General features: G+C 44.1%; 1 protein-coding gene, 1 pseudogene and 1 gene segment (V, D, J or C); 1 reads left to right on the top strand and 2 right to left on the bottom strand.

Annotated features, from left to right (window-relative positions):
• The window catches only part of LOC149749481 (protein TASOR 2-like), an 18343-nt gene extending 14482 nt beyond the window's left edge, over positions 1–3861 (top strand). Inside the window, 1 exon segment of the mRNA XM_089908622.1 lies at positions 1–3861. This exon segment is cut by the window's left edge and continues 732 nt beyond it. Coding sequence (XP_089764748.1) covers positions 1–954 — 954 coding nt within the window. The 3' untranslated portion in view covers positions 955–3861.
• Positions 3862–18750: 14889 nt separating this feature from the next.
• LOC149749480 (metabotropic glycine receptor pseudogene) lies at positions 18751–21432 on the bottom strand (annotated as a pseudogene).
• Positions 21433–45312: 23880 nt separating this feature from the next.
• On the bottom strand, positions 45313–45858 carry LOC149749479 (immunoglobulin heavy variable 3-23-like). The segment is given in 2 exon segments: positions 45313–45647; positions 45752–45858. Coding segments are annotated over 2 exon segments (363 nt in total).
• Positions 45859–72089: the final 26231 nt, after the last annotated feature.

The raw sequence follows: 72089 nt of genomic DNA, 5'->3' as shown, positions 1-72089 counted from the left end.
TCACTAGTTAAAAGTTCTAGTTATTTGTTACCCAGAGAAGAAATGAAGCTCTCTCAAGAATGTTTTCTGTCGAGCCAGAGTCTCTTCAGCATCTCTTCGGAAGACACTGTAGAGTCGTCCCAGCTTGAAGAAGTAGTCTCATCGTCAGCTTCTGATCCCTTGGAAGAAAAAGATTCACTTGACTGCATCCCATCAGTGAGGAATGCTTCGGATGGCTCTTCAGAACTAAAGAATGACAAGAGTGGTCTAAACAGCGAACACATGAGTTTTGAAACATTTAATTCTGCATTTACCAAGCAAACCAGCCTATCTGTGAATAGAGAGGAAGTCAGCCTCGAGTTATCAGAGGAGGATTCTGACCTTGACCTCACTCTCACCATATCACCGCCCACGAGTCCCTGGGAAGAAGCATCCGCTGGTGAGATGGAGCAGCAGCAGGAGGCCCCGTTACCCTGCTTAGAGCTTCAGGAGACAGCGGAAGAAATAATTGAGCCTGAAGAGGTGCCTGATGTGAACTCTGCTGATCACACGTCAATGAAACCACGAGAAAGTGAGAGAAAAGGTGATAACTTACAGACAGTGGCTTTCATACTTTCGAAAGAAACCTGTGCCCTTGAGGTTGCAGAGGAAGTTCAAGTTGGTTCAGACTTCTCCTTCAGTTGTTTTTTTTGTTTGTTTTTTTTCTGTTTTTGTTTCTGTTTTTTTTTCCCCTCCTTCAGTTCTTTAATTAAAGAAGTGTCACCAGCTTCTAGTCCTGACTGCCAGGTACCAGGTGAAGAAGCACAGCCAGCTTGGGCTGTATTTCCAAGTAGTTTTAAACTCTGTGATGCACACTATGAGAAAACTGACAGATCCTCCCAGGTTGAAACAGTAGATTTGGCCATAACAGAAAAAGAAAATTCTTTTGTTGGTCCCACCCATCCAGTGGGACAAGATAACTTAACTCAGATATAGAAGGAAAAATACCAAAATTTAATAACGATGATATTTTGTGGGATTTTAATTTTATTCTTTATGTTTTCCCTGTATTTTCTACAGTCGGAATGACTACTTTTACAGGCAGAAAAAAATAATAATGATTAGTTTTGTTTTTTTTTTAAATCAAAGTAAGAAATCAGCCAGGTTATTACAATTCATTGTCCAACTTCTTACCTCGCCTCAGCCATGTAAAACGGGGGTTGACCGAGACTTGGAAGAACCACCCAGACTGGCAGTGGCAGCATGGTTGTGTGAATGAAATGCAATGACTTTTCTCCGGTAACTTGCAGAGGAGACCTAATAAAAGCATCTTGAATAAGGTCATTACCCCTTCAAAGGAGGAGGAAGGCTGTGTCATAGCCTGACATGCCTATTTCTAGTACTCGCCTTTGTGTGAGAACAGCATGACTGGATTATCAGCAAAAGAATCTTAGGAAAAGGCCCTGCCAATAAGGAGTCAAAGTCATGTGAAAGGGTCAGAGGAAGAAAGACCAAGGACTCAGTGTGGGAGGGACTTCCCAGACATACTGTACAACAGACAGAAAATAGGCACCTTCCTCACCGTCACGAGGAGTAATTCACATCCTGTGACATTGCTTTCTGTCCTTGATTATCTCAAATACAAGAAAATATTATCAATCAGCCTTTCTGAAAAGTACCAATACCAATGATCCACATTTCCTTTTCCTTCATTTGTCTGTTAACAGTGTTGATGTAAACCTTCCTGAAATAGAAGCCAGCACATTTCTTAAAATATTTTTTTGATGAGTGGTGCTCCCCACTTTCCCTTTCCTATTATTTCCCATGCCTCTCACAAGAAAAAGAAAAGAATTCAAAATTTTTTCCCCAATTGATCATGCTTTGGTTAGCGGGGGAGTTTTAAAGCTACCTTTCCCAATTTGGGTTATTTCCATAACAAACAAAAAGAACTATATTGCCAGTATTACTAAGAACATGCATAAAAGGATGCTTAATCCGTTTCGATAAGCTATTCACAGGCATAAAGAAACATTCAGAGAGGTTAGTCATTGTCATGAGAAGCTCAGGAAAACTATCACTTTCAAATGCAGTATTTAGGACACACTCCCGTGCATTGAGTCATCCCTCCAGCATTTGCGGAGCTGCCACTGACTAAGCAGAGGGGGTTGGCCGAAGGAGCTAGCCTTGTGTGACATGCCAGCCCAGGCGTGCCGATGAAAAGCATGTAGAAGGACATCGTGGAAAATTCCTAGGTCCTGAAATCCCAGCGCCAAGTAAGGGGAAGTTGCAGAGGTTGCAGTGCGGGTGCACAAGAAGGAAGGCTACAGAAGTACAGCACAGAAAGACTTCCAGGGCCCACGCTGCCAAAATGAGGCCTGGAGAACATTGATTTGCAGAGCAGCAGGACCGATGCCTTTCGAGATAGGGTACAGTGTTTCTGGATGCTGATGGAGCCTCTTGAAAGGTAGATCAATTTCTGGGGTCCCTTTTAGGGAGACTCTCACCCCGGGCAGGCTGCTGACCATCACCGCTGACCTGAGCACAGCTATATACAGAAGGATGACACCAGGAAGCCTAGGTCTGTGCCTTTGGAAAGAAAAGCATCACACTCAGAGAGTCTGGGGAGCTTTTATTGATATTAAGCAACAGATTCACAGGTGTCAATATAATATAGAAGCCAAACTTCATTTAAAGTCTATAACTGTAGGAAAGCTTATATATGACTTCCAGATCCTCACAAATCCATTTGTTTCAGAAAAGATTCTAAAGAAGAAGTCTGGAAAATCCTTAATTAAATTTTGGGATTTAGATGATGATGGGATACAGAATAAAGGAGGTCTCACAGATCTTTGGGGTTGATCGGAGGAAGGCCACATGGAGGAAGTGACTTAGGAATTTTCTTGTGAAAGTTTTGTTTATTTAGGGGCGCTGCTGGTTTGGCATAAATGGGACTTTCTCAAGTATCACTAATGAAATAACTAACCTCCATTCTATGAGTGTTTTCACCTGCAGTCAGTCCATCTGCTGCCAGGACGGAAGACAATGTAGCCTACATGCATAGACATTTTCCCCAGTAGGTAGCATCCTATTTATGGAATAGTTCTTGGTTATTTTATTTTAAAGACGGAATTATCAATTTTGTATTTGTCCGGGTGATTTAACTACAGCTTACCTAGACATCGGTGATGCCAACAACAAATGAGTATTTTCCCTTTTCTTTGAAAACCTTTGATTTATATGAGAAGACTGTTCTGTGTACCTCAGTGTTCTACAACTTGGGGGAACATTTTTCTTCGTGTTTTACACATTGCCAGAATGTCTGACTTTGTTGTCTGGCTTTGTTCACAGCAGCACTGTAGTTTTCCATTAGTTTTGGGTTACAGTGTTCAATATTATTGTTTTAAATTATTCTCATTTTAAGCAGAATAGCTTCAAAGCTATTCATTGAAATTAATGATAAAAATAAGGATTTTACAAGTGTGTTCAGTTGTAGCAAAAATAAGTCTATTTTAACCAGTAGCTTTGTTTTTGCACGTTAAGGTCAGAAATGCACATGTAATGCATGTTGGAGTCTGTTTTAAAGGTTTTACCACCTGTGTAAAAACTAACATCTTCAATGGTTTTATCTGCTGTTATTCATGCTACACTACATAAACATTTTTTTCCTAAATGGTACAAATTTATAAACTGTCATTTTCACTTACTCAGTTTTTGTAAACAGCGTACTACAAAAATCAACCCTCTGAGGAAGAAATAATCATTTATTTATATTAGAAATAATTTCTACACCAATCTTTAAAACTCAAAACCAAGCAAAAACATTGGTAAGATACATAGTATCTATTTGGAACAAAGGTTTTTGTACCTAATTTGTTTCATTTTAATAAAGACAACTAAAAATCATTCAACTGCTTCTGCAATGATTTTATAGCAAATATTAAATTTGTAAGAGAATGTTTTACAGCACTTTAAATTTTTTAGGCCATTTAGCAGAATAAGTAGCTTCCAAAAGAATCCTACCACTTACCTCACTTTGGCCGCCATCTGTCAAGCCTCATCCCCGCAGGCCTGCCCGGTGCTTTCCCCTCCCTCGTGCGGTGCCGAGCAGCAGGCTCCAGCAAGAGGACACCTCACAACTCTCCAGTTGGCCCTTCCAGGGGGTCATGTCAGCCTGCACAGGAACTTCCCTCAAAAGCCATTTATCTGCTTTTAAACTCCCCCTACAGAACCGAAAGTGTTCCTTTCCCCTCGGTATGTTCTTAGGAGGAGGAAGAATGACTGAGTTTTAATTCTTACCCTAGCTCTTGCTTAGAGACCCACTCAGCTGATCTTTACCCCAGGGATAAGAATCTAATAGGACCATAACTGTATTCGGTACACTGAATTAATCTGAAATTACTACGGAAAAGGAAAGTACAGCGCACCTGCCAGCCGTGCTCCTCCCCTGAAGGACCTTCCAGCACCCACGAGGCCGCCCGTTCTGTAACTGAAGGCTTAGCCAGGCCACAGAGGAGCAGGCGCCTCCAGACTGAGCTTCTGCAGAGACTCTGCCCTCATCACCTTTGTGCCCCGTTGGCCTGGCACAGAAATGTTGGTTGTTCCCATAAATATGCCGAATGCAGAATATGAAGGCATCCTGGTACTTCCTTCGTACTACTAACCCAGCTTGTGCCTCCACCTGCGTTAACGGCTCACAATGCGAAATATTGCAGGAAAAGAGGGGAAAGGCCTGCTGGAATTTTAGATAATCTTATGAAAAGGAAGCAGTTGTTTTCAACCGGGGTGATCTGGGGTTGTCACGCCAGGGAGGTGCATACAATGTGCGGGACAGCCCACCTACAACAAAAAATTCTTTGGCCAAAAATGGACAGTATGAGATTGAGAAAGCTAAAGTAATCACTTGGATAATCGAAGTTATTATTACCCTAAATCCTTTAACAGATTGCCTACCTTAGTCTATGTCCTTCAGACTCAACTTTAAAAGAGAATACAGTTACAATGTCCTCATTCCTCCGACATAAATGACAGACTCAACTATAAAAGAGAATACAATGTCCTCGATGTAAATGACAGCACATACAGTGAGGCTTGTAACAATCAAGGGGAAAGGAGTTACCACTAAAAACTGTCTGTCTACAATCTGAATTAAATGAAAATACTGGGACTTCCCTCGTGGCACAGTGGTTAAGAATCCACCTGCCAATGCAGGGGACACGGGTTCGATCCCTGGTCCGGGAAGATCCCACATGCCACAGAGCAACTAAGCCCGTGTGCCACAACTACTGAGCCCACGTGCCACAACTACTGAAGACCACGTGCCTAGGGTCCATGCTCCGCAACAAGAAGCCCAGACACCACAACGAAGAGTAGCCGCCACTCACCACAACGAGAGAAAGCCCGTGAACAGCAAGGAAGACCCAACACAGCCAAAAATAAAATTAATTAACTTATTAAATAAATAAATATATTAACGCACCCATTCCACCGGATGTCACTTACTCCCTGATGGGAACGAATCCCTGTTCTACACCACTACTAAGGATATCTAAGAGAGTCTAATAATTATATTGTACCAAGAAGTAATTCGGGGTCTACTCACAGTGAAGCCAGATGGCAGCACTCCACCAACCACTAGGGTCTTCAGCACTCTTCCCCAGCATCCGTTTTCAGCTCTAGTGAAGGAAATGAGCAGCTGTGTCAAGGCCAGTACAATACTTACTAGCTCTGAATTGTCAGGACACAAAAGACCAACAAGAGGGAGCTGGTTTCCAGAGTTTGGCTTTATTTTGCAGTACAGAAATCATCTGGAGCCATTGTGAGACAGACATCATTGAAGCAGAGGCTCTGTCAAATCAATACTGCGTTGCAGCAGCTTGGTCCATTGAAGAAGCCACACCTGGGATACAAAAGAAGCTTCTACGTTTACCTGCTTTATGATAGTTTCTTTCCCCTCTGCTCTCATCAAATTTATTAGATTAAAACACCGCACACAGGCTTCCTCCAAAATGACTCTCAAAGTCTGGAGTTTGGTTAGACTTGGAGGCCCACATAAACCCAGCTTGTGGCTATGCTGCCTGGGCACTGTTCTAACACTTGATGTAAATGTAAAGGGGTGGGGAGGAGTGAGGGATACTGTCCCCAACGATGGAACATTCGATTCCGTATCTCCTTAATGTCAAGAGGACAGATGGCACGCAAACTGTACTGACCCAGCTCTTGAGCAGCAGAAGCTCATAACTGCAAAGGCTACACTGATTAAAAGATACAAATACTGTATCAAGTTCTCTGTATCAGTATCACAATGTTTTAAAACTGATCCTTCACTAGAAAAAGCAAGCCAGTATTGGTTAAATTGAACAGAATGTGGGAACCTGCCAATTCTGAAGAGCCACTCCATGAAAACAAGTTAATACATGATATTAGAAAGGGGAAGAATATTTACTGGTACAGTGCTCTGCAATCTCTCAGCTTTGATTACAAAAGCAGGCCTTACAATATTGATTTCATACAATATGCATCATTTGCCAAATTTTAAGTTTGTCCTAATTCTATATACAGACAAACAATCAATCATGCATGAAGACAAAGACATTTTCAGACACGGGGAGACTTAGAAATTTTACCTTCCACAGATTCTTTCTGAAAAAGTACTTGAAATTGCGTTTTGGGGGGTGGGGAAAAAAGAAGAATTCTTGAAATAAGAGGACCAGCACCCAACACACAGTTGGATCCAAAATTTCAATAATTTGAAAATAGTTCTATGATAGTTATTCTGCAGAAGACCTAAAGCAATTTGTACAAATTATGGGACTCCAAGAAGCATGTCTTCAACAAAAATGTAAATTTTCTTTAACAAACGATTGATTAAGAAGTTGGATGATCTTAGAAATAAGAAAACATAGGGTTTCTTTTTATTTCTCTAACGTGAAGAGAAAAGCAATTGGCAGCTGCATGGAGGGAAAATAGGTGAAAAGTCTCCATGCAGACATGCACAAACTAAAGGTAACATGGTTTTGTGCAACTGATCTAAAAAAAAGGGAGAGAAAATCCATTGGTCCTTGAAATTTGGAACATTCTAAAAATGGCATAGATTCAGATATTCAGATTTTAATTTTTAGAAGCAACTAATGGACAAAACAGAAGTGGGTTTTGGGTTTTTTTTTTTTTACTGCAGTGACAGACTGAAAATGTTACCATCTTGAATTACCTAAAAATACTGGAATAAGAGTAGGAGCATAAAGAAAGAAAAGAATAGAAGATACTATTTTAAATTGATGGATATAAAAGTCAAGGTAACCAATAGAGAAATTTTAAATATAATTAATAAAACAATGGAGAGAGTAGAGAAAGGAAAAGTGAAATATAAAGAAGCTAAGTTTCACATTTGTCGTATCAGAGAAGCTGATCATCGTATCATCATCAGTGTATCATGGTGATGATTTTAATCCCCAAAATTCATAATCCCAATTTTCCATAGATAATGCTCTTCATTAGAGATGTACTTCTGCCTATACTTCCTTTCCTATGGTACAAAGTCTGCTTCCTCCAAATTCATGTCCAAATGTTTGTGGTGTCCCTTCTGGCTTTTCCAGTCTCACTTCTGTATCTTGTGCCTCTCACTGGCACTTTCTGAGGCAGCCCCTAACCAGACATCTTAGTCCTCACCATAAAAGACAACAGAGTGAGGCGGGAAATGCCAAACGACAAGACCTGCCCACCGCAAGCTTGAGAGAGGTAGGGGACCCGCTGCATGTCATCTCAGGCATGCTGGTGAGGGAGAAAAGTGTTTTGCCCCTGAGTTTGCCTGCTGTGCCTCTGCCTTTAGTCTCCTGCTGTTTGTGTTTGGAAAGGGTTTCACCGTACAGGTTTAAGCCAGGGAGCAAGAAAAGTACCCAGCTGATTTTTGCAAGAAATTCTAGATTTTCAATCTCTACCTCCCTCACCACTCAACTCTTTCCGTATATTCATTCACAGCCAAGAATGGAGCAGCTGTAAATAGCTTCTTTGACTGAGATCTCATCAGAGAAGCTGGAAAGCCCACGCTCTCAGAGCTAAGGGAGGCACTGGGCAGGAAGGCCAAGACAGAAAGGAGGAAAGAAAAATGGAAAGCAAAGAAAACGAAAATACATCCACAATCTACATAGTACTGCAGGGCTAGACATTTGTAAAGCCCTTAACATGTTTCTATATTTTAACCACTTACTGAGCCCCTTCTACATCCCTTACTCTCATTTTCTATGTCAACCCCCCCCCACTACATTCCAGCAACATTGACTTTCTTTCTGCTTTTAGAGCATTTGAAGCTCATTCCTATCTCAAGGCCTTTGTTCTCGCTGTGCCCTATCTCAAGCATGATTCCTAAGCTTAAGCTTGTTTCATGGCTGTCTCCTCATCCTTCATTTCTTAACTCAGAGTCACATCTTCAGAGAGGTTTTCCTTAATCACCCTATTTACTGCAACACGCCTTACCTCTCAGCCATTCTTTACCACATCATATTTATTTTCTTATAGCATTTGTTTGTATCAAGAATTATATTTATCTTGCTTGTTTGTCATCTATATTCCCCCACCCACCAAAAAAATCCACAGGTACAGGGATTTTTATCTGTCATTTTCACTGTTATATCCTCAGTACCCATACTCCTAGCCAGGCGCATGTTATATACGTTATTATTTTATTTATTTATTTATTTTTTTTTGCGGTACGCGGGCCTCTCACTGCCGTGGCCTCTCCCGTTGCGGAGCACAGGCTCGGGACACGCAGGCTCAGCGGCCATGGCTCACGGGCCTAGCCGCTCCGCGGCATGTGGGATCCTCCCGGACCGGGGCACGAACCCGTGTCTCCTGCGTCGGTAGGCGGACTCTCAACCACTGTGCCACCAGGGAAGCCCACGTTATTTTTTTAAATAACACATTCCATACATTATGCTAAGCTCTTTACATAGGTAAGATTGTTTACTCTTTACAGTGTAATCTGTACTCTTTGCAGATAAAGAAATTGAGTCACAGAAGGAAATAACTTGCCCAGTATCACACAGTAAGTGAAAGTGGAAGCTCATAGATTCAAATCTAGGTTTTTAATCCTAAAACCCTTCTTCTTAGACACTATTCCATACTTCCTGAAATATGCAAGGCACTTTCAAGAGGCAGTGAATATGGGAAGCCATGAAATGTGGTCCTTGCATTTGAAGGACCTGTAGAACTGGTTGGGGAAATATTATGTTTACATAAAGAGACAAATTATAACAACCAGAGGCAGCTGCTCTCATGATAGTCTCTGTGATCCCCCTGCCTTCATAACCTTCTAGTCATTCTGCCCTTGCCAGTAGGGTCATGGCCGGCAGCCAAAGTTTTTGGACGACTACAGCTGAAGCTGCCAAGTATTTACAACTCTTAATTCTTACTCTTAAAATCGTTTAAAAGGAATTTTATGTGTTTCAAGCTTATCAGATACTGTTTAATTTTTCCCAAGTTTGTGTTTAAGGACCAGCTCCTTGTGAATTATGGAGACTTTGGTTTTTGTTTTGTTTTGTTTTTTTGAAATTTACTTTATTTTTATTTATTTTTGGCTGCGTTGGGTCTTCGTTGCTGCACGTGGGCTTTCTCTAGTTGTGGCGAGCGGGTCTACTCTTAGTTGCGGTGCGCGGGCTTCTCATTGCAGTGGCTTCTCTTGTTGTGGAGCACGGGCTCTAGGTGCGCTGGCTTCAGTAGCTGTGGCACACGAGCTCAGTAGCTGTGGCACACGAGCTCAGTAGTTGTGGCACACAGGCTTAGTTGCTCCGCGGCATGTGGGATCTTCCCGGACCAAGGCTCGAACCTGTGTCCCCTGCATTGGCAGGTGGATTCTTAACCACTGCGCCACCAGGGAAGCCCCAAGACTTTGTTTTTGATACAGACTTCTGAAGCTGTCCCCACATGTCTTCTTCACAGGGTCTGAAAGGGCCTAGGAATGTAGTATCAGGCTTTTCAGGTGATCCTGATACCCAGCTAAGTTTGTAATCAGTGAATAATGACCGTAAATTAACGTTTACTTGATGACTCAGCGTCTTTTTATCTGTGCCTGTTATTAAACTACAAGTTCACTGCAGCCATAGCCAGTGCAAGTGATGGTCACCACTTCCCTGGGTCTCAATTTCCTCATGTGTAAAAGTAAAAATAAGTTGGATTACATGATCTCTAAAATCCTTTTTACTTCTAAAATTCTAATTCTTCAAAAAGGAGCTTTCCCAGGATGTTTACTAGAACATTGTTTCTTTCAGGAATGCCCCAGTTGTTATTTGCTTCTTTCTCAAAAAAGTGGAAAGACAAATAGATTTCTAAATAACTTTCAGAGGGCTGTAATATGAGGGCCTTCCCACAAATCTAATTATTAAGTTAGTACCTGAAACAGCTTTCTGAAGTGTGCCTTATCCAGATAAATAGTAATCGTCATCTTTCTCTTCATGAGCTTTGGTCTCATCTCTTAACATTCACAACATCATCTCTCATTTCTCTGTAATCAACACAGTATACAGCAGCACGCTCCTCGTTTCTTGCCCCTGAAGCTCACATGTACTACATGTTTATGGATGGCACAGGAGGAAGTAGGCATGCATCAGTTTGTGCTATGGTAATTTGTAAAGCCTAAACATTCTTTTCCATCATGTAGCCATTGTTATTTTTTAAGGTTTCTTCTGACAGGATTCTAAACATAGTAATGTTAAAAACTGTCTTTAAACATGTTAAAGCCTTAAATAATGTCTATATAATATGTCATTTTAATTATTTCTTCTAGGAAATTTCATTTATAATATGTTCAAATTATGAACAGCTTCTAGTTGAATCAATAAAGGTAAAGTGGCAAACAGAGCATTTTAGGGAATTCCCTGGTGGTCCAGCTGTTAGGGTCCGAGCTTCCACTGTAGGGGGCCTGGGTTGGATCCCTGGTCGGGGAACTAAGATCCTGCAAGCCATGCAGCGCAGCCAAAAAACAAAAAATCATTAAAAAAACCCGAGCATTTTAAGAATATATATTGTAAGGTATTAATATTCCTTTAATGGGATAAGCTCTGCATCAGCCTGTTTATAGCTTTGACTTCCTGAGATAAAGTTCTGAAATGCAAGCACAGCCAACCTATCTTTATAATGATTAAATCGTCAGGAACTTGATTCCTCACTACTTGCTAGAAAAGAATAATTCAGTTTCATCAGAACTATGAAAGTGCTCAGTGGTAAACAGAGCTTCATGAAAAAGTAAAACACTATCATAGATTGCTAACTGTTTTTCGTTTCATTCATCTCCATTTGTTCCCTGTCCACACTCCTCTCTACCCCCTGCTTTCTCCCTCTCTCCTCTTTGTCCCCACAGAGGTTCGCACACACACACGCACACACACACACAGACACACACACAGACACACACACATTTTCTTTTCCAAATGCATCCTTTAATGGGAAATCTTAAAAATGAGACATTTAGCTATATAAGTAGCAAATCCATGCTTAGCAACAAGTTCTGGAAATAATTTGGCCAGATGTTCTTTTTGAGCCTTAATGACATCTAAATGTGAATTAATATTCCATCGATTCATCAAAATTTTCCAGTTCTCATTCATGTCAGATTCTATATATGCAGTGATCTTATGTTCCAGACAAACAAATAGAAATGTGATCTGACAAACTCACACACACACACACACACACACACACACACATACACACACACACACACACATAGATACATATAGAACTCTTGAAATAGGATAGCCACAGAATAGCATTTTTATATGTGTTCCCTCTACACCAGCTGCTTTCAACCAGAGACATTTTTACCCCTTAGGTGATACTTGGCAATGTTTGTAGACATTTTTGATTGTCACACTGGGCAGGGAGGTTGCTACTGGCATCCTGTGGGTAGAGTCAGGGGTGCTGCTAAACATCTTACAGCAAAAAAGCCCCCACAGAAAAGGGTTATCTGGCCCCAAATGTCGATAGTTCTGAGGTTGAGACACCCTGCTCTACACAGTGGTCTAAGGCATCAAATAAGGGGACAGCCAAACTCTTCATTCCATTCCCGGCAACTGACTAGAAAAGAAAGAGAAAAAACACATACCTCCACAATTCCATTTAAATCTCTTTAACCAAAACTAGTTACACGGCTACACCACAAAGCTTTTATTTCCACCCTGAAACCTCTAAGCACTTTAGAAAGGAAAGACAGATCTAGTCCCTCTATTTTTAGTTTATAAGTGGTCTTGTATTCTCACTGTCCTATCCATCTCCCCACAGTGTGAGTGAAACTCTTTGCCAGATGGTGTAGGAAAGATTTTGATAATCCTTACCTCACCTATTCTGAAAATAAGTTTCTGCAGCTTCTGGCCCGATGTTTTGTGTATTTCACATATATTAAAAAGACAGTGTGGTTACATGTTTTAGTATAGCTTGTCTTGTTTTAAAAATTATTATGAAGACAAATAGCAATCTGATATACAGCAGTAAGGTCTAGGTTTTTTGTTTCCATGTAGGCATATTTTGCTGCATATTGATAGCTTATAGATGATAGTAGAACTTTATAGTTGGAGAGACCATGGAATTTAATTTCCCATTTTCTAATATCACAGTTCATCAAATATAAGATGCCATTAATTGTAAGATATGCTATTACATTCTGTACCACTAAAAGAAAAGTGTATGTCAATTGGAAATGACATGCCCCCAATCATTAAGACACATCTCAGTTTGAGAGACATCAAAATGTGGAAAAGGTACATCTTAGAATTGATAAAATACATTATTTTGTACTACAATACCTTTTCCTCTTTCTCAGATAAAAGCCATGTGTCTTGTTATTCCATAAAAATCCTTCCACGATAATGTAATAAGGCATACACGTTGGAAAACACATAAGTGGTGAGAAAACCAGGTTAAGAAAGTAAACCAACATCTTATGTAATTCTAAGTTCCCTTTTAGGTTATAAGTGCACTGGGTACTTTGCTAACTGGACAGGATTTTTTTTAAATCCTGTTTTGTCTTATTCTAAATGGGGGAAAGTTACAAGAGATATTATAATGAATAAAAATTAACTGGATTTCAATTAATTATAAGTATCAGTTAACTATAAAAGAGAAAGAGACTGCCTTCTTTAATAAAAAGGAAGGAAACTGTTTTTTGGAGAAAATGATCTTGGGGTCAGATCACATTTAAGCTAATCTCTGTTTTCTATAAATTCTACCTATAATGAAGGTAATAAAACTAGGTGAGTCCTGTGATTGCTTTGAGACACTATAATATCCTTTGGTGTAAAAGAGAAAGTCAGTCATGGTTCCTACACTAAGTTTGGTATTGTAGAAAATGGGGCTGGGGGGGTGGGTACCTGAGAAAGACTTTTAGCCAAGAGCATTAATTTTTTCCTAAACTGAAGAAGTATTTTATAGAACAGCCTATCCACCTAAATCTTTTCATAGGTCAAGTTTTAGGAAGAAAGACTTGTTAGATGAGTAAATGCCCAGCCAAAGTAGAAATTACACCAGAAAAGGTTTCTTGCTAAAACTTGAAAAACGAATAATACTAAAAGACCAGCAAAACAAGCCAATGTACGTATGTGCCATAGCTGTGCTGGGCAAGAGCCTAATGATGCTGTTGTCTGCAAAGTGTCCGAAACATAGTCCCAAGACCGCTGAACTGCCTGTTTGCACATAGTGGCCATCAAGCTGCTAAAGTTATCAAAATTCCAATGTACTGTTTCAGTAATTCTGTTTAAATAACCCTGTGAACATCAATCCAGAGCTGAATAGAGAAGACAAACAAGGCCCTAATGCTTCTGTACCAACCAAGTACAAATAACACCAACAGCATACTTCTTGGCATCCCAGTATATTACAATATAATCATAAAACACGGTGCATCTTGGAAAAAGGTAGCCTTAAAACCCTGAACAGTGAACAAAAACTGATGCTTTTATGAAGTTGAAAGTAAAATTTGACTTAGCCAGCAATTGAGGCCATAAAATCAGTCTTGTGAGGCATGAGTTCTCTCCCCAGAGGGGAGGCCCAAACTCCTGTCATTTATTTAGCAGTCTTGAAATCCCATTTCAGCTTCCGAATGCGTGTTCTAGAAGGTGGCAAGATAATGCTGTACCACTGCTACACCACACTAAATAGCCTCCTTTGAAGTATTAACACCAACTACAGAGTTAAGTCAGAGACAGGTTGTTTTTAAACAGTAAGTAGGAGCTTCAGGATGCCTAAACATTGATTACCTTGGGGGAAATTACACAAGTGTACTGAGGCCCTTGGTTTAGAAATCTGTGAAACAGCTTCTTGTTGACTTTAAGTAAATTTCAGGTGATCTTTCAAGATCTAGAAACTCAGATCATGCTTATTCTTATTTTGAAATGGAGTTCTCATTTCCCTTAGTATGTATACTTAATCCAGTGTACACCGAGAGGGCTTTCTCTAAATAGCCTGTGAGTAAATGACCATGATAAAGTTAAACACTGAACATATATGAACATGATCTGCATTCAGGTGAGGATACATTAACTGGTTTCAGCACAACCATCGAAACTTCACAAGTTAAAGTGACACATTTAGTTATGTACATAATCATAGGCTTTTAGATTATAAGGAGCCCAACAGGTCACCTAGTCCAGCCCCCTTTAACTTACAGATGAGGAAACAGGATTAGAAAGGCAACTGCTGCCCATGGGAGCACCATAGCCAAGGATGTGGTCCAGGCTGGGGTCAATGTCTCCTGTCTCCAAGGCCAGTATTTCCCCCGTGATCCACTGTAATTACAAGCCTTCGCAATAATAGGAATGAAACTAAGTCATTATATAAATTATAAATTACTATAAATCATGTGACTTTAATACAACTAAAAGTGTTCAGTATTTAGGAAGACAGACGCTGTGACACAAAATATTTACTGAACTTCCTGTGTGATAACAGTCCTTCATTTAGTCTTTACAAAATCCCAAAGATACACTTTACTATTCACAGCTTAAAGATGAAATAATTGAGACTCAAAAGCCTCAATAGCAGAAGTCCATCTAAAAACTCTGATCCATTACCCAGGTAGACAGCTCTGTCGTGTTCCTGTAGGTAACCTCTTCACCACTACCAGTACCCACAAGAGAGACAGGGTATGTTTGGCCTAGAGCAAGATGGTCATTTCTCTAATACTATGTAAATTGCCATCTGCAGAGATCTATACCAGAATCTCTGATGGAGGTGTGTGGGCACATGTTTGTGAAGGAGAGAGGAGTAACCCCTCAGGAGTCAGTGACTCAGTGACACCAATGTTACTTATGTAAGTTTCTAAAAAGGCGTTTCCACACTATTGTGGAAAAATGCACACCTGACATTCATTTGGTGTCCTCTTCTTCTGCACGTTCCTCCCCCATCAATATCATTTCCACAAGGTACTGCATTTATGTGTATCAGTCCTGTTTCCAAAGCCTCCTTGTTGCCCGTTGGATAGGTCGCTTAAGAACTCATAGAACAAAGAGTTATAAAGGTATATGGATATCGCCAAGTCTCTTTCCACGTTTTAATTGTGCAGAAACTGATTTTCAGACAGGTAATACAGCCAGTCAGAGACAAAACTGGGACTTAGGGCAAAGTTCTGACTCAAGTCTAATACTCTTCTCTCTATACAACATGCTTGATTATATGATTGGCCAAAAAAACAAGTGTCTGTCACGTATTTGGCCAAATATATTAATTATTTCAAGCCAATACCGTGTTACATTTTTAATAACAAGGTGAAAACAAAATTGGTAATTAAGAGATAGCGTCATAGGGTAGTAGAAAGACAATACAAGCCTCATAGCTAGATAGATCTAAATTTAATTCACGCTCCCTAATTTACTAGCTGTGTTGCCCTGGGCAAGTTGCTCAACTTTCCTGAAGTTGTAACTACCTGAGAATACTAAGAACTACATGCAGTGGGATATTTATAAAACATCTGACACATAGTAGATGCTCAATATATATTGGTTCCCATTAATTCTAACCCACCACAAAAGAGCTGTGCCACTCTTAGCAAATTCCTTTAGCCCTCTGGGTCTTACTTTCCTCCACTGTACAATGAGAAGAGGAAAGAAACCAAATGAATTCCAAAATCCCTTACGGCTCATCAAGTAAGAATTCCCAAAGGTTCCTTTACCTTAATTTAAATTCAACAAACACTTAGGTACCTTATATTCATCCTAGGCACTAAACAGTTCCAACCACCACCAGGAATATGTCTATGAGTTCATTAGAATGGGCTCAAACTCCATAGTACTTTAAGTTCCACACAGAAAAATTAGTATACAAAAGCAAAGGACTTAACTTTGAAGAAAACTCTGCAAGGACATCACAAACCTAAGATGATAAATAAAAATAATTTAGAGTATACCTTAAATTGTTAGTCTCTCTTTTTTTTTTTGCTGGGATAGAAGATGAGAACTTAAGTGTTTATACTATAGGTCTATAACAAGACTCAGGAGCCATTTAGGTAAAACACTAATGCCATTTTGGGGGGGAAAAAAAAGAGCAATAAACTTCTCTTCACATGTGAGTCTTACACTAGGCCTTAAAATTTAAGAAACCTGTGTCATTCTGAAGCAGAGGGGAATAAAATTTATTCTGAGAGGTGTTTTACAGTGATAAGCATTAATATAAGAAGGTAGTTGACCATGTTTTCCACATTACTTTTGAATTTCATATTTCAGATTTGAATTCTCTAAAAATAAAATATAATTTAAATCTTGAACCTTGTAAGTAAGACCTGGCGAAATATTAGCTGAAATAGTAACTGAAGTTAAATGAAAGTCTTAACTACAAAGTTTATCCTCCTCTTCTCTTCCATGAGGAAATCATTAGCAAATTTTTTTTATTACAGATAAGGCTTTTTGCAAATAACACTCTATAGATTCAACATAGATTTAAAATCATGATTAGAGCCTAGTCATGGTTTCTCAGAAATTCATTTGAGGTTTACCTGTTACCATACCTGTACAATATTATTCACTTACGTTATAAAAGTTTAGAATACACATCTTAGGTGATAAAACATCAACAACATCAAAAACATTTGCCTTTTATGAGTATGAAGAGACAGAAAGGGCCCGTTGAAATTTATATATATATATGGCATAGTGTGAACCAGAGGCAGAAGGCCTGGATCCTATTTCTGCTGTTGTTAAAAGCTCGATATGTGATTCTTGGACAAGTCACTTCACCTTTCTTATCTGTTTCTTTATGAAACAGGAAGAACCATCTGATCTAAGATTTCTTCCAGTTCCTATAATTAACATCTGTGCGAATCCTCAATACAGTACTTGAGGAGCATGGGACATGGGGCAAAAGTACTCACAGGAGAGCACTTATTCTGCTCTTCATGCGTGCTGCTAGGAGGAGCCAGATTCTGTAGAGAGCCACACACTAAATGGCCTGGCTTCGTGCCTTGGCTAAAGAACACCATCGATGACTAGGAAGGCACTTAAAGAGACTCAGCCAGAGGAAACAATCTATTTTCTGAACATAGTCCAAAAATTAGATAGGGTCGTGTGAGACTACACAACATGACCCCTGGTGTCTCAGCCTTTTATCTTGGCCTGCGGAAGGCCTGAGTTCATGTAGGTGACCTATGGTTTCTGAGCCTTATAAGAAATACTTCTGAAAATGAATGGTTCTCATCCCCAGTCTCACATCTGACCCTTGAAAATACATATATTTTTATGCAGCAGCTGCAATACATGCAGCACTCATAGGACACCTTCACGAGACAGAGTTTAGATAGTGGTTAAAAGTGTGAATCGAGCTCAAATCCCGACTCTGCTGCTTAACTGCTGCGTGATCTTAGGAAAGAAGCTTAATCTCTCTGTGCTTCAGGTTCCTTTTCTGTAAAACGGGGAAACTAATAAAACCTAACTCAGGTTTGTCGTGAGGCTTAATCAAGATAATACATGCAAAGCAGTTAGCACAGAGCCTAACATAAAGTATCAATATACGTTAGTAAGCTGGGTGAATGGATAGATCAATCGATCGATTGATCAACTGATCTTTCAGTCCTGGGCCCTGGGACTCCCTGAAAAGGCTTATGCGAAGGCCAAAAGCAATTTTCTAGCAGTGAATGGCATCTGCAGATCTTTTCTGAGCAAATAATATAGCAAAGACTCAAAGCTGGGCTCAGCTTTTACTAATAGGATCCTACAGAAATCAGGAGGAAGTAAGATTATCCTTAAAGTAGGAAAGAGTTACGCTGGTTTAAGACAAGATCCTTTAAAGAGATAGACACACACAAAAAACATTTAATATGGTCATACAGAATTAGAGAAAGGAGGTTACTTTTCATTTATACCTTCTCAAGTGTTGCCAGCATTAAAAGCCACAGAGTTTTATAACTGGATGGCTCCCTAGAGACCATCTAGTTCAACTCCCTTACTTGATAGGTAAGTTGTTGAGGCCCAGAGAGATTAAGCAACTTTCTCGAGGTCATTCAGCAGTAAATAACAGTGCCAAGACATATAAGCTTTCTGACTCCTCCCATTTGCCCACCCAGTACTCCCCCTGGTAACTTTCACCAGGTCATCATCCTGTCCTTGTTGTACCAAAAGGGCATTAAAACACACACAGGTTTCTCACTTTTGCCCAGTTTCCCAAAAAGTACAGAAGCAACCTCAACCCCCAAGACCTTCTTCCCATTGGGAATTGGGGAGGATACCAGTCAATCTGTGGCCTTCTCCCAGGCCTTCTTTGGAGTTTCCACTCTTTCCTTTCTGTTCCTCATGTTCACTCAACAGGGCTACTTCTAAAATCCCTCACCTCAAAAATCAGGCACGTCCCAGGGCACAAGTTACCACCTGCTAATCTGCAAATTCTCATCTTCCCACAAATGCTACACCTTGAGGCAGGAAATACAGAACTATTACTAAATTTTCTCTGAGCTCCCTGAGTGCATTCAGTGAGAACTGATCCCTCCCTCCCTAGGATAACTCAACCAGGTTCATTTATAAAGTGTGTGTATGTGAAGGGCCAGAGAACCCTTAGGTGTGCCTAACACAGAAAACAGGAGAAAGAGGGGACCAAGGAATGGGAGATGGGTTGAGGGAAGGAGGGAGACAAGTAGAAGGAGCGCACCTGTCAAACGGCAAAGTATGGATCCTAGAGACAGCTGTGCTGCTGGGACTGACTCACTGCTGAAGGGACAGAACTGCCCAGGGGATTGCAGCGTTTTCATTAGGCGCTCTGGTAACTGACTAACAACAGACTGGCGCCTCAAACTACACACATAGGAGGAAGTAGGTAGAGGCTATCCCGAAGTAGCGGGAATAACGAACTCTTTTCTTCCCACTCCCTTTCCTACTCTTGTGAGTTGGCACGCCACTCTGTGCCTGGCTGGCATGCCCTGAGCTTGCCAGGGTGCAGTGCATCACCCCTGACCGGGAACTCCCCTCCCTGCTCTCCCGAGGGTTAGAGAGAAACATAGGGCATCTCTCAGCTCTACCAAGAGCTCCCGTCCCTTGCCCCTTGCAGGGGAACTGATTTGAGAGAAGAGCTTTTGCTGAGTGTCTGAAGCTGACAAATGCGGGGCACTTCTTGTCCCTAAGCACTTGCGCCTGCGTGGGGTGTCCCTCAGCCTGGGTCTCTGCTTTGAAGGTGGGAGGCCTAAATGTCACAGCCACAGTGTTCCTTCCCCACACGCGCACCTACCCATGAACCCGGAAGGAAGGCTTTGCTTTGATCTTTTTTCCCTCCCTACCTGAATTCCGGGACCAGGTTAGGCTGCAACCCGTAGAAAGCAGCGGAGAGAGTGACCAACCACCCGGGCTTGTAACTGCCGTTCTCGCACTCCAGATAAGGCGGAGACCACTTGACGTGGCTCTTGTCCCCGCTAAGACCGTCCCTGCGCCGCCAGCTGTGGCCCAGGCCCCGGGGCCCCTCATTGGAGCCGCGGCGGTGCAAGTGAGTCCTCCACTTGCGCCGGAGGCCGCGGAACCACTCGGTCTCCAGCGTGGCGTTGGCCAGGTGGTGTGCTGAGGAGGACAGGTCCTGGAGCAGGATGCGACTCTCCTCGCGCGTGGCCTGGAGGAAGACCTGCGGGGCTGGGGCGGACAGCGACTCGGTGCTGAAGGTGATGGCCGCCCGGGAGATGCTGGGCTCACCCTCCAGGAGGCTCCGCACCAGTGCCCGGTACCACTCCAGGTCGTCCTGCGAGTTCTGCTCCCGCGACTTATTGCTCTGCAGCATCATGTTGAGGAAGTTGGTGGCGTGTGTCAGCGTGTCCAGCGCCCCGTGCAAGGAGGAATGGGAGCTGGCTAGGGCAGGCGACTTCCCCGGCAGGCCCGCCAACTCGTAGCGGCTGGAGCAGTTGGCTCGCTTCAGCTGGTGGGAGTCCCCGGTGTAGAGGTAAGAGGCCACGTCCATGGGCACCTCCTCGGCGATTTTCTGCGCCAAGATGGTGCCGTCGGTGGAGCGGCTCCAGGGAGCCGAGGGGTCCGAGGCAGAGGCTCGAGCCGGCTGCTGGGCGTGCTGCTTCGCCCTCAGGGCCTTCTCTCGAGAGGAATCCGTCCGACTTGGAGGGTCGCGGCTGGCGCCGGCAGCTCCCAATCCCAGGTGAACGAGCAGGAGGCAGCAGAGTAAGGGGTTAGCCATGGCTCCCATCTGCCTCGCAGCAAGGAGAGGAGGTAACGGAGGGAGTCACTTTTTAAATTTTGGTCGTCAATCTATCAGCACTAAGACTTTTTCTAGGAGTCTTCCCCCTTTTCAGCTGGCACCCAGTCCAAAAGGACTTTAAAGTAGGGATGTTCTGACATACGCGCGGCTGACTGAGCTACCGTCGCAGGAGATCAGATCACCTGTGGCAACGCCGGCTGCTCCTGCTCCACCATGGGTCTGCTCGGGATTGCGCACCTCGCAGCCTGGAGCCCGGCACCTTACATCCCCTCTCGCCGCCGGCAGCTATAGTTGGCCTGCTTACGTCTTTCTGCTTAGCAGCTTCCACCGCCGCTCTCATTGAGGTGTGTTCAGGAGCTGCTGCTGCTGCTGCTGCTGCTGCTGCTGCTGCTGCCGCCGCCGCCGCGGCCGCCAAAGACACTGCTCCATCGTCTCGCCCGTGGCAGGTCGTTCCCGCCTCCCGGCTCAGGCTCCTCCTCGTCCGCTTCGCCCCGAGGCGCGGAGCGCGCGCGCCCAGACCCGCACCGCGAGCGTAGCAGCTAGGGTTTCTTTTAAGGCGTTTGTCTTTCCGGAACCACGAGGGCTAGGCAGCTGGTTAATTGGAGTCTTTAAGTTTGGCCACAAACCACACTCCTGCCTCTCCCTGCTCTCGGGAGGAAAGCCGGTTTAAAGAGGCGGCTTGGCCGCAACCAAACCCTGGTAGGGCGGCTTCAAGTCGTCTTGTGCCCTGTTTGGCCGGCTCCTCTGTCAATCAGCCGACTGCCGTTTGTTGGGCTGGTGCGGGAGCTGTCCAGTGCTGAACCCGAGGCGCAGGAGGAGGCGGTGGCGCGGAATGCCGCTTCGCTGAGTCCTTTCACCCGCTCGCGTTCCCTGATGACTCGGGAACCTGAGGGGGTGAGAGGTGGGGTGGGCGGAGTGAAGGGAGAAGCAGACTTGTGGTGGCTCAGAGCGAAGGAAACTTGGATGTACCGAGGAGGAGGGTGTTGGCATCTTGCATGCTTAGTTAAATCAGCCTTTCCTTTTGCCTGGTAAAGAGGGAGAAAGTAGTTTTCATTTGTGGCTTAAATCGGAGGGAAGGGACGTAGGATGGAGACGTGTCCTCCCGAGCATCTGCTCATTTTGGGCAAATTATCAAATCTTCTTCCTTGTTGTCGGTTAAAGAAATGATTAAACCCTACTTGCCGAGGTCTTCGCTATAAGGGAGTAATGGAGACATCTACCGGCTGAACTTTAAGGGGAAAATGCCATATTAAAGGAGCCTCTCTGCTTGAAAGGGATGAAGGGGAACCTGTGGAAGTGTAAGCAAGTGAATATGTGGAAGGGAGAGAATATGTGCCGGGGCAGGACTCGGACTGTGAGAGAATGAGAATGAGTCTGTTGGGCGGGAAGGGAAGCCACTCTGACTGGGAGTTCCTAGAATTAATGGATGTAAGAACTAAGACATCTGGTTAACTATAGGTTGGGATGTCCCAGCAGAAGAAAGAAGACCTGAATAAGTATGCCAAGACCCCCCAGAATGATTGGAAAATCCCCTAACACAGTCTAATGGTTTTATTTGAAGCTTTAATAGGGTCTTCTGACATTTTCATTCTGAAAATACTAATTAGTACTTTGGATAGGTATGGTTTTATGCACCTCCACCTTCCATATGCACCTCCACTTTCAAATTCCCCAAGAAAGACACAGGATAGAAAGTCTGAAATTCACTTCGATTCCCAACTTAAAAAAAAAAAAAAGTTACCTGTGGCATTCTAAGGTAGCACTGCTTAGATTTGCTTTATCCTTTCATTTTATTCTTCCTGTTGAGAAAATACCTAAGCACAAAAATTTAAGCTCCAAAGAGCAAAAGTTTGTCTGCATTGGTCACTGTAGCATCTTGAGCACCTAGAACACACAGATGCCTGGCACATAGTTGGTTCCCACTAAATATTTGCTAAACTAATGAATGAACCAGAAGATAATGATGATGAAGCTAATTATTTAGGAATCCATCTCCTTACCTAAGAAGAGAAGTCTGCCTGATGTGTCAGTGGTGAGGGCTTTTGGAATAAGACATAGCAACCAGTTTTCCAAACTGCAGTGTATGGTCTCCAAGGGAGTTTTTATAGCTTTGCAAAGAATGGTTATTAGATTTGTGTTTATTTACAAGTAGAGTTCATGTTCATATCTGACTTGTTTAAATTTTGCTTTGCAGTGTATACGCTTTTGCCAAATAAAGGTCATCCCAGTTTAATCCTCTACTATAGCACACGTGGCAATAATAGGAGTTTCTGTTTGTTTAATTTATCAGAGTATACAATATGATTTTCTATTTAGTTGTCTAAAGACTGGTGTAATTTCATCATTAATTGATTTTTTTAAAGAAAACCTGTATAACTAATTAACAATCCTTTAAAATTTTCTAGTATTGCATTTTAAAAGGAAGATATAATTTTATTAGTCAGTCCTTCTATAAGTAATTCAATGACTTAGCAGAATTGAAAGATCTGGGTTCTGGTCCTATCATTATTTTAAGCAAGATATATGGACATTAACAATATATTTGAAGTTTCTGTGTCTCGGGATGCAAACTGTATGTGGGCCTCGTGATCTGACACTGAGGGAGTACTGAAATGACACCTGAGCCACTCTCCTGGAGTGCCAGTTCTTCCCCTAGTGCACAGCTAACAAGAATGGAGCAGGCTATGAGAGGCTCTTGCAATTTGGGCATTCCCTTCAGGGGATCACCTTCAGTCCACACTGCCAAACAACAGAGGTGAACTAGTTAGGTCTAGAACAACACTGCCCAATAGAAATATAATGTGAGTCACAAATGTGATCCACATATATAATCTCAAATGTTCCAGTAGCACATTTTAAGAGTAAAAAGAAAAAAAGTGAAATTAAATGTAATAATATATTTTATTTAGCCCAATAGACCCAAAATGTTATTCAATAAGTAAACAGTATGACAGGTATTAATGAGATATTCTACATTTTTATACTAAATCCTCAGAATCCAATGTGTATTTTACACTCACAGCATATGGAACTTCATACTAGCTACATTTCAAGTGCTCAATAACCCCCTGTGACCAGAGGCTACCATAGAATACAAGCTCTGGAAGATAGTACATCGTGGTCTAGAATGATCTAGAAAACCTAGGTTTACTCACGATAAGGTACCATGGTCCAAATGGTCTAGGAGGCCTGTCCATTTAATAGATCTGGAGTCAAGGAAACTAACTGAGTAGATAGACAACCCTACGTCTATGTCAGTGTCTGTCACTGAAGGAGATCATCCAAAAGAAGTTATCATAGGGGACCAAGATATAACACATACTCATACCCCTCTAAGCAGACTACAAAATTCCACAGCAATTCACAGACATATTCATTCAACAAATGTTGGCTTAGCCTCTGCTGTGTATCAGGCATCATGCTTAGTACTCGGGCAGACACCTGCATGATGGACACATGGACCTCACAGTCAAGTGTATAGAGAGAGAAACAATAAAAAAGCAAACAAATAAATTTTAAAATTACATATTGTGATCAGTGCCATGAAGAAATAAACGCTGTAAAGTTACAAAGAGTGCATGGTATGGGGGCAGGGAGATTCTTATAGAGAGAGAGAAAGAAAAGGAAGACTTCTATGAGGAGGTAACAGTTGAGCTAAGATGTAAAAATGAGGAGTAGTTAACTAGGTAGTAAGTAGTAGTGAACTAGCTAAGGGTAAGATGAAAAGAAACTTAGCAGGAAAGAGAAATGGGAAAAGATGACTGCATTAAGATGAAGTTCATATATAATATAAAAAATACAAACAATTGAGACAAAAAGAAAATCATTTTATAGGATAATCAAGTGATCCTGGCATGAATAGCACCTCTGTCCCACCAATTACACGAGCGTGATTTGTAGAGGAGATAAATATCCTTGTGTAGCCCCCAGTTAAGAGCTAAGTTATCTAAATGCATATTAATACTGTGTGGGAGCTTGACTGTAATAGGTCAGTGTATACAAGACCTGTAGGCCCTGTGTGACAAGGCCCAAAGCGTTTTCATCACAGCCTGAAAAGTCAGTCTAACTGCTTTAGAACAGTCAAATTTGCACTGATGAAAAAGCATTATGCAGTGGAGCTTTGAGTTATTAGTTGTCAGTATATTATTGATTTATCATTACTGTAAAAAGGAAGATGTGATATTAGCATATCTTTAAGTAAAAGAAATTAAAGGAGGTTAAAAAAAACTGCTGAGACCAGATTTTATGTGAGCAGTATAGGTAAAGTTGTTTCTAAAATTTAAGTGCTCCTTTAAATCATTTAAATCAGCAAGGATTAGGACAGTGGGATATGGCGAAAGGACACTGGATTGGCAGTTGGGAGACCAAGCTCTGATTTCCACACTGCTGATGTCTAGTCATGTGACTTTTGACAGTTTCCTCAACCTCTCTGAGCCCTTTTGCTTCATCTTTAACATAAGAGTGATGTATTAGGGACTTCCCTGGTGGTGCAGTGGTTAAGAATCCACCTGCCAGGGCTTCCCTGGTGGCACAGTGGTTGAGAGTCCACCTGCCGATGCAGGGGACACAGGTTCGTGCCCCGGTCTGGGAAGATCCCACATGCTGCCGAGCGGCTAGGCCCGTGAGCCATGGCCACTGAGCCTGCGCGTCCGGAGCCTGTGCTCCGCAACGGAAGAGGCCACAACAGTGAGAGGCCCGCATACCACAAAAAAAAAAAAAAAGAATCCACCTGCCAGCGTAGGGCCCATGGGTTCGAGCCCTGGTCCAGGAAGATCCCACCTGCTGCGGAGCAACTAAGCCCGTGCGCTACAACTACTGAGCCTGCGCTCTAGAGCCCACGAGGCACAACTACTGAAGCCTGTGCGCCTACAGCCCATGCTCCGCAACAAGAGAAGCCACCGCAATGAGAAGCCCACACACCGCAACGAAGAGTAGCCCCCACTGTCCGCAACTAGAGGAAGCCCAGGCACAGCAACGAAGACCCAGCGCAGCCAAAAAAATTTAATTAATTTTTAAGAATACTTAACTTAAAAAAAAAAATAGTGATGTATTAGATACAGCCACAACTGAAACAATTTTAGCTGAGTGATGGATAATGGTCCAGGTATATTTTTCGGAACTCATCATTTTTGATAGTTCTAGATTTATAATGTAAATGTTATTTTTAGGTTAAATAATGCTAGGTCTCAGTAAACAAAGTGGCACAACCCGAATCAAATTCTTGATAAAGCAAATAAAGCCACAAAGAAGCAGCATAATCTGTCAATATAACACAAAATCAGAAATCCAGTTCTTATTCGTGGTCTTACTGAGATTCTGGATTTCCCTGAGCTTATGCTACCCCCCGTGCCTCACGTTCCCATTTGCAAAATGAAGATCATAGTCTTTGTTATCCAAGGGTGGTGGTTTTGAAATTTCTGGGTGAAGAAGTGTCACTAGAGAATTCTGATCACTGCTGTAGGTCTGGGGGGAAGTTAAGAATCTGCATTTTAATAAGCACCACAGGTGGTTTTGATGCAAATAAGCCATGGAGCACATGCTGAGAAATGCTGCTTTGAGCCATGGAAAATAACTCTAAGATAATAGGGGAGAAGCTCTCCTGGTAAACAAAAAGCTGTGCTGTAAATTGTGAAATGTACCCTGTGGGGGGAAAAAATGAAAATAACACCTATAAAGAGATTATCATCATCACCTAATCATTTATATAGCACTTACAGTGGCCAGGCATTGCTCTAAGGATTTTACACACTTTAGCTCATTTAGTCTCCATTACCACACTGTGAGTTTGGTACAGCTACCATTTTACAGATGGGAAACAAACAAACAAATGAATTGCCCTAAGTACTACAGCTATCTGGCTCCAGATGTCATACCCTTAATCACTACACCAGTGGTTCTCAAATGTTGATACACACTAGATATACCTGGAGAACTTTTGTCAAAGCACAAATTAGTGGCCTTAGCCCCAAAACTGCTGACTTGGTAGGTCTAGAATAAGGCCTGAGAATTTGCATTCCTAACAAATTCCCCTGTGATGTTAAAACTGCTGGTCCAGGGAACACACTTTGAGAACCACTGCTCTGAGATGTGCTTTTCATCATTATAATCCCTGACTTTTTGGTAACACTTTTCCATCCATTTAATGTGGAAAGAGGAGAAAGTCAAATTAAGGGATGAAAATATGCCTGAAATCTAGCAAGAAAAAAAAACTATTTCTAACTGAGAAAGCTTACTGAAGATGTTTGTGTTTTTTACTTAGCAGTTTATTCTCATCTGCCTCCAGTTTACCCTTAAAACTCTTACTCCCTGTCAGCATCGCTTCTAACAACACTCCTGCTCTTTCCAGAGTCGTCTCCTCTGTTTTTCACTGTGAAGTCATGACTTGGGCTGTTCCTGCATTCCCAGTGAAGTGCAAACACAGTATCATCTATAGAGTCACTAGGGCTTTGACCCAAATTGCTAGTTTCCCTAATCCCCTTACCCCCATGCACACAAAATGGTTCTGTAAACTAAAGACACTTGAAGAACTTCCTGATCACAAGGGAAGAAAACGCCAGGAAATGGCACTTATGTTAGGAGAATCCTGAATGTGCTGAGGCGAAGTATGTCTCCAAACAATGTCCCATGACACTGACCTGACATTCAGCAGTGCAGGAAAGGACCAATACGACCTTCACAAAAAAATTACACCAAATTAATTATTCAAAGCTCAACTCCATTCAATGCAAGGATCGTCTCTTTTTCTTATTAAGAAATAAGAACAACCAAAAAATTTGAAACAAAGTTTACCGAAATATGGACTTTGTGGATAGCAAAAGATGGGAAATGGATTATTTTGTCTCTGCTCGATTTTGCCTGCTTCCCTTGCTGGAGGGAAGCCCCTCACACCATATGTACCCATATGTTGTTATAATTCATGATATAGCTTTCATCAGCATAGTACCTTGGGCATAATGGGGGTTTACTTCATGATCAGTTTAGGACTCGTCTCTCCATCCGAACACAGGAGCTTCTGCAAGTTGAGATCTTCAAGTGCCCAGGATCATGCACACATAGGATACACTAACTAATGACAGTTCCTCATTGATGAAGAGCAGAAACTTGTAAATCCAAACAAACTTATAAAGAACAAGTTTAGAGTAGTAAGCTGCTTATAAACTTTTTGCTGTTATTTTAAAAAGCTTGAAGGAAATTAATCCAGTAACGTTGATATTGTTGAAATTGCAGACATCATCTTAACATCAGGATTGTATGGAAAAGGAAAACAAAGAAACATAACATGGAAATATATGCCAACAAAATGTGAAAGAAGACAATCACTGCACATGTTTCAGGAATAGCCGCAGGCTAAGAAAATGACAAACCTAAGTATGAATCCAGGTACAAAACAGTTCTGCAAATCTATCGTTTTATTTTAACAGTAATATTATGTATGCCTACTTAAAAAAAAAAAGTTTCCTCCAGACCTCTGCTGCTATCCCTAAAGAAAAAAAAAAAAAAAAGGAGGCAAAGAAATTTACTTTAAGATTTCCTATCTAATCTGTGGTCAGTTGGTCTCTCCTCCTCTTCCTCCTCTTTCTCCTCCTCTTACAGACAGTAAGTGCTCAATGACAGATTAGCTGTAAGTCTGGGTTGTCCCCAGGGAAAGGGAAGAGAGAACGTCCATACCTGTGAGACAGTTATTGACGTTTACTTAGAAGTGTCTTCTTTTGATTGCTTTCGGTACTAGCATTTAAGTAGGTCTGAGGCAGAAGCCTGAGTCCTGTGGCATATATAAATCATTTCCACTTGTCCTTTTGATTTACCCTTGGGAATCAATAGTTTCAGGGAAAATTTTGCCTGGTCTTTACCAACAACTCCCTATTCAAACACAGGAGAATTTTAGAGAAGTTTTGGCACAGGAAGCTTTCAGTTCCTTTTGTTCACTGTGTCAGTGAATGTTCTTGGGTGATGGGGCTGGCTTCCAGTCTATATGGCGATCATTTATCACAGTGTGTGCGGAGGGATGGGTTCTTCATGAGCATAGAAAAAGCAGACTAGGGAACAAAGGCTAAAAAGAGAAACAGTTTTCAAGAATCTGCAGTATCATGAAGACCGAATGTGATGAAAAGTAGCTATCTCAATTGTTCGTTTTTATATCTCAAATCAGATATTTTAGAGTAAAAAATTAAAATGTAACTAAAAGTGAAGAAAGAAGTAAGAGGGACGTCCCTGGTGGCACCACGGTTAAGAATCCACCTGCCAATGCAGGGGACACAGGTTTGACCCCTGGTCCGGGAAGATCCCACATGCCGCAGAGCAACTAAGCCCGTGCGCCACAACTACTGAGTCTGCACTCTAGAGCCTGTGAGCCACAACTACTGAGCCCACGAGCCATAACTACCGAAGCTCGCGCACCTAGAGCCCATGCTCCACAACAAGAGAAGCCACCACAATGAGAAGCCTGCACACCGCAACAAAGAGTAGCCCCCGCTCACCGCAACTAGAGAAAGCCTGCGTGCAGCCACGAAGACCCAACACAGCCAAATAAATAAATAAATTTATAAAAAAAAGTAAAAGAAAGAAAGAAGAAAGCAATAAGAAGGCTTTTCTGAATGTCAGGGTTGTTTTTAATTGAAATGGATTAGCCAAGAGCAGAAGAGAATATCTTTCCTTGAAGAATAATTTGTGATCTCCAGTAGAAACTATATCCATGTATCAGAAATGAGCTATATTTAATTCTGCCTGGATAGACAAATGAACCAAATGGTCATTGGAATCTATTCTTCTCCTACAGTCCTATAATAGACTGAGGAATATATCCTGTTATGTCCCTACAAACAAGAAAACTAGTGCAGGCACATTTAACCCAAGTACTTCTTTTAGGCATCAAAATCCAATCTCTTTGTGCTACCACTCCTCTCACACTGCATTACTCAACCTGGCATTCAAGGCCATTTACTAACTTTTTTTGCCCATCCCACTAGTCCTCCACTACATTTTGGAGATACTCCATTCTAACAAAGCTATGCTGTTTACACTCTTCCTTTATAAGTAATTTGCACACTCCCATCCTATGTCTGCCTTTGTAGAAGTTAATTCTGTGTATTGAGAAAACTTCCACAAATACGCTTCCTCTCCTTTAAGACCTTTAAGAACTGCCAACACTTTGAATAGACATTTCTCCAAAGAAGATATACGATTGGCTAATAAGCGCATGAAAAGATACTCAACGTCATTAGCCTTTAGGGAAATGAAAATCAAAACCACAAGATACCATTACGTACCCACTAGAAGGGCTATAATAAACAAGACAGATGATAACAAATGCTGGTGAGGATGTGGAAAAACAGGAGCCTTCATATACTTCTGGTGGGAGTGTAAAGTGGCACAGTCACTTTGGAAAACAGATTAGCAGTTTCTCAAAAGAGCTGAACATAAACTATCGTGTGACCCAACGACTTTACTCCTGGGCATTTGCCCAAGAGAAATGAAAGCAGTATGTCCACACAAAGACACACACATGAATGTTCACGGCAGCTTTACTCACAGTAGCCGGAGCCCAGAAACCATGGACAAGGCCCATCAACTGGGGAATGGATAGACACAGTGTGGTACAGCCATATGGCAGAATCCTAGTCAGCCATAGCAATGAACAAATTGCCCGCACATGCCGTGTCACGGATAAAGCTCAGAAACGTTATGCTAAGTGAGAGAAGCCGGACCCAGAGACCACACGTTGTATTGAGATGCGATGTCCAGAAAAGGTAAATGTATGGAGACAACAGGTGGACTAGTGGTTGCTTGGGGCTGGAAATGGGAATGAGAATCAACTGTAGGAAAAAAAAAAAAAAAGAATCACCTATAAATGGGCACAAGGGAATCTTACTGAGGGGGATGAAAATGTTCTAAAACTGATGATGGTAGCTGTACCACTCAGTAAAGTTATTTCCAGTAAAGTTATTTAAAATCATTTGAGTTTTACACTAGAAACTGGCGATATGTAAAATGTACCTAATAAAGTTTGTTAAAAAAAAAAAAAAGAACTACCAACTCTAGGTATTCTCCAAGATTGACTTGATTTTCTAGAATCAGCCTGATTCTAGCTAGAATCATCTTAGTTCTTAGAACCGATTCTGTATGATAATGGTTTACCTATGCTGATTTAATGCTATCTGTGAACATCTAGGTGAACAACCGAAGAAGTTTTGGGTAGCATTCTCATCTACATTATTTATTATTTTATTTTATTTAACAAATACCTATTGGGGGGTCCACTATGTGCCAGACACCATTCTATATAAAAGTGATGCTGCAGGAAACAAGTCAAGTTTCTGCCATTGTGGCACTTACATTCAGATGTAATATGTCCTGTGAGGAAAAATAAAGTGGGATAAGAAGATATATCAAGATTGGAGGTCAGGGAAAGCACCTCTGGTTAAGTGGCATTGAGTAGGAGAGTGAACGGTGTGAAAGACCGATACATGGGAAGACTCAGGAGAACAACTTTCCCAGCAGAAGATAATGATCATAAAACCCCTGAGAGAGTATCAAGCCTGGTCTGTCCCAGGAACAGCAAAAATTTCTGTGTGGATAGAGGTCAAGGAAAGGTGGATGGAGAGAGAAGGCAACAATCAAATCACATAGAGCTTTTTGCACTGGGGCAGTGAGTTTTGGTTTTATTACAAGGGCAATTGAAAGTCATGGGAGGGTTTTGACAGGAGTAACAAAATCATGGGGGCTGCTATAGAGACTGACTGAGGAGGGCAAGAATAGAAGCAGAGAGACCAGTTAGGAAGCTGTTGCATTAGTCAAAGTGAGAGACAAGGGTGGTTTAGACTAGAAGTGGATGGGGAAAGCAGGATGATAATGGTTGAGATGGTTGAAAATTGTTGAATTCAGGATTGTAATATTCCAAAGGTCGTGAATGTGGCTGCCCATTCATACCCTCTGAATTTCAGATGCAATTAAGGTTTTCCTAGAGTAAGAATAATATTAATATATAAAATAATGTGTGCCAACTTCATTTGGGAGTAGAATCCTAATTTTAGAATAAAACTTAATTCTATTCCTTAGAAAAATCACTGTTCCTATGTATCAGTTTAAAGTACTTATATCCCAACTGAAAAATGAGCACAAGACATGAACAGAAATTTCAAAACAGAAGAAACACATATGGCCAGTAAACACATAAAGCAAATGTTCAACCTCATTAGTGAGCGTGGAAATGCAAATCAAAACACGAGACATATGAGTTGTATCTATATGATTGGCAAAAATTAAAAAGTCCAATAATGCCAAGTTGTTGGCACTGGTTGTGGGAAGGATGGAGGAGATGTGGATTCACAAAATCTCTTATGCCCTGCTGGTAGAAATGTAAATTAGTATGATCGTTTTAGAAAATAATTTTGGATTATCTAGTAATGCCAAACATTCACCTACTCTATGGTCTAGCACTTTCACTCTTGATATATACACCTAAGAAACTCTGTCCCATGTATACCCTATAATATATACAAGAATGTTAATAACATCACTGTTTAAACAGCACAAACCTGGAAATCCTGAATGCCTGTCCACAGGAGAACAGATGAATGAACTGTGTTATCCTCACACAGATGAAAATAAAAACAAGGAAATTATGAACACAGGATTCAGGGAGATGGCTGACCTCCTTGGGTTGGGGGGAGGTATGAGCATGGGATAGGGTACCCCTCACCCTTTACAATTCATTGGACTGACAAGTCTGGCAAAGAAATGGTGTAACTGTTCCAGTAGGTGCCAAGATATTACTCCTCCTCGGTAACACAGTCAGCTTTTCTGACTGACTTAGCCCAATGGCCAACAGTCTACTTGTGGCCAGTTTCGGTGCTCAGACAGGGCTCTGAGGGAGGTATCTGAGATCAGAAAGGGTTTTTAATGCCTGCCTTCAACTGTGCTGAGCCTCTGTCTTTGACGAAGTCCACTCTAGGAGAAATCTGATTTCACTTCCGGAGAGTCCAGCCCTTTCTCCTCTTCCATATCAGTCTCTCTACTTATGGAGTCTGTATCCAGAGCACTATTTCAAGACCTCCAATGTGTCTCCTCAAAGACTGCCTGACCCACTTTCCAGATGGAGCCAACATCATCCTCCATCTGATCCATAAATCATGAACAGAAGGCTGAGGAAATGAGAAGCTGCGCTCCCACTGGGAGGGGAGTGAAGCTTCCAGCATGGGGTGCACAGCATGATCACGGAGGCACAACACAGTTCTCCAGAAAGCCAGTTCTGATGAATGACAGAACAGCCGGTTCCAGATGAAACTATCCTGGATTTTCAAATACGAACAGTAACATTGAAATGAGATAAGACTTACCACCAACTTAGTTGGACATATTTAATTATATGTATTATGATTATTATGGCACCTGAAGACCAGATATAAATAGTAAGCCGTTCACATATTTTACCATCATAGCTATTTCTGGGATTCCCTCAGACAAAAGATGGGAGAGAGAAACGATAAAGTGTATGAGCTTCTCTCCTGCCGGAAGGGCACAGGGCACTGCTCCAGTCCTCCTTCTCTAAAAAGGATTGAAGGTGTCCCATAGCACCTGAAAGAAGAAAATAGCGAGATACCCCAGAGAGGCTGATTTCAGTGTTCATTTAAAAGTCCAAGGTAGGGCTTCCCTGGTGGCGCAGTGGTTGAGAGTCCGCCTGCCGATGCAGGGGACGCGGGTTCGTGCCCCAGTCCGGGAAGATCCCACATGCCGCGGAGCGGCTGGGCCCGTAAGCCATGGCCGCTGAGCCTGCGCGTCTGGAGCCTGTGCTCCGCAGCGGGAGAGGCCACAGCAGTGAGAGGCCCGTGTACCAAAAAAAAAAAAAACACCAGGACAGAGCTTCCTGCAAATTATGATGAAGTGGTTTTTGCCTGCAATTCACTGGCTTTGTGTTACAGTACCTATCGAAGAAGCTGGGTTTTCCCACCCTCGCACCCACTCCCTCCTAAGATGGGGGCAGGTTTGGGACAAGGAGCAGGAGAACACTGAGCCAAAGTGCTAATGGGTCGACTTCTGAAGCATGAAGAGTGAAGAGGATATAAAAATAATCTTGTCTCTGTATAATGTACCCACCTGAATTCCTCTTTTGGATTCTTTATCCTTATTTAAACCTGTCATTTGAGCAGCTGAAGTGAAAATATGGGCCCAGGATCTCCTTCTGAGTGAGAGAAGCATCTCTTCTCCAGCATCCTCACCATAAGAAATCAATGAAAACAGCCTCCAATCAAAGGTCAAGAGGTAATCAGAAGGCGGGGGGGGGGCGGGGAGGGGGTAGTGGTGAGTAGCAATGAGTAGCAGGTTGGCCTGGCTACACTGGATCTTTCTGAGATCTCAAGGTTATCTCTCTCATAAGCTATCTTTTCCTGGTTGGATTTGACTTTTGTGTTTTGTTTTCATTTTCGTTTTGTTTTCTTACCATAAGAGTGGTAAGGCATTAAAGGTTAGGCAGTGAGCCAGGAGAAAAACGGCCAAGAAAACAGCCTGGCTGCCTTCAGGCTAGGCTTCTAAGTCACAGAGAACAAAAGGGAGTCCACCCAACAGCTCGGGTCCAGCTGAACTCACCAGGATCAGAAGAACAGCATGCAAATTGGAGTCAAAGTTCTGTAGTCATAAACAATACATACGACTTGGGGGTGGTTTTCACGTCCACACAGAGCTCCCTGGGGAACCTCATTCATTTGGGTGGAGTTTGCAGGTCCTGGTCATGACCACATTCTCTGTGACCAACACTGACTGATGGTGGGAGGCGGGAGTGCTGCCCATGAGTAAGCAGGGTGAGTGGGTGCAGGCCCTGTGGGCCGAGCAGTCACTTACACACCTAGACAGAGCTTAATGTAAGACCCCAGAGGTCATGCTCGTAATAGTTACATAAGTGACTTGATACTTAGAGCTCCATCATTGACTGCCCATGAATTATTGTGGTCTCTTCATTTACAATAGAGAAAAAATGGAAGCCACAAATACGTTCTTCCATAAATTAGCAGATAAACAGTGAGCGATGTATCCATGCTGTGAAATTGTATTCAGCAATCTAAATATTAAACTATTATACCATGAAAGGACATGAGGGAATCCTAAATGCATATTGCTAATTAAAAAATCGGTCTGAAAACGTTCAGTTTCATCTATTTCACCTTTGGGAAAAGGCAAGTCTATATATGAACCAGTCAGATGAGCATTTATCAGGAATTTGGGAGAAGGATTTTCATAAGATAAACATGGACAATATTTAAGGATAGTGAAATTCTTCTCTATGAAATTGCAGTGGTGGAACCATTGCACTACGAATATGTCAAAATATATACAGTAATAGGAGAACCTTTTTAATATAAATATAAATTTCATTTAGAAGTTCAGAGACTGAAGGATGGAACGATGCACACTGTATAGATGATACCTAATATAGTGAATCTATGAATTAACATGGCTGGAGAAGGAGGGAAAGTAGGTTTTGACTTTGGAAATGAGTGGAGTCTGAAGACTAAGTTCTAAGCCACTGCACATAAGCACTAGAGCCTGGTGGATAACGGTATTTCCATCAGGAGTCAGGCTAAGCATTCAGTTACTACTGTGCATGTGGAATTGAACAATTAGTAGCTGGATGGAATCTGTGGAGAGAGGTTTCTTACTGTTGGATGGAAAGTAACAGAGAAGCAAGGAGGAAACTCTGGATTTAACCATGTGTTGTTGCACTAGGATTGGAGATGTAAGAATTGTCTCACATTTACCTTAACACAGGTCAGAAGGTGAGATACAGAGCTAGTTGCAGACGTCTGTGTGTATATGTGGGGTAGTGCACACAGATATATTTCCAAGGTCTTTTAGCTTATAGGGTCTAGAGCCAATGCTCCCAGTAGACAGGACACCAACATTAGTATCCTAATACCCAGTCTTCTGATTCCTGTTACTATTCTCCAGAAAAGGATCCGCAACTCAGCTGAGGCATGGCTAATTCTAGGGCCAGAGAAGAGAATACACATGATTATCCTGCAGACTCTTGTAGCACCAGAAAGTAAGGAAGTTCACAGAAATGGATGGGGGCCCATAAAGAGGATACAGGAGACAATCTGAAAGAGCTCCCCGTGGCTGACAAGTGGTCACAATTACAGAAGCAAAGAAAATGCCTTAGTATATAACCTTAACACAATGTATGAAACAAATATCTTGATTCATACTTATATAAAGAGATTGAATAAATATATCTAATGGGGATGGTAGGATAAATCCATCTGATGGTGGAAAGCAGATTTAAAGTTCAACAGTAAAAATTATTTATGTCATTAAACGATTAAAAACTTGACAACTAATAACAGAAAGTATTAACCTAATCTTCAAATAAAGGTCTCAAGAAGAAATATATCTGTGCGGCTCTTCCAAAGATAGATGGGGAAAGACAGAGAAGCCTGAATCCATGAAAAACGTCTCAAGTTTAGAAACAAGAAAGTTCCCTGGAATCATTGTGGATGAGGCTTCCGGGGTGGCAATGATCCAGTGGAGAAACCACAGCTTCTGAGAGAGAATCCCTCCATACCAACCTCTGCACCTGCCCTGAAATGGGTCCTCTTGTTTCCTGATGACCCTGAGCGCCCCCTGGTGGTTGGGGAGGCCCCTGCAGGGAGGGTCGTGTCTGGACTCACCCTGACTTCTCACTGAACCAACTGGGACAGTAACACAGGGCTGTGTCCTAGGTCATCACGGAGCTGAGCTGCAGGGAAAACTGAATTTGTGAGGTGTCTCTGGAGGTGGAGAGACATTTCTGGAGAGACATCTTGTATGCTGTGCTACTCCCAGAACCAAAGCACCCCAGTCACCTCAGCCCTTTCCCTGGGGGCTGAGGGATCCAGTCCCAGCAGCCAGCACTGTTTGTGATGGATAATCCAGAGACTGAGCGGGTAAGGGAGAGGGTCTTCAATAGTCCTGGGCCAGATTCCTGCACCAGCACCTGGGACACGACACCTGGCAAAGGGGAAACAAGGAAACACCCAGTTCACTGATGTCACCCTGTAACTCCACCTTCCTCAGACCCAGGAGATGCTCACAGCTGAGGGATGCCCGCAAGAGGAGGAATGACCAGAAGATTTTCATGTTCATTTTGATCAATGCTTTGACTTTCAGAGAGTTATGTCAGTGAAGATGAGAACCCTGATTCTGACTAGCACAGGTGCTGTGCTTTCCCCTTGAGCCTGGGCGTGATGTGCAGGTGGGAAGCATGTTTCCATATAAAGATGGTCATGGCTGGTCCTTCTCTAGGGCTCTGGCGGAGGGTGCTGGCTGAGATCCAGAGTGGACACAGCTTCATGTCACCTCTGAAGAATGGGTGATGTTCCTTTTCCAATACGATACTTACATTTCCATATATGTCTATCTGCGTCTATATTATAGGTGTACTCGTTGGCTAGTGTGGCCATTACAGAATAACAGACTGGTGGATTAAACAAGAGCAATGGATTCCTCTCAGGCCTGGAGGCGAGAAGTCTAAGGTCACGGTGTTAGCAGGTTTGGGTCTTTCTCAGACCTTTCTCCTTTGTTTGCAGATGGACGTCTTCTCACTGAGTCCTCAGATGGTCTTTTCTCTGTGTTTCTGTGTGCATCCCTGGTTTACTTGTCTGTTCATTATTCCTCTTGTTAAGTGTGACAAAGACCCCTGACCACCCCTTTGCCAACAGGATCCTTGTAATTCTCTTCTCAACTAGTCTTGACCTGTGGGCTTCTCTGTTTATATGTGCATGACCAGTTTTTGTCAAGAGCCCTGCTAAGTGAGAATAATGAGAATCCCCTACCCTTGAACTCTGATCACCCGCAGTAGTTGATCAAAGCCATCAAACCTCCTATCACCCACACGGTATCTGATCACCCTGGTCTCCATTTAGCAAGAATCCTTTTGAGTCTATGTAACCAGAATCCCCTTAGCCTGTATTTCTTCTGTTAATAATTTCCAGTCCACTCCACCCCACCCTCTTCTTGGCCATAAGCCCACACTTGCCAGGCTGTATTTGGAATTAAGTGAAGTTTCCAAGGCTGCATCCCATGTGCAGCAACGAGTTTTGTCTTCAGGTTTCCGATGAACTTTATATTGGAAACATGAGTATCATTTTCGGCACCCATGGCCATATAACTCATGCCTGAATGAAGCTGATGTCTCATGTATATTTTCCCTAAGTCCACTCACAGCCACTTGTGCGTAGGGACACTAGACTGTTCCTCAGCCCTATGCCTGGGACTACTTTAAACAATTGCCAAGAATCACGGAAATGTGAAAAGCATGGCACTAATTTGACCCCAGAAAGTGCTCAATTACAGGACAGGAGTTGAAACAATTAAAGAGAGCATCACCTTGACTGACCTCAGCTGGGAAAATGTGTGTGTGTGTATGTATGTGTGTGTGTGTGTGTTAGTGCACGCATGTGTGTTGCCTGATTCAAACAACCGGCCACATTTTTAATGTCTGTGAATGACCACAAAATGACAGTATTTATTTTAGGGTGCTCATAAAAGCTAGAAGTAGGTGAATTTGCAGATTTGGAATCTGTGAATAACGAGGATAATTGCATGTGCAGTATTGGAGCGCTCTGGCGTTAGAGTCTATAACACTGCCCGCTGCAGAATTCAGAATGCCTGTACAGGTTGCCTGAAAGCAGGATGGTGTGTCTCTTCCTTCCACATCTACAAAAACAAAACAACAATTAATACTGTTTAAAAATCTCATGTGCATTGTCAGGATATTTACACGTTTCACAAACTTCAGGCTGAAATTGAAAATTATGGTGAGCTGCAGGGTTTTTTTGAGCTCCTTTGAGAAAAAGATAAAGAAATGATAAACAATCTTAATTCTTGAGTATTATATGGGTCTGTGCATATGAATATATATATACACAGCTATAATAAAAATAAAAAGCAAATATGTATATGCACACAAAAATTTTTAGACACTCCATAATCCACAGCAATGAAACATTAGGATACAGTACAGAGTCTCTGGTAGAGGTCCTGGGCAGGAAGAGGAAAGCACAGGATCTAACAAGAATTCCCTCCCAGCCCATATATGCACCTGCTGCAGGTCGCAGCCCTGTACTTGTTGGGTCCTGTGCGACCCCTGGTGGTAACGGGCCTCCGTGCAGGGAGGTTTGTGTCTGGGCTCACACTGACTTCCCCTCACTGTGTCTCTTGCACAGTAATACACGGCTGTGTCCTCAGTTGTCAGGCTGCTCAGCGATAAGTAGACTTGGCTCTTGGAGGTGTCCGTGGTGATGCGGAGCCGGGACTTAAGAGTTGGGTTATAATATGCGCTTCCATCACTATCTATCCCCCCAACCCACTCCAGCCCCTTTCCTGGAGGCTGTCGGACCCAGGCTACTGTAGCATAGCTGGTTAATGAGAATCCAGAGAAAGTGCAGGTGAGGGAGGGCGTCTGTGAGGGCTTCACCAGACTGGGTCCCGACTCCTGCAGCTGCACCTGGGACAGGGCACCTGTGGACAGAGAGAACCACGGTGACTCATGGGCTCAGATGCAGCTTCCCCAGGTGTTCACGTCTGAATCCCTGAGAAACTCACCTCTGGGAGCTGACACCAGGAAGAGGAAGAACCACAGTGGATTCATCTTCTTGCAGATGAGATTCCTGAAGCCCAGAAATTCTCTTCAAGCATGAGGAGAAACCCGAATTTAAGTGAACAGGTACTTTGTTTTTACCTTGTGGTCTAAGGGGATATTTGCATAAGGGAGGGACCTTTTTATAAAAAGCAGAAAGTAGTGAAGGGAGGTCCCAGTCTCTGGGACTCCACCTGAGGACGCTGCTGACTGTCTCCTCAGGGAACTCAGCCGCCACCTGGCATCCCCTCCCTATGCCTGGGGGACTCAGTGTCCAGGAATGAAATGATGCTGAAGGGCTAGTGAGGAAATCAGCTGTGCTCAAGGATTAACGGCAGATTTGGGCAGTAGACTTTAATTCCATGGATGTATATATTTCACATAAATACCCATCACACATTCAGGGTCCTCCAAGATGTCAGACACAGACTCTTGTTTTTTCCTTTCTGCATTACCTCATGTTTATTTCCTGGATGTGCAAGTATTTGAGACAAACCATACATGTAATAATCACATTGAATTCAGACAGAGTGAGGTAAAATTTAATGTTTATCATAATTCACAACGGACTTCGTGTGTCCCTTAACTTGGGTGAACATTTCTTCACCTGGAACAGTTTAAATGTTATCAAGAGTTACTCTGGAGGTGGATTTATTCATAACAACTAAACACACTGTGTATTTTGTGGACAAGGTAATCATTCTTGCTGAGATGGTCATGGATCCTAGCACTGCTGACATGGCCTGAAGCCTGACCTGCCTGTTTCCTGTGCACAACTGAGTGTCTGCAGGAACAGTGCGAGCTTCAGGGCTCCTTCCTTGCAGGTGGACGTTGAGGAATCCCCAGGGCTAGCAAGGTCTAAGAACAGACAGCTCCTGGAAGCTCCTCAGGACTCCAACATGCTGGGCGGGTGACCTGGTCACAGTGCACAGACTCACTACTTCTAGAAGTGTTCATTTTTACTCTCCCTGTCACAGCCAGTGACATTGGAGCCCAGGGAACACAGTTCCCACTGCACTGGGTGAGAGAACATGCATGATTCTTGGAAGTAAACCTTCAAAGTGAATGGCTTGCAGAGTATGTGGGTGTCATGGTCAGAGGAAAGTCCTCACCTCAGGAAGCAGGTTCCCTTGAAAAGTCCACGTGAGAGCTTTCCTGAGTCCCTGAGTCACTGAGTCCTGGGACTGTGCCTGAGGTCATATAAGTAAATGGTGCTGGAGAGCAGAGCACAGCTCCATCCCATCTCACTGTGGGCACTGAGGATGTGGCCTCACCACCTGCATTTCAGTCTGCAAGGATATAAACTGGGGATCACGATGGTAATGGTATGTCTGAAATTTATAGTGGGGTTGCCAGGGGTGCTGGATGTTGACATGAGTGTCATCAGTGATGTTACTTCTCCTGGGAACCAGAAAGACCAACGTGAGTCCCCATCACTGACTGACACCCTGTACATGTAGCGCTGGCTCCACTCCTGCCCTGAGAGGTCACTACTGTGGGTCTGGGGCAGGTCAGCTCTCCCTCAGCCCAGTGATTTCACCTGTACACTGACTGATGTCGAGCCTGCCGTCTGTGAGAAGATATTTACTCCATACTCTTTCATGAAGAGAGTACGATACTTCTTCTAGCTTGTCCAATAATATTTGCAGAGTAAATTCAATACTAAAGGATCTGCCTGCTTGAATGTCGATAATAGGAGAGCCGAACAAAGTAATATGGGCAAGAATCAAAGGACAAGTCTGCACCCTGTTGTCAGGAACTGAAAATTGAGCTGATACGCCATGGGATAGGATAATGGAAGGGATGGCATCTAAAACCTAGAACCAGGTGGGCCCATTATTCACCAGGTGGAAGAAGGGCCTGCATTTGAACAGATGCCCCAGCATCTGACCTGTCCTTCATGAGCTGGTAGATTAGAGGAGATCCATCCAAATTCATGTTAACATAGAAGGATATATAACAGGTGTCTTTATGTTTCGGTGGGTGGGGATGTGTTGTTAGGGTCCATTTAACCCTAGGAAAAATGTGTTAGTTCACCAGAACTGAAAAAAGTTATTTTTCCTTTGTGGAGATAATTGGGGTCCATTCAGTCTGGAAACCAGGTCATATGATAATGCTGGAGGGAATATCTATTAGAGACGCCCAGTGGGTGATGGGAAAAAGAAGTGGGGAGATTTCAGTCATCTTTCTTTGCAGGTTACTAGTGATGGTCACAGCAAGAGCGCCTGACCTTTGTGATAAGAGGGAGAAGGGCTGATGGTGGTGGCTTCATGGGGACCACGTGGGCAGGTCCTTCTGATGGTTTCTGTGTTTTCCCTTATAAAATCTTGAGAGTATAAGCTCAGAATGAGTTGTGGATTTCAGGAACGTTGAGGACAGATGGTTTAGGTCATTTAGTATGTTTGTTGGAATCATTGAGAAAAGAAGAAGCAGGAAGTATACTTGGAAATGAGCAATGCCCTCGTGTGATATTAAATTAGTTGTCTTAGATGTTACTGAATGTACAGACATTCGCTATCCTCACATTTCATCTTCTAGGTCCACTTGGAATCCAGTTTCAAACGTGAGGGATGTAATGAAATATTTATTATGAAACAACAAGGTATCTAAAATTTAAGAAGTATAAGTCTAAGTAATGGAAATGTGTTACTGAAATTGTGATTGTCAAATTCTTCTCTGTGGCAACATAAATTAAAATTAATAATAATAATTCAAGGTATTGATTTTGTTTTCAACCATTGCTAAATCCATTGAATCATTCAAGTTATAATCATTCATAAACTCAGATGCATCATGGGTAAAATTTATTGTTAGGAAACGATCATTTTAACTGATGAAATCTCACTCTCTCATCAAGGATCTGTGTCTCTGTGGACACGCAGCACAGTTCTCACCAGCAACACAGGAAGGAGGGTACGTTGGTACATTTCTACTTTTCCAGAAGAGCATCTCTGACGAAGTCCCCCCTCTGTTTACCCATTCCATCCTTGTAGTATCTGAAAGAGGCCTTTGAGTGTACTGTGACATGTTCCCACATGAAGTTCCCATGGCTTAGGAAGTGAAAGTTTAACTTCACTTTTCATTGTAATAGAAACATAACAACAAATAATTGAGAAGCAAAAAAAAATACATTTAAAATTTACCCAAATGCAAGCTACAGATTGGCAGAAAATATTTGCAAAAGACATATCTAGTATATGTGATTGTTATCTAATATGTAGCAAGAAGCCTTAAACTCAACAATAAGAAAGAAACAAAAGTCTTAAAAAATGGGCTAAAATCCTTAACAGACACCTGACCAAAAAGACAAAGAGTTCGCAAATAAGGCTGTGGGAGAACATATGTCACAGGGAAGTGCCGTTCCGAACAAGGACATATCCCTGAAAACTTACAAGAGTGGATCAGATCAGGACTCTGAGAACCTCAAACACCTGCAGGATGTGAAGCTGCAGGGGGTCCATTCACAGCTGGTGGGGATGCAGAACGGGGTGCACCTTGGGAGACATTTTGGGAGCTTCCTGCAAAACTAAACATACTGTTATCTATGTTTCAGCAATAGTGCTCCTTTGTATGTTTGTGAAAGACAGTAAGACTTTAGTCCAGAGAAAACCCTGCCCACGATGCTCAGTTAGCTTTATTGATATCTGCCGAAATTTGGAAAAAGCAACATGTCCTTTCATAGGGAATGATTAATAAACTGTGTATATCCAGTCAATGGACACTGAAATCTCATACCGATTTGAAGAAATATCGAATGGTGAGATGGAAACGCAAAGTAGAGATTCCAGAAGAACACACCTGGCAAGGTGATGTCAACAGAGTGACAGTGGCTGTGAGGACTGAGGTTCCTAAGAGGTTGTACAACGTGAGGCTGAAGAGAAGACACCTGGGACATGTCAGGAGGGAAATCTCCTCCTCTGCCCCTCTTGAGTTCCTGAGGCTGGGCTGATAACAAAATTGACAAAGACAGATTAACAGGAGAAAAGAAAAAAAATTTAACCATGTGCATGGACGTGCCATAGAAATGGACCCAGAAGTGACCAAAGCAGGCAGCTTTTATATTTTTAGACAAAATGCAATATTTGTGAGGAATTGGTAGAAGGAGGAAATGTGTGCTTTTGGTGCTCAAATAGCGAACAACCTAAGCAGGGTTTGGGCTTGCGTAGTCATTAAAGAAGGAGCAAGGTTTGTTCATAGAGACTTCCAGGCCTGAATTCCCCATCCCTGGTGATAAGAGTGTCCCTCTGTAAAGGAAAGCAGGGTCTGGCTGCTTGGTGCTGAAAGGCCAATAAAGAGGCAAAGTTGGTGAAAGGAAAGTTTGCTTTATTTTGGCTGTCTGCACCCGGGGGTGGGGGGCAGACTTCTCTCCAAAGGTCATCCAGCACTGAGCATCTGTGGGAAAGGGCTTTTATAGGCGGAAGGCGGGGCTACGGGCAGAAACGGCAGAGTCAGCTGTGACAGTCGTCTTGCAGTTGGTCATGAGGTGTTGTGATCAGCCTCATCTTGATTGATTTAAGTAGAGTTAATCTTCAGGTCCAGGGTCGGTTTGTTCTCATTTCTTGAGGCCAGTTCTTGGAATTGTGGCAGCTTATGTCATGGCTACAGTCTGGTCATCATGCAGTTAACTTCTTCCTCCTGGTGGGAGTTTCAGTATCTATAAGACGGCTCATGGGACATGGACAAGAATATTATCTGCAGCCCTTGAGGAGGAACCAAAGGTCCTTGATTTGCTTAATAACTAAACTATTAGTTTTTAGTCTTGTTGGACAGTTTTCCCTTCTTTCTGCATTTGTTCACTTCTCAGATGAAACTTATTCTTTGGCTAAATTGTTTCTACAGAAAAAAGGCAGGTGGAGAGCATGAGGTGAAGGACCGTTTCACTTCCACACCTAAATGGGGGAGAGCACCTTTCACATGGGAGGTTTATTTCTCATTTCAGGGTGATTTGGAGGAAATTCAGTGTCCCTGTAGTGGGCTGTCTTAAGTCACTTGGAGGCATATTTAGGGGTGGCCTACCCTGGATCCGAACACTCAAGGCCTCCTTTATTATTTTGTTTCTACATATGCACACCAAGCATGTGATGTAGGTATTGGTTTACCTGCATCTTACAGATGTGAAGCTAAACTGCAGCCTGGACTTGGCAGTGATGTGCTGGAGAGCACACATCAGGACACAGTGAGGCCTCCCGTCCAGGCCTGGGCGTCTCCACCCTGGTTATTTTTGCTCGTGCAGGGGTTCCTGGACGGAGGTGGGCCTGCATAGTGAGGCTGCAGGACTCTTCCTGGAAGGAGAAGCTGTGGGACTTTCCTGCATTTTAGTGCTCACGTAAGATGCTGTGGTGAAGAAAGGAGAATAGATTTGTTTTCAGCAGCTTCTGAAAATTCATGTTATTATCCACCTGACTCTAAACTTTCCCTGCCAACTACATATGTGTCTATTGGTAATAGCTGTGATGATGAATATTTGACATAAAATAAACTGCACAGTAGAAGAGGATGCAGGTCTCATATAAGCATATAGGGATTCTATTGGGCCTGGAAGCAAGGAGCACATGTAGAAACACCCCCACCCATGTCCCCTCTAACTGGCATCTTTCCCAGCGACCCACTGAGGATCCGGGGCTGCTCAGCGCATTTATGCTTCTCATGAAAGAGGTTAGCAGGCAAGTAAACAGCCAGCATCCTGGCAGGGACAGCTGGTCTACAGTAGGGCAGGGCTGAGATATCACAATGAGGAAGGAAGAATATGTTTAACTCTTTATACATCCGCTGGAATAGTATTTAAAAGGGTCAATTTAGGCAAGATTTAGACAAGGGAAAAGCTGAATATATATCTTTGAGTCTCTGCCTTTCTTATATGACATTTATTCCCCTAGTTCAAAGTCTTTCTAATTGAGAGACTGAAAGTGCAAGTCAAGAACCATGGATGAGTCCAGAGAGGTTCCCCAGGGAAAACTGCTACATGGAGAGGAAACCCCAGACCCTTAGTGGAAAGCAGCCCTTAACTACCATCTGCACCTGCTCCTGGGGCTGAAACACACACTTGTATGTCCTGAGTGCCCCCTGCATCCCCCTTCCTGTCTCCCTGCAAGGAGGTTTGTGTCTGGGCTCACACTGACTTCCCCTCACTGTGTATCTTTCACACAGTAATACACGGCCGTGTCCTCAGATCTCAGGCTGTTCATTTGCAGATACAGCGTGTTCTTGGAGTTGTCTCTGGAGATGGTGAATCGGCCCTTCACAGAGTCTGCATAGTATGTGTTACCACCACTACTACTAATAACTGAGATCCACTCCAGCCCCTTCCCTGGAGCCTGGCGGACCCAGCTCATGGCATAGCTACTGAAGGTGAATCCAGACGCTGCACAGGAGAGTCGCAGAGACCCCCCAGGCTGTACCAAGCCTCCGCCAGACTCCAGCAGGTGCACCTCACACTGGACACCTGCAAACACAGAGACATCCTGGTCAGGAGACTGTCACACATCCAGTGATTCTCTCACCCATATCCACTCACATCCTCAGTGTCTCTTGCTCTCCATAAATTACCTTGTAAAATAGCCACAAGGATAACCCAGCTCAGCCCAAAGTCCATGGTGAGTGCTCTGTCCTGAGCCCTGAATGGGGGCACGTTGGAATCCCAGGCTGGAGCTCCTCTCCCAGAGCTGCAGGGTCAGGGCTGGGGCTGCTTTATATCAACAGAGGAAGGACCCTATTTGCATGACCTTATAGTCTATAAGAGGCTATGTCGTTGAATGTCCTCCGAAAGGGCAGGGTCTCAGAACAGGTGTGAGAGTCTTGGATTTTGTGGTGTTGATAGCATCTGGGAAATATAACTTTCATTGTTTGATTGTTCCACAGTAAACACGTAGGACCCATATGTCATTTTACATATGCACACACATCCCGTGATGTAGCTGTCATTGTTACCCTCATATTAGGGGTGTAAACTACACCCAGAAGAATGGAGGGTGTGTGTAGTGTCCAAGGAGAAACATGGGGTGACCGTGAGGTCCAGCATCTGCACCTGAGCTCTGGGCCAGTCTGCTCCCTGGAACCCATTAGAGGACAGAGCTGGAGTTGCCGGGTGAGGTTTGCAAAAACCCCTTCTGTAATGAGGTCATGATGACTTTGCTCTATTCTAGTGTTTACCTAAAATATATGGAGAGGGTCAGGGTTGATGAGAAGTATTTTCAAGAGTCTCTTATGTTTCAGTATCTTCCCTTCACTCCTTACCTCCCAAGTCATGCATTTCTTTATTTGTAATTACTTTAATGAGTTTCTTGACATATGATAAAGCGCACACACTCAGAATGAACACTGTGATGAATACTGACGGAGGCATCAGCATTATCAGGAGAGAACAAATCAATTCCTCTCATTATTTTCAGTAGTTTCTGGGTTTCTTCCTTCCTGTCCCTTCTTATCTTCCATCCTGTCCCCACATCACCGTTGATCTTTCCTTGTTATCTCAGATTACTTTTCCTTTTCTAGAATTTATAAAAGTGGGATTATATTGTATGTATTCTTATTATTATGGCTTATTTTACTCAGCACAAATAGTTGTGAATACTATCATGTTATTGTGTGTATCAAGAATCCTGGTTTTAATAACAGGTTGCATTTAAAGAATGATCATAGCATGATTGGCTTATTTATTAAGCTGATGTGTGATATTGGAATTGTTTCCAGTTTCTGGGTGTTACAATAAAGCTGATACTCGTCTTGGAGATGTAGAGAGATGAGAACCTGAGAAAATGCTTCTTTTTTAATGTTCTTAAAACAACCTCAAAATGGGGCAAGTTGCACATTATCAAAATCTCACCATTATATCAGATAATTAGAGAACTAAGAGAGCAACAAATTTAAATCTTGGATAGACAAATGCTCACAGAATAGCAAAGACTAAGATTGTTAATGCTGCCATAGGCTGCTGAATGGAATAAAAACTACTACAAGATTAAACTAGAAACGGATGCCTTGAGGTCGAGTGTGGTTAGGGTGTAATAGTGTCCCAACGTCTCCTAAGTAACTACCTTGCCAGTGTCAGCGTGGTCCTGCTAAAGTGTGAGTCAGATGGTGTTACCTCTCTATCAACACAGGTGTGTCTTCCTACCTGGGACAGCTCAGGATTCCTGCCTGAGCTGTTAGGTCCTCCTGCATCCTCGGAAAGAGGACCTTGGCCCTGGACTTGGATCTGCACTGTTTCATAGCATCTCCGCTCACAGTGTGACCTTTGTCCCCTCATCCAGTCCCACTGTGCCATATATTTACCACATATGAAATGGTGAAATAGGATCACATGCGGAAATGAATAAGAATGTTCCGGGTGCTGACTGACGCACAAAACACTGCCACAACCCCTGACAGTTTACACTGACAGCAGCTCTTTACTTTGTTCACCGTCTCTGCTTAGGGAGGGCTTGGAGGAAAAGCCCACCCTGCCTCGTGCAGGGTCACTGTGAGAGGCTCAAGTTCAGCTGCAGGACCTGCTCCTGTGATGCACACTCACGTGTAAGGGAGGGTGACCCTGAGTGTAGGCTGGGGGCTCAGCCGGGTCTGAGGGCTGGGCCTTGGGTCCACCTCGTGTGGACACTGCTTGGGCTCTGACTTCCTTTCAGCACGAGGCCTGGGTCAGCTGAGTGGTCTCTGCACCAGAGCCCTTCCTCCGCGCAGTCACTTACACACCTAGACAGAGCTTCATGTAGGACCCCAACGTCATGCTCGTAATATTTACATAAATGACTTGAAACTTAGAGCTCATCATAGACTTCCCATGAATTACTGTGGTCTCTTCATTTACAACTGAGAAAAAATGGAAGCCACAAATACGTTCTTCCATAAATTAGCAGATAAACAGTGAGCGATGTATCCATGCTGTGAAATTGTATTCAGCAATCTAAATATTAAACTATTATACCATGAAAGGACATGAGGGAATCCTAAATGCATATTGCTAATTAAAAAATCGGTCTGAAAACGTTCAGTTTCATCTAGTTCACATTTGGGAAAAGGCAAGTCTATATATAAACCAATCAGATGAGCATTTAGCAGGAATTTGGAAGAAGATGTTTGATATGTGAAACATGGGCAATATTTAAGGACAGTGAAATTCTTCTCTATGAAATTGCAGTGGTGGAATCATTACACTCTGAATCTGTCAAAATATACACAGTAATAGGAGAACCTTTTTAGTATAAATATAAATTTCACTTAGTAGTTCAGAGACTGAAGGATGGAACGAGGCACACTGTAAAGATGATACCTAATATCATAGTGAATCTATGAATTAACATGGCTGAAGAAGGTGGGAAAGTAGGTTTTGACCTAAGTGACTTTGGAAATGAGTGGAGTCTAAAGGCTAAGTTCTAAGCCACTGCGCATAAGCACTAGAGCCTCGTGGATAACGGTATTTCCATCAGGAGTCAGGCTAAGAATTCTGTTACTACTGTGCATGTGGAATTGAACAATTAGTAGCTGGATGGCATCGGTGGAGCCAGGTTTCTCACTGTTGGATGGAAAGTAACAGACAAGCAAGGTGGAAAGCCTGGATTTAACCATGTGATATTGCACTAGGATCGGAGATGTAAGTATTGTCTCACATTTACCTTAACACAGGTCAGAAGGTGAGATACAGAGCTAGTTGCAGATGTGTGTGTGTATATGTGGGGTAGTGCACACAGATATATTTCCAAGGTCCTTTACCTTATAGGGTCTAGAGCTAATGCTCCCAGTAGACAAGACACAAGCATTAGTATCCTAATCCCCAATCTTCTGATTCCTATTACTATTCTCCAGAATGGGATCTGCAACTCAGCTGTGGCATGGCTAATTCTAGGGCCAGAGAAGAGAATACAAATGATTATTCTGAAGATTCTTGTATCACCAGAAAATAAGGAACTTCACACAAATTGATGGGGACCCATAAAGGGGATACAGGAGACAATCTGAAAGAGCTCCTCCTGGGTGACAAGTGGTCAGAATTACAGAAGCAAAGAAAATGCCTTAGTATAAAACCTTCACAGAAAATATGAAACAAATAACTTGATTCATACTTATATAAAGAGATTGAATAAATATATCTAATGGGGAAGGTAGGATAAATCTCCCTTAATGAATAACTTCAGGTACCTCATCATGGTCATCCTCCCTTCAGGAAGGTGAACTTAACCTTCCATCCCTGAAAGTGGCCTGGAGTATGGACATGGCAGAAATTATGGGTGCCCTTGAGTTACATGATGAATTTTTAGATATAATACACCAAACATCATTCATAATATAAATTTGTAATTTTTCTGTATCCATTAAAACTTCTGTTCTGAAAACAACAACATCAACAGTAACAATAACTTCACTGAGAAGGGAATTAAAGCACAGACTTGGAGAATGTGCTTTCTAGTATCATATTTATATGGACTTGTATCATGAATACACAGCAAATTAACAGCTCAACAACAGCAACAAAAAATGAAAATAATGTACACTGTGCCAGTGATTTGAAGATACTTACACATAGAAGAGATAAAGGTTTTAAAAGGAGTCTTCATTAAGGAAACATAAAATAACACGATGATGAAATACTGCTATTCACTTATTACAACAATTAAAGCACAGAATAATAAAAAAGTTAAGTACTGGGGATGATGTAGAGCAAAAGGCCCCTCATCCACTTGCTGGAAGGAATGCCAATGGCCGCCAATTGGAATATATTTGTCATTTTCTTAGAGAGAAAACCAGACACTCACCAAGTGATTGAGGAGTGAGCTAGAAAAGTATTTACAAAAGTTTTAAAAATATTTATGTTAATACAAATAACTTCATACGGGTGCTTGTATCATCTTTACACATTCGAGCCTTTACCACTCCCTAAATATGGGTTATGTAGTCAGTTTTTATGGTTATTTTCCATACGATTAGGATATACTTGTTTCTGTTCCCTTTTATCTATCTCTCTGTTTTCTCTAATTACCTATTATCAATCTAGATAACAAGGTGCAGGCAACACAGCCCACATGTTACAGCCAGGCCTGTGTGCCAACATTTCAAAATGTCCTCTGAGGAGAGAATGACTGCAGTGCTGTATGGACATCAATTTCCGAATATCAACATGACTCATACTATTCAAGTGAAAGGCATTGCATCAGACAGGACTGGAGAGATTTTCAGGATGAGAGGAATTGGAAATCCATCTGATGGTGGAAAGCAGATTTAAAGTTCAACAGTAAAAATTATTTATGTCATTAAACGATTAAAAACTTGACAAGTAATAACAGAAAGTAGTAACCTAATCTTCAAATAAAGGTCTCATGAAGAAATATTTCTGTGCGGCTCTTCCAAAGATAGATGGGGAAACACAGACAAGCCTGAATCCATGAAAAGCGTCTCAAGTTTAGAAACAAGAAAGTTCCCTGGAATCACTGTGGATGAGGCTTTCAGGGGTGGCAGTGATCCAGTGGAGAAACCACAGGCTCTGAGAGAAAATCCCTCCATGACATCCTCTGCCCCTGCCCTGAAATGGGTCCTCTTGTTCCTGATGACCCTGAGTGCCCCCGGTGGTTGGTGCGGCCCCTGCAGGGAGGTTCCTGTCTGGACTCACCCTGACTTCTCACTGGGCCTCCTGGGACAGTAACACAGGGCTGTGTCCTAGGTCTGTGCCCTGAGCTGAGCTGCAGGGAAAACTAAATTTGTGGGAAAACTAAATTTGTGATGTGTCTCTGGAGGTGGAGAGTCATTTCTGGAGAGACAGCTTGTGTGCTGTGCTATTCCCAGAACCAAAGCACCCCGGTCACCCCAGCCCTTTCCCTGGGGGCTGAGGGATCTAGTCCCAGCAGTCAGCACTCTTTGGTTGGAGAATCCCGAAATAGGGCAGGTGAGGTAGAGGGTCTTCAATAGTCTTGGGCCCAACACTTGCACCTGCACCTGGGACAGGACACCTGGGGAAGGAAAAGTAATGTGGCACCCACTTCACAGACGTCACCCCATAATTCCACCTTCCTCAGACCCAGGAGATGCTCACAGCTGAGAGATGCCAGCAAGAGGAGGAATGACCCGAAGGATTTCATGTTCTTTTTCATTAAATCTTTGACTTTCAGAGAATTATGTCAGTGAAGGTGAGAACCCTGACTCTGCACAGCACAGGTGCTGTGTTTTCCCCTTGAGCCCAGGGTGTGATGTGCAGGTGGGAAGCATGTTTCCATATAAAGATGGTCATGGCTGGCCCCTCTCTGGGGCTCTGGAGGAGGGTGCTGGCTGAGGTCCATGGTGGACACAGCTTCTGTTCACTGACCACAGGTCCTGCCCTTCTAGAACAGGAGTGTTTGGACAAAGGAGAGTCAGAGGGCAGGTGTGTGGCAGTAAACACATCAGGACTTCCTTGCCCTCCCAGGGTTTCACGTGGAAACTTCCCGAGGGCACATCCGATCCTAACGCCTAGAGCCCGGCACCTCTCACTTTTCCTCTCGTGCCCTCCCGGCCGCCTCGGGCCCCCCGCTTTGCCCCCGCGCACCTTCTCTGTTTCTGTGTTCTGACTCTGAGCTGCTTGTTAAACAGATGCTGTGCACTTTCTCATTAGTTACACACCAGCTTTACACACTTCATCACACTGTGTTGGCCTTTTCATACAAAGGTAGTGAACACAGTTCCATAGCACGTACTCTGTTATTTTCTTGCTCTATATCATAATTCTTCACCTCTCATCCTATGTTTACAACGCTTTACATAGCAATACCCCCACAAATTTTGGATTTACTTTAAAACGTCCTTCCTTAAAAATTCGAGTTTTGTTTGATAAGAAAAATTGCACTTTAATTTTGATCAATTTTTATATTATTCATTTCCAAGTTATACTCAAACCAATATAATTTGGACATTAATTTATCCAGAAATCATTTGTCATCTATTCTAAATTCTAAAGAATGTTATAATAGGCACATATATGTCTTTTTGGGTATGAACATCATGTCACCACTGAAGAATGGGTGATTTTTCCTTTACAATATGATACTTTTATTTCCATATACATCTGTCTGTTTCTATATCATTTGTGTACTAGTAGGTGGGTGCAGCCATTACAGAATAGCAGACTGAGTGGCTTAAACAACAGAAATATATTTCTCTCAGACCTGGATACTAGAAGTCTAAGATCAAGGTGTCAGCAGGTTTGGGTTCTTCTAAGTCCTTTCTCCTTTGTTTGCAGATGGACCTCTTCTCAATGAGTCCTCATCTAGTCTTCTCTCTCTCTCTCTCTGTGTGTGTGTGTGTGTGTGTTCATCCCTGGTTTATTTTTGTGTTCAACATTTCTCTCCTTAAGTGTGACAATGATCCCTGACCACATCTTAGGCAACAGGCTACTTGAAATGCTCTTCTCAACTAGTCTTGACCTGTGGGCTTCTGTGTTTGTATTTGCATGAGCAAGTATTGTCAAGAAACCACTACCTCAGATTAATATGAACTCCCTACCCTTGAACTCTGATCACCCTCAATATTTGATCAAATCCATCAAACCTCTTATCACACATGCGATATCTGATCACCCTGGTCTCCCTTTAGCAAGAATCCTTTTGAGTCTATGTAACCAGAATCCCCTTAGCCTATATTTCTTTTGTTAGTAATTTTCAATCCATTCCACCCCACCCTCTTCTTGGCCATAAGACCCCATTTGCCATGCTGCAGTTGGAATTAAGCTAAGTTTCCAAGGCTGCCTCAAATATGCAGCAGTGAGTTTTGTCTTCATTTTTTGCATGAGATTTATATTGGAAATATGAATATCAATCCCACAGCCCATGGCCACATGACTCATGCCTGAATGAAGCTGATCTGTCATGGATATTTTCTCCTAAGTCCATTTGTGCTTAGGGACGCTATACTGTTCTTCAGCCCTATGCCTAGGGGTACTTTAAACAATTGCCAAAAATCACAGGAAAGGGAAAAGCATGGCATTAGGTTGACCCCAGAAAGTGCTCATTTCCATGATGGTAGGTGAAACAAGAAAAGAAAGTGTCACCTTGACTGACCTCAGCTGGGAAAGTGTGTGTGTCTGTTTTGGGTGACTCAAAGAACCGGCCACATTGCAATTTTCCATGAATGAACACGAAATGACAGAAGTTATTTTAGGGTGCTAATAAAAGGTAGCAAGTAAGTGAATTTGCAGATATGGGATCTGTGACTAATGAGGATCATTGCATATGAAGTATTGGGACATTCTGACATTAGTGTCTATACCAATGCAAACAAGCTACAGAATTCAAACTGTGAAGGTTGACTGAAAGCAGGAGGGCATTTCTCTTCCATCGACATGTACAAAAACAAAACTGAAATGAATAATGCTTAAAAATCTCATGTGCCTTCTCAGGATATTTACCAGTTTCGAGATTCAGACTCACAGGGAAAAGGATGGTGAGCCTCGGTGTTGTATTGAGATCCTTTGATAAAAAGAAAAATAAAGCAGAAAAAACAACTGTAACTGCTGAGCATTAAGTGTGTGTTTAAAATCAACCCTACTTCAATAAAAAAATAAAATTAAAAAATATATATGCACACACAATTTTGTGAGCATGACATAAACCACAACGATGAAACATTAGGAAATAGAAGAGGGTCTCTGGTGGAGCTCCTGGGCAGGAAGAGGAAAGCACAGGTTCTAACAAGAATCCCCTCCCAGCCCCCATCTGCACCTGCTGCTGGGGCTCAGCCCTGTACTTGTTGGGTCCTACGCGCCCCCTGGTGGTTACGTGCCTCCGCGCAGAGAGGTTTGGGTCTGGGCTCACACTGACTTCCCCTCACTGTGTCTCTCGCACAGTAATACACGGCTGTGTCCTCAGTTGTCAGGCTGCTCAGCGATAAATAGACTTGGCTCTTGGAGGTGATGCTGAGCCGCAACTTAAGAGTTGAGTTATACCACTCTCTCATTTCGTCCCAGAGAGAGTGGCATGGACATATATATACACACTACCAAATGTAAAATAGGTAGCTAGTGGGAAGCAGCCGCATAGCACAGGGAGATCAGCTTGGTGCTTCGTGACCACCTAGAGGGGTGGGATAGGGAGGGAGGGAGGGAGGGAGACGCAAGAGGGAGGGGATATGGGGATATATGTATATGTATAGCCGATTCACTTTGTTATACAGCAGAAACTAACACACCATTGTGAAGCAATTATGCTCCAATAAAGATGTTAACAAAAAAAAAAGAGTTGAGTTATAGTCTGTACTTCGACTGCTCCACATGGTAGTAACCCACTCCTGCCCCTTTCCTGGAGGCTGGCGGGCCCAGGTTACACCATAGCTGGTTAATGAGAATCCAGAGACAGTGCAGGTGAGGGAGAGGGTCTGTGAGGGCTTCACCAGGCTGGGTCCCGACTCCTGCAGCTGCACCTGGGACAGGACACCTGTGGACAGAGAGAACCATGGTGACTCATGGGCTCAGATGCAGCTTCCCCATGTGTTCATGTCTGAATCCCTGAGACACTCACCTCTGGGAGCTGACACCAGAAAGAGGAAGAACCACAGCTGATTCATCTTCTTGTGGGTAAGATTAATGAATCCCAGGAAGTGTCTTCAAGTATGAGGAGATACCTGAATTCAAATGTTTTTTAATCTTCTGACTTACATGGATATTTTCATGTGGGAGGGAACTTTATATAAAAAGTAAAAAGTAGTGAAAGGGGGCCCCTGTCTCTGGGGCTCCCCCTGTGAGGAGGGTGCTGACTGTGCCCTCAGAGAACTCAGCGCCCACCCGGGGTCCCCCTCACATTCCTGGGTGCCTCTTTGTCCAGGAATGAAACGATGCTTTAAGGCTGGTCAGGGAAACAGCTGTGGTCAAGGCTCAAGGCTCAATGGTAGATTTTGGGAAGAGACTTTAATCCCACGGAGGTACATATCTTCGCTTATCAAAAATCTCCACCTCACCTTCAGGGAGCTCCAAGTTGTCAGACACAAACTCTTATTTTTGGTTTTCCACATTAGCTCATGCTTATTTATTGGATATTCAAATGTTGGAAACAAAACATACATGTAATAACCAATTTGAATTCAGACAAATTTGTGTAAAATTCACTGTTCATCATAATTCACAAGACATTTACTGTCTGACTTAACTGGGGTGACCGGTTCTTCACCGGAAACAGCTTAAATATTTTCAAGAGTTGTTCTGGAGGTGGATTTGTTCATTACAACTAACCACACAGGTAATTGTGTGGACAAGGTAGTCATTTCTGCTGACATGGTCATCTTTCCCCGCATTGCTGACTTGCCGAGTAGCCTGTCCTGCTTTTTCCCTGTGCACAACTGAGTGTCTGCAGGAACACCGCGAGCTTCAGGGCTCCTTCCTTGCGGGTGGACGTTGAGGAATCTCCAGGGCTACCAAGGTCTAAGAACAGACAGCTCCTGGAAGCTCGTCAGGACTCCAACATGCTGGGCAGGTGACCTGGTCACAGTGCACAGACTCGCTCCCTCTAGAAGTGTTCATTTCTAACTCTCCCTGTCACAGCCAGTGACATTGGAGCTCAGGGAACACAGTTCCCACCGCACTGGGTGAGAGAACATGCAAGATTTTTAGAAGTAAACCTTCACGTTGAATGGTTTGCAGAGTATGAGGGTGTCATGGTCAGAGGAAAGCCCCCACTTCAGGAAGCAGTTTCCCTTGAAATGTCCACCTGAGAGCAGCTTTCCCGAGTCCCTGGGACACTGAGTCCTGGGACTGTGCCTGAGGTCACATAAGTAAGGGGTGCTGGAGAGCAGAGCACAGCTCCATCCCATCTCGCTGTGGGCACTGAGGATGTGGCCTCACCATCTGCATTTCAGTCTGCAAGGATGTAAACTGGGGATCACGATAGTAACAGCATGTCTGAACTTCATAGTGGGTTTGCCATTAGTGTTGGATGTGTAATCAATGTCATCAGTGATGTTATCTCTCCTGGGAACCAGAAAGACCAATCCGAGTTCTCTTCTCTGACTGACACATTTGTACATGTAACCCTGGCTCCACTCCTTCACTGAGATGTCACACCTGCGGGTCTGGGGCAGATCAGCACTTCCTCAGCCCTGTGATATCACCTGCATATTTACTAATGTAGAACCTGCTGTTTATGAAAAGCCCTTTCCTCCATACTATTTCATGAACATATTCCCAAATGTACCCTATTGCTTCTAGCTTTTTCAATAATATTAATAGAGAAAACTAAATAATAACCTTGCTGACTAAATGTAGATAATAAGAGAGTCAACTAAAGCAGGATGAGCAAGAGTCATAGGAAAAGTCAGGACCTGAAACGTGAGCTGATACACTGAGGGAGAGGGGAGGGGAAGGGATGGCATCCAACACCTAGAACCAGGTGAGCCCATTATTCACCAGGTGGAATCAGAGCCTGCATTTAAACAGATACACTGGCATATGACATGGCCTTCATGAGCTAGTAGACTGGAGGAAACCCATACAAATTCCTGTTCACATAGAAGGAAATATAACCGGTATCTTTACGTTTCAGTGGCTGGGGATGTGTTGTTAGGGTCTCTTTACCCCTAGGCAAAATGAGTTAGGCCATAAGCACTAAAATGTTATTTTTCCTTTGTGGAGAAAATTGGAGGGAATTATGTCCGGAGACTGGATCATATGATAATGCTGGGGGGAATATCTATGAGAGACGCCCAATGGGTGATGGGAAAAAGAAGTGGTGAGATTTAAGTCATATTGCTTTGCAGGTTACCAGTGATGACACCAAGAGTTCCCCATCAGGGTGATGGGTGGGAGAATGACAGATAGTGGTGGGCTTCATGTTGAGCCCATGGACAGGTGCATCTGATGGTCTCTGTATTTCGCCTTATCAATGTTCCAGAGCATAAGCTCATAATGGGGTGTGGACTTCAAGAAAGTTTAAGCCAGATTGTTGAGGACATTTGTGGGCTTTGTTAGAATAATTGAGAAAAGAAGAAGCAGGAACTATACTTGGAAAAACAGTAGGGTGAGGGTGAGGGTCAGGGTTAGGGGTTAGGGTTAGGGTTAGAATTAGGGTACAGGTTAGGGTTAGGTTATGTGTTAGGGCACTGTTTAGGGTTAGGGCTAGGGATTGGATAGGAACCCCTTATCAGATATATATATTTTTCCCTTTTTTTTTTTTTTTGGTACACGGGCCTCTCACTGTTGTGGCCTCTCCCGTTGCGGAGTGCAGGCTCCGGACGCGCAAGCTCAGCGGCCATGGCTCACGGGCCCAGCCGCTCCACGGCATGTGGGATCCTCCCGGATCGGGTCACGAACCCGTGTCCCCTGCATCGGCAGGTGGACTCTCAACCACTGCGCCACCAGGGAAGCTCTATTTAAAAAAATTTTTTTTTTAATGCCTGACATTGGAAGTTCTACATCTTGACTTTTGGGTGGTTGTTTTGTTTTTGTTATTGGACTATAGTTTATCATCATCATTTAACATATTTCAAACACACACAACACACAATGTTGCATTGTACAGATGTAGTGGAACTCGGTGTATAGTGGATAGCTATGGACACACACACACTTTTTCCCCCCTGTTATTGTGGTAAGTCATGCTGAAATCCATGTCATCGTGACCGCAAGTGCATTTCCCCCAGTGTCTCCCACACACCCATTTGTTGTCTTTGGACGTTGTCACGGTCTATGCAGAGATAGATTTTTATTTCCATTTGTATGGGTTTGAGCGTATCAGCCTTTCCTTTCCAGCTCCTGGGCTTTCCCTGTACATTCGAAAGATTTCCTCTGTTCCAAAGTATGGAATGAAAACCGACTCATGCATTGTTGTTCTTTGAGCACTTGCTTGGTTTCGGTTTGCCAGTCCACGGCTTCCCTCCTTCGCAGGAGCCAGGATCTCGCTCTTGCACTCTGGGCAGCCCTTGCTGGCCACCAGGCCCCGCCGGCGTCTCCATGGAATTTTAACCACCTGGAAATCGCGTGGCTAGTGTTGTCTCCAAGGCGGCAGGCGCCAGCCAATATGTTCCCAGCCTCCTCTCCCCGCCCCCGCTCCCCCTGTCTGCTGCCGGGGCCGGTTGTGCAGTGCTGTGCCATGCGAAACCGGGAGCTAAGTGCCACGAGGATGCCTCAGGGCTGGGGCGGACGCCCTCCACCCGCCCCGGGACAAGCTCTAGCTTTCGGGCGGCCAGCGCTGCGTCCTCTCTCCCGGGCTCTCGGGGTCTGTCCCGCTTACGTTCGCGCCGGTTGTCGGCCGCCCTCTGGCGGCCTCTTTTATATCGCCTCTTCCGTCTGGAGCTCTGGCGCCCTTGGCGATGGATGGGACGCGGCCTCCGAGCGTGAAGCGGAGTCCCGGGCGCCCGGCGAAGCTGCCGGGAGCTCTCCGGCTCACGCAGGGGCGTGGGCACGTCATTCGCTCGCCGCGTTCTGGGCGCGCAGGCTCACTGGGGGTGGTCGCGCCGCGCTTCCGCCCGGACGTGGAGCCGCCTGGCCCGGCGTACTGGTACTCACCAGCGCCCCTTGGGCTGCAGGAGCCACCCCGCGATGGCCCGGCGCTGCGGGGAGGAAAGGGAGGGCGTCCTGCACCCACGCAGACGCCCGTGGCGCGGGTGTTCTTTGCCGACCTTATTAATTTCCCCACTCCCTCTACACTTCCTGCTCCAGAGGAGAAGGCCGACCGGTACGTGCTGAGGCCCGTGGAGTGTGGAATGGACGCAGTGGCGGGCATGCTTGAGTCCCGGTGGTTGGACTCTTTCTGATAGATTTTTCGGAGTCGCACGCAGGAGGTGGGGACCGCCCCGGGCCATGAGAGGTAACCTGGGTAGGGTGGCACGGGTCTGGGTGTTGTCCCTCTTGGGGCCCAGTCGTCGGAGGCGCGTCTGCAGAATTTTCCCAAGTCGCCATCGAGAGACATTGAGGGACCGGTACCTGCCAACTTGGGCGAACTGGAGAGGGCATGCCCCGTCCACTCTGCCCCTCATTCCTGGCACTCATCCCCCCGCCCCCCTTTGCTGCCACGCTACCCTGAGATGGCCGTGAGAGCTCAGGGGCTGGCAGTGATGGGGTAGTGCTGGGGACCGGTGGCTGGACTGAGCTGCTGGGGGACCCCTGCAATTTGTGAATAGCCAGCCCCCATTGCTGGGTGTGGCAAGTTTTTCACCAATTGTTGGCGGGTTTTTTTGCTGCTAGAGAGGTGCGGTTTTCTTCAGTGCATGTTGCCAGGGACCTTGGGCTTCTGGACATGCATAGTGCTCTGGGTTTGACCACAACTTTGCACCTGGCTCTCCCGTTGCTTCTTGAGCTGCCTGCCTGGGCGTGTGCATCGGCTCTTAGGTGTGTGTCCAGCTGACCCAATCCTACCTCATACTCCATCTCTGGCCCCTGGCAACCCGAGGGCAGTGAGGCCATGCAGTGTGGGTCCTCTACTCTCATGTGGCTGTGATAACCTCATCTCACAGGTGTCATGTCATGTGTGAGATGTAATATTCCCAGAATTGTTAGGCACTGTCACCTGAGAAGAGGTGGCTGGTGAGGCTGAAGTAGGCCCTGCTGGTGACGGTCTCCCTGGGTCTCCCCTTTGGGGATTCCATGCACATGGATTGGTGGTTATGTCATGCTCTCCAGGGCTGGGGCTAAGTTGAACAAGATGAGGGCTGGAAGTTCAAAGCAAACGGGGCCACTCTTGTCCTGCCCTTGAGGCCCTTGCCTCTCCCCCACTGCCTTGCGTGGAACTCAGGAGTGGCGACTCTATCCCGACCTTAGTCTCTTGTCCTTTGCTTCAGGGCATCAGTGTGGCTATGGTCCTCTGATGCAACAGACGCTTTTTTCACCTTAGGAGGCATGCAGCAGACTGGTGGGATGGCTCTCCCCAGGGCACGGAGGGCCACTTGCAAGACCCATCCCACCGCTCTGCTGCATGCCTCCTTGGTGTGTGAGCATGTGTCACCTACTCTCTGTGGTGCCTCTGGAGTTGTACAGGTTGTCCCTCAGGCGCTGAAAATCAAGCAGTGCTGTTTCCTATTCCCAGAAAACCCCTTGTGTCACCACTGTGGTGGTGTGTCCTGTGCATAGCATTCTTGGGCGCCTTGATGGTAAGGTGGCGCACCTGTCCCACTTTCGGGGCAAGTACCTCATTGTGGTCATGCTTACTGTGCTAGAGGGACTGAGGTTGCCAGGTGAATGTCATGAATACCTTTTTGCCAGGATTTGTGTGTAATAGTGAGAGGCTGGGCAGCACAGAGAGGGGCTCAGTCAGACTTCAGGGCTAGGGTTAGGGTGAGGGTTAGGGTTAGGGTGAGGGTGAGGGTTAGGGTTAGGGTGAGGGACAGTTTCAGGAACTTGGTAAGACATGGGTGAGGATATTAGCTCAGGATAAAGTCAGGACTTTAGATATTGACGGCCGCAGGGCCTTAGTTAGGACGAGTGTCAGGGCCTTAATCAGGACCAGTGTCAGGGCTTGATGTAGGGACAGCGTCAGAGCCTAACTAAGGTACGGCAACAGGGCCTAAGTGAGGCCTATCTTTAGGGCCTGATTGAGGGACAGTGTCAGGGCATGACGTAGGAGTAGTATAAGGGCGTCTGTAGTATCAGCCTTAGGGTCTTCATTAAAGACATTCTCAGAGCCTCTTTTAGGGACAGCCTCAGAGCCTCACTTAGGGACAGTGTCACGGCTTACTTTGGGATAGTTTCAGGACCTTGGTAATATAAGGATCAGTGTATTAGCTCAGGATAATGTCAGGACTTAAATATTGAGGGCAGCAGGGCCTTAGTTAGAGACAGTGTCAGGGACTGAGTTAGGTGTAATGTCAGGGCCTTATTTAGACTAGAGACTCCAGGACCTTCCCTGAGTTCCAAAGGGCAGATTCGAACAGTTGCTAATCAGGGATCGAGGGGATGCAGAGAAAAGGGAGGAACCATCAAGAAACAATAGTGCAGCCTTGGGGCAAGATCCTGGTTTTGCCGCAAGGGTTACAGGTAAGAGTATCTTTGAGCTCTTTACCAACTTAAAACCCCCACAAAATAGAAGATTTTAGTCTTCTTTATTTCAGGGAAGCTCATCAAGAGACCATCTGAGGCCAGATTAGAGGGGGTTAGGCCCTGTACACACACTAATCCTTAGGAGCAAGTGTGTTCTTAAACCATTGCTGTAAAACTCCTCACCAGATCCTCCTGCATTTGGACGCATGGTTTTTGAGGGCACAAGTTTTCTGTGTCCCCCTTTGGCTGCCAAAGCAGTAAAACCATTCTTTTCTACTTCCTCCAAACCTCTCTCTCTGAGATTCGATTTGGCACTGGTGCACACAGGTCGAGTTTTCGACATCAAATTTAGTACCCAATGTGGGGCTGACTTGGGGATGGCCCCTGTGGGTCCCCTGACTTGATCGGACACTGAGATTTTCTCCATGCCAGCCTCTTTCGAGAGAGTGTAGGGTTGGAGAATTCCTTTAGAGGCCAGACCACCTGGGACCCTTGCCTGGAAAGGCCGAGCCCCAGTCATCCCAGCAGTTAGAACTCTGGGGCAGGAATAGATGGTGGAAGAGGGACCACCCTAGCAGCTGCCAAGGCCGTCTTTGCCTTGAGGACGTTCCTCTGTTCTTCCTGCCTGGGCTGCCCCGAATGTGCTACTCCAAGGGATTATTTTGGGGCACCAGGAAAATAGCATTTGGGATGTTGCAGCACCTCAACCAGCGTGTGGTAACTCCCCTGGCATGCAGTCTGAGGTCCTTTTAGCCCTGTACATTTGGGGGAAACTTGGTTCCCATTTGGGTGATTTTCATTCCAGGAAATCTCATTTGGAAGGTGCACCACTTGGACAGAAGTCACAGGCTAAGTTGAGACTTGGAAGATGATTTGAGTCTTGTGCTGTTTGGTTTCTGTTTGGTTTCTGGTTCCTTTGGTTTGAGGCTTCCGTTGGTGTTTAGGATTTTGTTTTGTTTTTAGTCGGTGTGTGAGTGTTCTATGGTTCAAGCATAAGAAGTGCTTCTTCTTCAGTTCCATGTGATATCCAGTGGGCAAAATCCTGGCAGACTGGTCAACCTATAGTTGTAAACCTAAGACTAAGAAAAGAATGAAATTCTATTGTAATTTTGTCTGGCCAATGTATGGATACATTCTTGAAAAATGAGGAATGGTGGTCTTTGAATGGTAGCCTAAATGACTATACTATCCTTCAGCTAGAGTTCTTTTGTCACAGGAAGAGAAAGACAAAAGAAGTTCCATATGTTCAAGCATTTATGAAGCTACGTAATAAAGAAAGTGAGCAGCTAGGTAACAGGCTGATGGTACAAAGAGAAAAGAAAATCACTTTGTAGTAGAGCTGGTTGTCTGAATGCGGAAGAAAATAAGGGGCAACATAAGATGGATACAGAAGGTGATGAACATCTGTGAAAATGGAACACTGAGGAAAGAGTTGTGCATGACCAGGATTTTCTAAGATGGATTTTGTTGGCAGTGGGTTAGGGCAAGCCTGGATTTGGTTTCTCCCTCCAAAGTTGTCTTGGAATGCTGCTTTTGATTGTGAACAGCTTGTGAGTTCCTTTGCCTGTGTCTGTGATCTGTATTCTTGTTTGAAATCTCTTTACTTTGGTTCAGTGAATAAGTGTTGTTTGGCCAATTCTAACAGTTCTTTTGATCTCCAGCTAACTTTGAGCTGCTTTAGAAGGCCCTTGAGCCATGTCAGAGAGAAATGTTTGATTAGTATGTTAAATTACATAGAATTCCTAAAACTCTAGTATGTCCTGGTAAAGTTTTATCAGTCATAATTCTAGTTATTTTTAAATGTTGTATGTAACAGCAATAATGGTTTCTTTTGTAATTTACATTGTGGTCAAATGTTTAACCATGACCTTTTAAGTCTTTATGTGATTTATAGATAGTTACTGTTGTGCTCTAACACTTTGCAAAAGTGCTCCATCTTCAAGAAGATCTATGTGAAGGACCGTTTGGCAAGCACAGGTCTCTGATAAATTTCATATCATAATGCCACACTGGGTAAGAAATAAAAAATCTTAATGGAGAATTGGATGGCTTCATAAAAAGTTAACAGAAGGATTGGTTACTGAGTGAACTGGTGAATATGGTTATAATGTTTTTGTTTTTTTGTTACTGGCTTTGATCTGTGTTTTCCAGACACAGGGAAGTCCTTCCCCTCAAGCTACTTAGGACTTGGAGCAATTGGATAAATGACACCTCTGTATGGAAGTGTGGATTTATGAAAGTTACTGTATTGGCTTCATTTTGCCCTGATGTTTAAGAGGAAAGGAAAACTACCTAGTGAAGTTATCAGAATGTAACTACTCATGATGTATCACTGTTTGCTTTAGGTCTACGGCTAAAAGCACATGTGCAATGCTTGTGTGACAATTGGGTATGAACAACAAAATGTATGGCCTATATAAAGCGTTTTCTCATTAACATTCCTCTGAGCATGTGCACGATACCTGATCAGTATTCCCCCAATGTGGATTAACTAGGCAAATATAAAGGAGGCCTAGCGCTGAGGGACGTGATCTACACGTGGGCCAAACAGCTGAATCATTCTGGCACTGAGGGATTGACATTTTGATCATCGATGCTTTCTATTGAAAGACTTGTAATCAAAAGGGAAAAACACTCTTCACATATTGAGGTGTGAGGAAGTCACTCTGGCTTATACATGGTTTAACTTAAATTTTACTGAGCAAAGTGGCCTGTTTTGTGGCCTTTTGTATATGAATTGTACATCTGCTTTGGCATTGAGGAGGGGAATGCATTTGACTGTCAAAAAGGAGTAACTGTGCTTCAGACATACGAGATAAACCTAAGTGTCCATTGTAGATGTGATTTCGATGCATTCCCGTATTTTTGTTTTCTTTTTTTTTCTAAGTCTTTATTGGAGTATAATTGCTGTACAGTGGTGTGTTAGTTTCTGCTTTATAACAAAGTGAATCAGTTATACATATACATATGTTCCATTATCTCTTCCCTCTTGCGTCTCCCTCCCTCCCACCCTCCCCATCCCACCCCTCTAGGTGGTCTCAAAGCACTGAGCCGATCTCCCTGTGTGTATCTTTTTGAATTCGTGTTTTTGTTTCCTTCAGAAAGATACCCCCAAGTGTAATTCCTGCATCATATGGTAGTTCTATTTTCAATTTCTTGAGGAACCTCTGTACTGTTTTCCACAGAGGCTGCACCAATGAACATTCCCAAGAGAAGGCGTGAGGGTTCTCCTCATCCTCGCCAAGGCTTGTTAGTTGTTGTGTTTTGGAAGATAGCCAAGTTTTTAGGTGTGAGGTGATAATCTCATTGTTCTTTTGATGTGCGTTTCCCTGATGATAAGTGATATTGGTCATAGTTTCATATGTCTCTTGGCCATCTGTACGTACTCTTTGGAAAAATGTTCGGTCCCAAGTTTTAATTGGGTTTTTGATTTTTGGAGGTTCAGTTGTGTGGTTCTTCATCTATTTGGGATATGAACCCCTTTTCAGACATACTGTTTGCAACTATTTTCTCATATTCGGTAGGCTGCCTCTTCATTTTGTGCACGTTTTCCTTTGCCATTGAAAAGCTTTAAAGTTGGGTGGAGTCCCATTGGTTTATTCTGCTTTTGTTCCCCTTGCTTGGGGAGGCAGATCCAGAAAATATTGCTAAGACGGATGTCAAAGAGCATACTGCTTATGTTCTCTTCGAGGAGCTTTATGGCTTCAGGTCTTACGTTGAAGTATTTGATTCACTTTGAGGTTGCTTGTGTAGGTGGTATAAGAAAGGATTCCAGTTTGATTCTTGTGCATGTCGTTGTCCAGTTTTCCCACCACCATTCATTGAAGAGGCTATCTTTTCCCCATTGTATCGTCTCACCTCCGTTGTCATAGATGAATTGACCATATATGCCTATGTTTCTTTTGGGGCTCTCAATTCTGTTCCATGGATCTCTGTGTATTTCTTTTGTTCCTATACCATACTGTCTTGATTATTCTAGATATGTAGTATAGTTTGAAACAGGGAGTGTGATATGTCCAAGTTTGTGCTTCTTTCTTAAGATCATATTGACTCTTCAGGTTCTTTCCTGTTTCCTTACACATATCAGAATTCTTTGTTCTAGTTCTCATAAAATTCCATTGGTATTTTGATAAGAATGGCATCAAATCTCTAGATTGCTCTGGGATGTGGAATCATTTTAACAATATGAATTCTTCCAATCCATGAACACATTATATCTGTCCATTTGTCTGTGTCGTCTCCAGTTTCTTTCATCAGTGTCTTCCAGTTTTCTGAGTACAGGTCTTTTACCTCCTGGGTTAGATGTATTCCTAGGTATTTCATTTTTGTTAATACCATTGTCAATGGGTTTGTTTTCTTAATTTCTCATTCTGAAAATGTGTTGCCAGTGGATAGAGATGCAACTGATTTCTATAGGTTAATTTTGTATCCTGCAACTTAACTGAATTTTCCAGTGAATTCTATTTGTTTTGGGGGGGTCATCTTAAGGATTTTCTAAATAAAACATCATGTCGGGACTTCCCTAGTGGTCCAGTGGTTAAGAGTCCGTGCTCCCAATGCAGGGGGCCTGGGTTCGATCCCTGGTCAGGGAACTAGATACCACATGCATGCCACAACTAAGAGTTCTCATGCCACAACTAAGGAGCCTGCCTGCCGCAACTAAGGAGCTCACCTGCCACAACTAAGACCCAGCGCAACCAGAATAAATAAATGAATGAATAAATAAATGAAATATAAAACATCATCTCATCTACAAACAGTGACAGTTTTACTTTTTCCTCTACCGTTGGACTCCTTTTATTTCTTTTTCTCATGAAATTACTATGTCTAGGACTACCTAGACCATGTTGAATGAAAGTGGTGAGAGTGGTCGGGGTTAGAGTTAGGTCTAAGCAGAATCCGCCCTCTTCCCCTTCCTCCCTCCCCATCTCTCTGAGGCCTCCAGGAAGGACAGGACTATTCCTGGGTCACACATGACTCAGGGAGTTGAACTGGACCACTGTTTCTCTGCCCCCCAGTCCTGGGCATAGTTTTGTATACTATCTCTGTACCTTCTTTGACCAGGTGTCTATTTAGAGCTTTCCCTATTTTTAATGGGGTTGTGTTGTAGTTCTTTGTATATTTTGAGACAAATTCTTTATTAGATATGTTTGCAGTTTTTGTCCCCCAGTGTGTGTTGTCTTTCGATTTTCTGAATGAGGTTTTTCACACAGTAGAAATCTTTAATTTTATAAAGTCCACAGAATCCCTTGTTTTTCTTTCTGGACTGCTTTTTTGCGTTGTGTGTTAAAACCACAAAGCTTGTGATGGACATGACCAAGCCCAAGGTCATATCAATTTTCTGTGATGTTTTCTCCTATAATTTTGAATAGTTTTGCATTTAAAACTTGTCTCTGAATCATTTTGAGTGAATTTGGTGTAAGTTGTCAAGCTTGTGTCTACATTCATTTTATTCCATACGGCTTCCAATTCATTGTTCCTTAACTACTTTGGAGAAGCTATGGGATATTGGCTTCATTTGTTTGAGTTTCCACAATTTAATGGGTTCAGCAATTCTGCCAGCAGGGTCGCTGTCTCCAGTGACCCGTGAGGGAGGGGTGGCCTGCACTTCCCGTACCGACCACAGGGTGGCGCTGATCCCGCCTCTCTGACCCACAGCGCATGCGCATTCCCCGCGGACCCAGCTCTGAGCGCAGCTGAGGGCAGTTGTGTCTCCTCAGGCAGCGCCGGGTTGTGGCTGCTGACGGGCGCTCGGTCTCCTCAAGGACTCGCTGGGGTTTCGGCTTCAGGACAACGTGGGGCTGCGTCCTCGCTGACGGGAGCTGGGTTTCCTGAGGACGCAGGCGACGCCGGAGGAACAGGTGAGGAGACAGTGAGGAACAGTGGGGAGAAGCTTCCTGGGGGCGACTGACGGCTGCCGGGGTCCGTCCTCGTGCGACCCAGGAAGGGCTTGGTGTGCAAAGCTGGGTTTTTGGTCAGGCTGGTGTGCGGTGGAGCTGCGTGGGTTATGGGGTGTGCAGTCTCCCCCGTACCGTTTACCGTGGGGCTGCCCTTCCACTCGGTGTGTCCCTGCCCCCCTGGTCGTAACTTAACGGCCCCCTCCCCCGCCAGAGTGCGGGGTGGGTTCTGGGCTCTCCGTCCCGTCCCTCTGGTCTGTGCGCCTGTTTTGAGCCAGTTCCACACTGTTTTGGGGACTGTAGCTTCGTGATGAAGTGTGAAGTCAGGGAGGGAGATGCCTGCGGCCCGTTCTGGTTTCTCAGGGTCACCTTGGCTCTTCGGGGTCCTTTGTGGCTCCACACGCATCTTAGGAAGATTTGCTCCATTTCTGTGAAAAACACCATTGGAATTTCAGGACGGCCTGCCTTCCCTGTGTGCACCGCTTTGGGTGGAACGGACGTTTTAGCAACAGTAATTCTTGCATTCCATGAGCATGGGGAGTCTTTCCACCGACTTGTGTCTTCTTCAATGTCTTCATGAGTGTCTTAAAGTTTTCAGGTCTTGCACATCCTCGGTTAAATTTATTCCTTGGTATTTTGTTCTTTTTGATGCAGCTGTAAATAGGTTTTTTTTCTCTTTCTGATGGTTCATTATTCGTGTTTAGAAATGCAGTTGAGTTGTGTGTACCGATTTTGCATCTTTACTGAATTCATTTATTATTTCTAACAGTATTTTCTTGGTGGAATGATGTGGAAAATTGAACTTCCCAAATCCCGCTGTTTCTAACCACATCTAAGTCATCCACAACAGGGAAGAAAGGGAAGTTTTTTATATTTGGAAATTCTAATAAGTCTTTCCACAGTGCCTCTAAATGACATGTGGACTTGGGGTGAGCTGCATCTGGGTAAGGCTTGGCCTCTGTATGGAAGTTTGATGTTTCCTCTGCCTTTCTGGCATGGTTTTGACATGGTGTTTTGCAAAGTACTTGACTTTCCAGTAATTTCAAACGTACAGACAGCTTTACATACAGAAAAGCAAATCTTGTATCTTGATTAAATATATTCGTAAATATTAATGTTGACATTATTTAAAATGGAATTGTTTTCATAAGTCCTTTTTCAGATTATTTATCGCTAGTATATATGTATAAGATAGATTTTTGTGAATTGATATTTTTTTCTATAACTTTGCTGAATTAGTGATTAGTCAAATAATTTGTTGTTGTTATAGGAAGTTTTATATATAAGATGGTGTGATCTGTGTTCTGTGAATGCACACAGTTTTAATTTTTCCATTCACATATGGATGGCTTTGGTTTCTTCCCTCAAAACCCTGGGTAGAACTTCCAGTACACTATTATCAGTGGTGGAGGCCACCTTCCTGGCCTTGTTCCTGATTTCAGGAGTAAATCTTTCAGTTTTTAACATTGAGCATGGTGTTTGCTGTGGCTTTGTATACTACTCTTTTTCATATTGAACAAACTTCCTTTTATTCCTATTTTCTTGAGTGCTTGTGTCATGAAATAGCACTGGAGTTTGATTATAGCCTTTCCTGCAGTAATTGATAGGATCATGTGCTTTGACTTCACTTCTTTATAGTTCTTCAGTACATTGCTTAGGTTTAATATGTTGAACAACCTGACATTTCCAGTGTAGAGATACTTGCTTATGGCATCATGCATTTAATGTTCTGTTGGCTCCATGTTGTTCTAATTTTGTGGAGGATTCTTGTGTTCATATTTGTAAGGTATACTGGTGTACATTTCTTTCTCATGATGTATTTGTGTGACTTGATTAGATGTGGCTTGGTGTTGGTGCTTTGAAGGGTCAGCATTAGGGCTGGAACTGGGTTATGGTTGCCCTAAGCGACCCTGACGTTGCAGCCCAGGCCGCCCGCCTCTGAGCACCGCGTCCCCCCGCCAGCTCCGACCTGGCCCTCTAGAGACTCCCCCCGTCCTTGGAGGGCAGGGCTGACCGCCCCTCGGCCTCCCTCCCCCGCTCTGCCCTTCCGTCCGTCCTCCCTGATTCAGGACACCCCGTCCTCCATGAGGCTCCTGGATTCCGGCCTGGGGGACCCACAAGCCCCCACGAGCTGTGTCGACCACGAGGATTGTCACCTCAAGAGGCCCCGGAAGACGGACTTCCCGGGACCTCAGTATGGGACTTTGTGTGCAGATGGGCCACCACAGAGCTGCCCGGGGTGAGCTGAGGTCACTGACCGGTGTGCGGGCGTCCTCATGGGGGGCATTTGGACCCAGACACATGGGGGAGAAGGCGATGTCATGGCAGAGACAGAGACGGGGCTGGGAGTGGCCTGGGACTGACTGACCCCAGAAGGCGCGGAGGAGCGGGCCCCCAGCACCTTGACCTCGGGCTCCAGGCCTGAGGGGAAGCGTCCCCTGTCCCAACCGCACCCCCCGTCTGGTGTCCTGTGCCGGGGCCACAGGAATCCCACACCCGGCCTGCGGGGCGCGGCGCTGTGCTTGCTGACACCCAGGACCGTCACCGGCCTCCCCCCCTCTGGGCATGACCCCCTCTCCTCCTCGGTGAGGGACCCAGGGCCCAGGACCCCCGTCCCACACTTCCCCATCACAGCAACCTGCCCCGCTCCCCCAGCCACCCCTGGGGCATCTCAGGCCCCAGAAAGGAGCCGCAGCAGCGTGGTGACTTGGCGAGTGGTCACAGGCCACCGCACCCACCCCGAGACCTGAGTGTGGCCATCTGAGAAGGGACCCACAAGCCCCCCGAGCCAGGCGCCCCGTTTCACAGGGCAGGTCCTTTTGCCGAGTCTCTGGAGGGGAATGTCGAGCAGGGGTGCCTGAGGCCTGCGAACATGTGGGCCAGAGAGGTCCTCCCCAGGAGCCCAGGCACAGTGAGCCCGGGGCGTGTGCATCCCTCTCCTCCTGTACTCCACGGAGTGAGGTTAAAGCCCCAGTGACCCCCAAGAAGAGACAAGACACCCAGAGGACTAGACCATCCACAGACCGGGTACTGAGTGTCCACCTCTCCAGGCTCCGAGCACCCGCATTTCCCACCTGCACCCCGTCACTCTCCACTTCAGTGTGCCCGTTTCCCCGCCAGGTGAAGTGGACGGCAAACGTCCCACACTGGTGTTTTCAGCCGCGGAGACGGGGCTTCCTTTCTCTTGCCGGCTGGGGTCTGGCCAGACACCAGGAGCTTCCAGAGGCGCGGGGCTAGGCGCCGCCCTGCAGGGAGCAGCCCTGATCCCGCCCTACAGTGCCGCCTGCTGGTCTCTCTGTCCTCCCATCCGGCACAGTCTTCACCTACCCCGCTGCCTCTGATGGTCCCTCCACACTGTCTGGCGATCAGCCCCTCATGCCCACCGCCATCACCCCCAGCTCCACACCCCTCCTCCAGCCTCAGGGATGACCCAGGACCCTTCCGGGGCTCCCCGCCTGCCCACCCTTGGTCGGTGTCCTCAGTCCACCTGTGCAGACAGGTGAGGATCCCCTCCAGAGGCTCTCAAACGCTTCACCCCTACATCCTCCCCGGGGTCGGCCCATGTCTTGTCAGGATGTTCCACCCTCACCAAGCCCCCAAGTACATGGCAAGGGCAGGCATCAGGCCTGCTGCATGCACTGCTGTGCGTCCTGCTCTATACACAGGAATGACCCTGCCCCAGGATGCAGGAAAGTCAGCCTTACCTCGGGACGTGGGGAGAGGGGCTGCCCACAGGGTGGATGTCAGCTCTCGGCTCATCAGGCAAGGGCAGCCGGGTTCTCGCTCCTTGGACCCTTTCTCACCCAGCCAGACCATGACCCGGCTTTGTTCCCACCCCTGTTGTCCCTCCATTGGCCTCGCTCTTGTGAGCAGAGCAGGACAGTGTGGTCTGTGGTTACAGGCTGAGACACACAGACACTGGCTGACCTGCGTGCACCCATGCTGACCCCACGGAACGGGCACTGCAGCACATAGTGGCTCCCAATATAATCTTCCCATGGTGCCTCTTGTAGTATGTGGACTCCTACAAGGGTGATTAGCATCCCCACTGTGGGTGAACTGGATCTGGGTAGGGCTTGGCCTCTGTAACAGAGTTTGATGTCTGTATTTCTGGCATGGTATGACATGGTTGTTTTGATAAGTACTTTTTTTCTAGTAAATTTCAAGTGTATAAAAAACTTTAAATAGCAGTATAAAGTTTTCCACCTTCACAAAATACTCCAGTGTGTTTTACCCTGTGAGAGTGGGAGGGCCACTCTCACAGGGAACCAGCATATAACCCCAAAGTGAGGAATAATTATGGTTTCCACATTATAATCCTATCCACAGACCCGCTTCAACTTTCACCAGCTGCCCCAGCTTTGTGGAAATGTATTTTTCTATTCGAATCCAGTTTTCTCTTCTTGGAACCATCACTGGGGCTTTTCCTCACTTAAAAAACTTTGCTGGATTGAAAGTGTGCAAGATGAGCATGATCTGGGTGGTTTTTCTGTATGGCTTCTTTCACTTGGGATGTTTTCACTGTTTATCCGCATTGTAACATTGATCATTATTTCATTCATTTTTTCCATTGGGATTAAAAACACATAACATTTACCATTTAAACCACTTTTTAAAAGCTTTTTAAAAAATATTTTATTTTCTATTTTTTGGCTGTGTCGGGTCTTTGTTGCTGCACAGAGGCTTTCTCTAGTTGCGGCGAGCGGGGGCTACTCTTCGTTGCCGTGTGCAGGCTTCTCATTGCGGTGGCTTCTCTTGTTACAGAGCACAGACTCTAGGCACACGGGTTTCAGTAGTTGTGGCACGAGGGCTCAGTAGCTGTGGCTCGCGAGCTTAGTTGCTCTGTGGCGTGCAGGATCTTCCAGGACCAGCACTTGAACCCATGTCCCCTGCAGTTGGCAGGCGGATTCTTAACCAGTGTGCCACGAGGAAAGCCCCAATTAAACCATTTGTAAGTATACAGTTCTATGGCATTAACTACATTCACATTGTTGTAAAAATATCCTCACCATCCATCTCCAGAACTTTATTTTCCCCATGTGAAACCGTAGCCATTAAACACTAACTCCCCTCAACCCCTGGC

Source organism: Delphinapterus leucas, chromosome 3 (assembly GCF_059928025.1).
Source record: "Delphinapterus leucas isolate spDelLeu-1000000601 "Yukka" chromosome 3, BTC_Dleu_Yukka2, whole genome shotgun sequence".
Taxonomy (NCBI): domain Eukaryota; kingdom Metazoa; phylum Chordata; class Mammalia; order Artiodactyla; family Monodontidae; genus Delphinapterus; species Delphinapterus leucas.
Note: the sequence above shows the minus strand (reverse complement) of the source record. Positions and strands in the feature narration are given on the sequence as shown.